Genomic DNA, 52661 nt, shown 5'->3' with positions numbered 1-52661 from the left:
TCCGTATGACTTTACCTGTAACTTTTAAAATCATTAAAATTATAATAAATAAATCAATAGAATCACTCACCTTCCCTGAGCTATGGAAATTAGCCAAAGTAAAGCCGCTACCAAAATCACCCGGAGTACTGGAGTATAAAGATTTACGTCCCATTAGCATCCTACCTACCTTATCGAAAGTCCTAGAAAGGTTAGTTTGCAGCCAAGTAACGGAATTTATAGAAGAAAAGCATATTCTTCCAGATGTACAGTCGGGATTTCGAAAAGGGTTCAGTACCGCGACAGCTCTGTGTCATGTAACTGACGATCTCCTATCCGCTAGCGATGAGGGGAAGGGAAGTATTCTCATTTTGCTTGACTTCTCGAGGGCTTTCGACTGTATAAATAAAAAACTGTTAATTGCAAAGTTGTCGTACTATGGATTTACCGCAAATACGTGCCAATGGTTTTCTTCTTTTCTCTCAAATAGAAAACAATTTGTGGAGTGTGTAAATGAAGAAGGAATGACGATTGCGTCAACTACTCAAAACGTGCCACGAGGAACCCCTCAGGGGTGTATATTGAGCCCTATATTATTCGCAATTTATACAGCAGACCTACAGAAGCAAATTAAATACTGCAACCTCCATTTGTACGCTGATGATACACAATTATATTACTCTTTTAATCCCAGAGACACAGACATGGCATTGGCCCACATTAACGAAGATTTGCAGACTATCGAAGAATGGGCGAAGAAGAACAATTTAACTTTGAATCCAACAAAGTGCAAGTATATGATCATAGGTACTAGAAGGCAACGAGAAAGAATTGAAAGTCATAAACCGCAAATAAAACTTCGTAACAAAATTTTAGAAAAGGTACATGCAGCAAAAAATCTGGGTCTGCAAATGGATAGTGAACTGCGCTTTGTGGATCACGTCAACACGGCTATTAGAAATGCGTTCTATCGGCTAAAAGTCCTGTACCGTGTGAGGTGCTTTCTGACAGAGAGCGTCAGGCTAAGGCTGGTGGATTCATTGATACTGTCTCGGTTCAACTACTGTGACGCAGTTTACGGACCCAGATTGTTGATTAAGACGCAGCGGGCCATACAACGTGTGCAAAATGCTTGTATGCGCTTTTGTTTTAACATACCAAGGCGGGAACACATTACTCCATACTATAACAAGTACAATATATTAAAAATGTCCGGACGCCGACTGTTGCATCTGGCTAATATTACCCATAAAGTGGTCATCTGCAATCGCCCGAAATACCTCTACGAGAAGCTAGAATGGAGAAAAGACACGTCAGTCCATCTTACTAGGTGCACTATACAAAAAAAAATGATAGTTCCAAAGCACAGTACTACTGGTTTTAGAGGTGGTTTTAAGTTTTCAGCCTCGAAGGTTTGGAACGATCTTCCTCCACCACTAAATAAAATAATATCGCATTCAGGTTTTGCAAAGAAGTACAAAAAAATTCTACTGGAGTCACAAACCAATCAATGACGTAAATAGATAAGACCTATAGAGAAACAGTTTGTTATGTATTTATATTTATATGTATATCCTTTAAACACCTTAACCTTTTTTGTTGTTTATTTCTTTATTAATTTTTTACTCTCCATATAATATTATATATTATTGTTATTGAAAGTCAAAATTATTATTAACTTCGCACAAACATTGTTTAAAAAATTGCACTATAATTCTCTTTTTTTGTTATTTAGTTTAGTTGCCCTACACCTAAGTGCATATGTTGTGAGAGCAAAGGGGCCTGCTGAAAACCAGCTCAGGGAAGGCCGATGTCGTCCCTGTATCAGCTGAGCTGGCTACCTTTTGCCACGTTTTTAATCTTTTTGTTTAATTTTAGTTCATAAGTTTCTTTTGTGTGGCAATAAACGCTTATTCTATTCTATTCTATTCTATTCTATTCTAAATGCGAAAGTAACTCTGTCTGTCTGTCTGTCTGTCTGTCTGTCTGTCTGTCTGTCTGTCTGTCTGTCTGTCTGTCTGTCTGTCTGTCTGTCTGTCTGTCTGTCTGTCTCGCTTTCACGCAAAAACTACTGAACCGATTTAAATGAAATTTGGTACACAGATAGTCTAGAGCCTGAGGATGGACATAGGCTACATTTTAACGCGAAAAAGGGGTTGTAAGGGGATGAAAGTGGGGGTGAAAGTTTGTATGGTATTATCGTCGTTTTTACAGGTAGAAGATTGAAACTTATTTTCAAGGCTAATTTGATAAAGATAAATATGAAATTAAATTTTTGGAAAAATTTTACCCCCAAGGGTGCTAAATTACAATAGAGGATGAAATTTTGTTTGGCAATATATTCGGTTTTGTTGAATGTTTTCTTTAATATGTTTTGCTATTACCCTTACCAATATTTAGTCTAGAGCCTGAGGAAGGACATAGGGCACATTTTAACGCGAAAAAGGGTTTGCAAGGGGTTGAACGTGGGGGTGAAAGTTTGTATGGAATTATCGTCATTTTTACAGTTGGAAGTTTGAAACTTATTTTTGAGGTTGCTAATTCTATATAAATAAATAGGAAATTAAATTTTTGTAAAAATTTTGCCCCCAAGAGTGCTAAATAACAATAGTGGATGAAATTTTGTTAGGCAATATGTAAGGTTTTGGTGAATGTTTTGTTTAATATGTTTTGATGTTACCCTTACCAATATTTAGTCTAGAGCCTGAGGAAGTACAAAGCCTACTTTTTAACGCGAAAAAAGGGTTATAAGAGGCTGAAAGTGAGGGTGGAAATTTGTATGTAAGTATCGTCATTTTTACAGTTAGAAGCTTTAAACTTATTTTTTAGGCTGCTGATTTGATATAAATAAATATGACGTTTGAAATTTGTAAAAGTTTTACCCTCAAGGTTGCAATGTAACAAAACGGAATAGGGGATGAAATTTTGTATGGGAAGATGTTTATGTGAATATTTTGTAAGTTTAATATTTTTTGGCATTTTTTATAAGTTTATGTAAAAAAAACAACAACATAATTCTCGACCCGTAACCCAGAGGGGTAGGCAGAGACCCAGGACCTACATTTGGCGCGGTCTGGGCACACCTCTTTCTATGTTCTTCTATATACATCAAAGCATAGCACGTTGGTTAAATAAAATAATTAGCTCAAAAAAAATGCTACCCAAAATAGTATTTCACGCGGACGAAGTCGCGGGCACAGCTAGTAAGTTATATAATAGAACTGATTCTGCGTTCGTAATATCAGCACTATTTTATAACTAGTGAATGGCAAAGAACACATCTTTATAGCATCCAAATTCGCTAAAATAGCGAAATTTCAACTGTCTATAGACATTTACAACTTGAACGGTAGCAGATGCGTTGCCTACCTTTAATAAACAGATGAGGGAAAGCGCTGAAAGTGGATTCCTATACAACCTCCCCCGACTACACTTCCTTCCTTCTTCTCCCGAATACACTTGCCCTTCCAATCCTTTCCTTATTAGAAACTATTGGGACGAACAAGAGGCCTCCGGCACACACCCATTATATGCAACGCATATTTACTTCCACTTAATGCATGTCTTCTGTATTGCACCAGTCGAGCGGGCCATTCATATAGTAGCTAATGCTGTTGCGTACTCTACAACTGCTAAATTCAAAAAGTATATCAAAATCACTTCGCAGAATGGCTTCCCCTGTATTTTTCTAATAATTCGTAAAGGTACTCTGGAAAATGTATAGGCTATATCCTTGGCAAGGCTCTTCTTTTAAGCATGCATGCGCTATTTGGTTAAGGTCTGCCAATGGAGTAAGTCGTGATACAACGCTAACATGAGTTTCAGTAAAAGCAGGAGTAACATATGTGATATAAATCGCTCAACTGACCTCTTAAAGGAATATATGTCCATGTTTAAACATATTTTTCAAAACAGTATCTTACAGCTAAGTAACTAGACATTGTTTCACCATCTTCGTGCGTTATTTATTTATAATATTCAATCTCCCTTAACCTACTTATATTATTTTTAAATAGATTACAATTAAAGGTGGATGATAAAGATGAAGCTTGACTTGTTTATAGATATAAAATACATTGTAAGAAATTCGATACTTTATCAATAGAGAAACATTGTTGCATTACGAAGAACGTCCTTTGTTAATATTTATCAAAAAAGAAAACAATCGTAGGTAAGGTCGCTTGTAATAAGGTGAAATTGGGATATAAATACGAGGTTCACGGTGAAAGAAGCACAGTCAAGAGAGCACAGGCTCGACTGCAAGATGAAGTCGATTGCTTTGTTGGTGTTGGGCCTGGCCGCCATGGCCTCGGCTCACATTGATTTGGACGTGCATCTGTCAGGTAAGATTTATAAGAATTTTTATCAAAGCCATCTTGATATCAGAAGAATTATTCGCTTGTAGAATTTCTATGCGCTACTAAAATTCAAGTCTAATTAATAATAACAGTATATTTGTTATCCAGTAGAAAGATTTTTTTCAAAAGCTGACCAGTGTATACAGATAAATCTAATGATATATTCTTCTTTTTAGTCACGATGGATATTAAGCAGAAGCAAATGTTCATTTTGAAATTACTGAACCATGTCGTTGAGCCGGTGATGTACGAGGACATCAAAGAAATTGGAATGAACTTTAAGATCGAAGAAAATGTTAACTTATACACCGTAAGTTTATTATCACACAATGATTTTTTTTACTCTAGAATATTATAGCATATAACCAAAGGCCATTATATTTTCTAGAGAACTGACGTCGTTAAAAATTTTGTCAACTGGGTAAAAATGGGAATGCTGCCCCGTGGTGAAATATTCACTATTCATGTCGACCGCCAACTTAAGGAAGTCGTCTCCATGTTCCACTTGCTCTACTACGCCAAAGACTTCAATACGTTCATAAAAACGGCTTGCTGGATGCGCCTCTACATGAACGAGGGTATGTTCGTGTACGCTCTCACAGTGGCAGTCAGACATCGTGAAGACTGCAAGGGAATTATTCTGCCGCCTCCTTACGAAATCTACCCGTACTACTTTGTACGTGCCGACGTTATTCAAAAGGCTTATCTATTAAAGATGAAGAGAGGACTCTTAGACGCTAAGCTTTGCGATTTCTACGGTATCACGAAGACTGACAAGGGCGTCTATGTTATTGACGAGAACATTTTCGACACACGTGTTTACCTTAGCGACGAAGACACGCTCAGATATTTCACTGAGGATATTGATCTAAACACTTACTACTATTACTTCCATGTGGACTATCCCTTCTGGATGAAGGATAACGTTATTGATAAACTAAAAATGCGTAGGTGGGAGCTCAATTTGTATGTTTGGCAGCAAATCCTAGCAAGGTACTACCTGGAACGCTTGTCCAACGGACTGGGTGAGATTACTACATTGACATGGAACAAACCCATTAGAAAGGGTTACTGGCCATGGATGCTACTGCACAATGGTGTCCAATTACCACTAAGACCGAACAACTACGTTCTTGTTGGTGACAAGGATATCAACGTTGTGCGTTTAGTCGAAAACTACGAAATGATTATTAAAGATGCTATCATTAAGGGTTACATAGATGTAAGTATTTCATAACTTGTAAAATCTAATTTCGTTTATTTCCATGACAATAATCTTCTTTTTTATAATGAATAGATCAATGGTATCCGATTGGATCTGGTCAAATATGAAGATGTTGAGACTCTAGGAAAGATTGTTTTCGGAAAAATCGACAAGGTTGAAGTTGACAAATTCCACATCGATGCTTACCGCTATCTGCTTATCATCATGAAATCCGTAATGGGACTTAATACGTTTAATTCTGACAAGTAAGTTTCAACCTCAACTTCCTTTTCATAATAGGATAGGAAATTTTTGTTTATAAAAATTTTTCACATGTTTCGTCTCTTTTCAGATACTTTGTCACACCAACTGTTCTCGACATCTATCAAACTGCTCTCCGTGACCCGATCTTCTATCAACTACAGAAACGTTTGTGTGACTTGCTGATCCTATTCAAGAAACGACTGCCCTGCTACACAAAGGAGGAACTCTTCTTCCCTGGAGTAAAGATTGATAACATCGTTGTTGATAAATTGGTAACATACTTTGACAACTACCTGATGGATATGACAAACGCCGTTACATTAACTGGTGATGAACTTAAAAAGACTACCTCAGATATGGTATTCTTGGTACGCAAACGTCGTCTTAACCACCAACCGTTCACAATCACACTTGATATTCAGTCCGATAAAACTGTTGACTGTGTGGTGAGGTTATTCTTGGGACCGAAGGAAGATCACTGGGGCCGCTTGATTGATCTCGACCAGAACCGCGTAAACTTTGTCGAATTAGACTCATTCCTTTACAAATTGAACACTGGCAAGAACACCATTGTCAGAAATTCGATGGACATGCACAACTTGGTGCGCGATCGTATCATGACACGTGACTTGTGGAAGAAGATTGACACAATGACCGATATGAGGGATCTGCTAATGAAGGACTTGAGGAACTATCACACTGGATTCCCGACGAGGCTCCTGTTACCTAAGGGTCGCATCGGCGGTATGAACTTCTTGCTGTACGCCATCGTAACTCCGTTGAAGTTGGTTGATAACGTTGACATAAACATACTTGATACCAACCGCAGAGACTTGGTTGTAGATTTCAGGTCCACCGTTCTTCTTGACAAAATGCCATTAGGTTTTCCGTTTGACCGTACTATCGATGTTGCTAAGTTCTTAACACCTAACATGAAGTTCGTCAATGTTGTGATCTTCCACAAGAAGCAAGTCTGCGATATGAAGACCAGATGGGATCGTTGGGTGCTGAAAAACTACAATATGATTGACCGAACTATAGTAGGAGTGGACGATTACATGACAGATGTTGACATCAATAAAAAGGTAGACAAAGATGTTAACCTTTTTGACTTGTAAATATAAAAAACCTTCCAAAAAAAAAATGTTCTGTCATAGAGTATTTGAGACTAATATAAAAATAAAGAAGCAAAGCATTGTAAAAAAGATATAAATAAATACATGTGTTAATTATGCAATTTTGTTTTACCTTAAAAATCGTTTATTTTATGTTATTTCATACATTCTTTAAGTACTGGCCTTAAAAAAATATTTATTTAATCTAATAGCTAGCTGAATCGCCAAATTATGCACTGTTAGTACTCATACATAAATAAATTTCACTGCAAAGGATAACAACAAATAAATATAAAATTTAACACTTGAAAAATGTCTACCTAAATTACCTATACATTGAGTATGTACTATTTTTCCAGGCCAAACTGGCACGTGCGATATCTGGCCTAATATAAAAGCTTTCAAAGTTTTCCTCTCAATTCAATTTACACACACGACACGTTTCACTTGTCAACAGAGCCGTGCCGATAAATTGAGGAGACTGCAGTTTTACGTAAATATTTGTAAAGACCGCCTAAAACTAAATAGATTTCAGCAAAAAATTATACATCCGCGCATACATATATTATATTGCTTAAATATTTTTCAAATCCAAAAAGGATGATACTGTTAGCAAGTTCGAGTGGTAAAATATGGTACTACGTAGATACCTTCTAAAATGCTGGTTATTTCAAAAGAAAACATAAAGTGCTCAAAACTTCGAAATGAAGACATTAGCGATTAATTCCGTAATTTTGTTGTTTAATTTATTGATCTATTATAGTGTCAAAACTTACACTTTATGGTTCAATCCGGAGAAAAATTAGTGCATATTGGAATTGGTATTTTACGGAGAACATTCTGTTCTTTTTTTCGGTGATAAAAATTATATCATATCAAGAATTTTAATAAAATATATGTTTGACATAGTTCATTAATAGTATTACAAAACGTAATTTCAAATCCCAGAATGATAATCGCCCTCTGTTGGAGACTTTGAAATTCATTTGAAGTTACACTTTTGTTACTAGATGGCATAATTTATTGTGGAACTTTCTGTCATTAAATTCATTAACTTGAATTTATAAATTTATTTTTGCAAAGTCAAATTGCTAAAGATATTTTTATTCCATATTTGTATTTAATCATACTATCATACTAATATTATAAATACAAATGTTTAGATGGATGAATGGATGGATGTATGTTTGTTTGAAGGTATCTCGGAAAACGGTAAACGGCTTAACGGGTCTGAATGAAATTTGGCATCGATATAGAGCATAGCATAGAAGAATATACAGGCTACTAACAAAGTTTGTTTTTAGTTCCGCGCGGACGGAGTCGCGGGCGACAGCTAATATTCTATATTCAGCAGTAAGCAGATCAAGGCTGATGATGGTGATGACTATGATGAAATTTATTTATTTACTTTTTCTGTTTATTGTCGTTACAGTATAGGAAAATTAAAAATAAAAAACACAGCTAAATCACAATGAATAGAATCATATGTGCCTATTTACTGCATTTGTGTTTCTAAGTTTACGCAACAGATGGCATATTTCTTAAAATCGGAAATGTACGAGTACCTAAAAAGTTCTTAACCAGATTTGAAATTCAAAATTGGAGAATAGTCAATCTTGCTAATATTATAAGTGCGAATAATTTTTATGGATGGATGGATGGATATATGTTTGAAAGTATCTCCAGAATGTCCGAACAGATCTTGATAAAATTGGGCATGGATATAGAATATAGTCTGGAAGAACATACAGGCAAGTTTTTTTTTTAATTCCGTGCGGACGGAATCACGGGCGACAGCTAGTGACTTAATAATTGATAGGATTTAAATTTTAAAATTGAAGCAGCTACGAGTTCTGCATTCAATTTATAACCGACATAAAATTCACGTCTACGTGTTACCGGCATGTTAATATTTACTATTTAAATGCTATCCTATATAATGTCATAAAGTTCTAAAATATTTTTTCCAACGACCTTGATAACAATGTAGCAATAATACAATCAAATATAGACTAGTCAGACTAGTAGACCTTTGATTATAATGTGTGATAATATTTAGATACACAGGCCTTACAATCATTTGTTCCAAGAGTCTTGGCACGCAGACGTCGAAGAATTCCATTAGCAGTCGCTCAAAACAAACGGTGGCAACATGACAAGGTGCAATCAGGGATATTTGGCGGCGGAGCTACATCACCTATTATTACTAATACATTATATTTAGAACAATTAAAATTATTGCCACTCTTATTTCTGTAGCTTTATAGTTACGCCTTTTTTGCTTTTTCCACTTTTAAATTAGGTTTATTTTAATAAATAAAAATCAGGCGTGAGCATTTAAACCAAAGACAGAAATGAACTAATTCATTACAATACCAATTTATCTAAATAAAAAGTCTCAAAAGACAAACTAACACTTATCCTCAAAAAATCACGTTTAGATAACGATGTGTCTAAAAATTAAAAGTTACTAACTATAAGTTGAACAACCAAAATTTGTTTTCATAAATTCCTTAATAGAAGGTACGTCTATTCAATGTTATTAAATAGACGTGCATTTAGTAAATGTATAGTAAAATATTATACCGTTTACAAGTATTTGCTTACGGATCTGGATAGTGTTGTTTACACTACGAGTCCTTGATACAGCTTCTGATATTTCCTCTGCTTTATAATGTATGCATCATATCGAATTGAAGAATGTGTCAACAATAATACTACAATTGCATAATACGGCGTGTCTATCTTACAACTTCAATATAATCAATTTAAGAGGTATTATTTTTGTATACTATAAGGTGAAAAATGATAAAGCGGCGGACTGAATTTCTCGAAAAAGCGATGCGGCCATTGCCCAAAGATATTTGCAATTGCAGATGCGTTGCCTACATTCAATCAAAGGAGGACGGGATGCAAAGTAACAGGATATTTTATTTTCCTATGCGCCTTTGCCCCTACTCCGCCAAATCCACTTTATTTTCCTATCATTGACTTACAAGAAAAGGGTGGGAAGGAAACGAGGACTAAATTTAGGCCTCCGAAAATTATCATCTTTGTTGTCTTTAAAATATTTACACAGTGTCTACGTGAAACTTAATTTTCAAACTTAAAAGGAATATAATAGATAAGGGATTTCCTAAAAGATCTTACACCTGATGGGTAGACATACTGATGATATATATTTAGTATTATCTGAAACCAACCAGTATGAATGGGTATTGAAAATATTATCTTTGGCCGGAATTCAATTTCATAATACACAAGATGCATTTGTTGACCAAGAATAGGTTAGAACTGACTTACCGTAGAAATCCTCTGCCATATCTTGTAATAACATATATCGTAGTTCCAGTTTATTAAAGAAAATGAAAGGGGTAACTATACTATATGTATTAATACGATACGGCGTTCTACGGTTATATTTGCAAAGTCGATGTTGACCCAATAAAGGCTAATCCAATCAATATTTCGTTCTATCAACTTGGAATTAAATTGATTGTAAATAAATTAATAAGGAAATGGAAATAGTTGAAGCTAATGTTGGCAGCATTATCGAAAGACATTAGTGCGGCGTAGTAAAATTAAATGAATATGGATCAATGCCAGTCGAAACATAAAGCATAATTAAAGACGAAAATAAATACAACGACCTAATAGCTTAATTAGATCAATGAATCAGACAGATGTAATGGCAATTAATTAATTCGTCAAACAAAACCTGAAAAAGAAAAAGTTAAATTGCATTTAATCACTAATTTGATGTAAAAATACGAGGTTATCCCCAAATGCACAGATTTAGAAACTACGTAATTTGCTGGTATATATATATCGATATTATTGAAATTAACTCAAATTTTTTTCTTTAGCTAGAAGTATTCTTTCTAGATCTTTACTAGGAGATAGAAATGATTATATTATTAGTTATGCTGTTGACGTTGGAGATTCAGGACATTCTTGGTGAAAAATGAATATTTTGAAGGATCCATAATTTGGCTTAGGCGTTTTGTAGAAGCTGATGAAGTTACAGACTAAATAAGTGTAATAAACTGCGTTAATATGACGAAATACTGCTATAACTACATTAAAAAACAACGTGATTATTCATAACAAGTTTGTGATAGGTCAGTGCGTTGACATTACAATTGGATAGCGTCGCAGATTGTTTATAATTCTTGTTATGACATGACCTGTAATAATTTTGTAACTGATAAAGAAAGGATGACGAACTCAAATAATGGCATATTTCTATTTAATTTATCTACTCTCACGCTATTTATCTACGGGGGTTGAACAGAATTTATATTTTGATTAACATATAATCTTGGTATGATGTTCAAGGCCTTTCGCCATCATTTTTGTAAAAAGTTGTAAACTGTGCCGATAACGGAAAAAATGTTATATTCTAACTTATTCCGAAGTTCATATAAGTACCGTTGAACAGATTACACTCTCGTCTATATTAAATTAATATAAGTTAACATAATCAAAGTCATAATTTTATGAAAACGTTAACAATAAAATATATTACCAGATGCATAAATATCAATGGCAATACTTTAAAACGACGTGTTCGAACAGTTGAACAATTCAGAGAAACAAATGACTTTACTTTCTTTTTAATTCACAAGGTACCAAAGCCACGGCCACCTGAAGTCGCCGAAATAGCGAAGCGACCGATGCCACTAGGCATCCGCAATTTCAGTTGTGTTGCCTAACTCTAATCGAACGAGGGGACGCACAGAAAGAGAATATTTCGCCTTCCTATGCATTGCATTCTCCGTCAAATTCACTTCCCCGTCCTATCCATTCATTTTAAGAAAAAGGTGGGAAGGGAAAGAGGACTAAAATTAGACCTCCGGTAACACACTCATCAAACGAAACACGGAATTGCTTCCACTTCACGCTTGTCTTCTGTAAGGTCGTAGTATTGCACCGGGCAAGCCGGTCTATTCGCGCAACCGATGCTATTGTTGCTGGCGTCTACCACTGTTACTGTCTGTACCAGAAAAATTCTTAAGATAATGTTTGATAGCATTCGAAACCGTCTGATTCTAGTTCTAAGAGGTACTTATTTACCATTCCTGGCGTATCGGTTCAATATGATTGACCTCTTATGCCAGTGACTTTGTAATGTTGCGTATTAGTCATAACAAACAAAATTGTCATAAAAAATATAGTGCATTGAACTATTTATCTATTTATTTTCCAGAATAACTAATTCATTGCCCTTAAAATAAGAGTATATATAAAGCAAAGAGCGAAATAACGAATCAGTCGTAGTATAATGTTTCAATTAACATTATTAGTGCTAGCTGCTGTCTCTGTGGGGACTTCAGGATACCTTATTAAGGTTCCTACAACACCATGGCAACCGAGAACAGGTAAAATATTAATTCTGTACTAAGCATTTACATGAAACTCTTTAGCGGTCGGCAGAAATTAGAAGGTTTACCGTTTGAAGGTTTCTAACAATTTTAAATATTTTATGTGTGTTTTTATTTGATTTTTGGCAGACTGCGAGGGAGGTAAAACTAATCTCATTACAAAATCAGAAAATCAAGATTTTTAATTTCCATACCGTGCCGCCCTTCGCCTTGACACGAAATCAAACACTTCTTTGGGCGCTCTTATCTTTTCCAGTATAAAATTTTTCTTTATTTCAGTTCCAGTTCAGAAACAAGACTGGGTGTATTTTCAAAGACGTTTAATGCCTTTATTCGAAAATGTTTGCGATGACAGCAGTGATTTACTGGTAACAAGTTTAAGTAACGATTTTGAAAAGGATTACGAAAATGGAAATTATCTGGTAAAACTTATTATAATTTATTATAACTTTTTATTGTTAATTAAAAATGCTAGGTAAATGATTTAATACTTATTCCAGAATCCAGATGTAATAACCACTCTACAAAATTATAAGAGTTCAAAGGGATTTCTACCTAAGGGTGAAATATTTACAGAATATAACCAAGATCATATAGCCGAATTGAAAATAATATTCGAAGTTTTTTATTTTGCTAAAGATTTTGAAACATTTTACAAAGCAGCTGCTTGGGCAAGACAAAACATTAATTGTGGTATTTTCGTTGATGCAATATATCTCGCAATCTTGAATAGAAAAGACACAGAAAAAGTTTCTATCCCACCACCTTACGAACTGCTTCCCAATTATTTTGTTAATAAAGAAGCTATTATCAAAGGTTCATTATTATCATCAGATGAACAATGGTATATTACTGAAAATGTCCGTGAAGACGGGAACTCATATATTGTTGATGCTGAATATTCTGACGGTCCTTACGAAGCTAGTCAACAGTCTTTAACGTACTTTCATGAGGACATGGGATTAAACACTTATTACTTTTTAAACAAATTAAATTCATTTCCGTGGCTTAATGTTTCATTAGGTGACCGACCTAAATTAGGAGAAAATTTGTATCACACGTTAAAACAGCTCGCAACCAGATATAACTTAGAAAGATATTCAAATGGTCTCCCAGAACTAGAAGATTTTGACTGGAATACAAAATCGATGATACCTTACAATTCGATGCTCATTTATTCCAACGGAAAAGATTTTGCACAAAGTAATTTAGCTGATTTACTTGATAACGAAGACTTTACATTACTGCAAAACATAGAAGAAAATATTGTAACAGTTGCCACCCATATGGTATGTTTTTTTAAATAAATTATATTATCATTGCGTAAAATTACAAATATATTCTTTGTGTATATTAAAAAATAACAATTTTCAGAGAGACAAAGGCTTCGCCAAAGAAGAAATTGTAAATCAATTAATGGATATCCTAGTACTAAGTAGTAAGAGCTACCAAAATTTGGCATACAAGCTTCTTGGCACCGACTTTACTTCCGAACAAAAGTGAGAATAATAATGTTTAATGTTATTATACTCTTTCATTATCGTAAGTAAGCGACAAATACTTGAGACTCAACTTTTATAATAATCATACTTATTTTTACAGAATACCTTCGGTGTTAGCACACTACTTAACTGCAGTAAGAGACCCTTTATTCTGGAAGATTAACAAAAAAGTAGTGGATTTAGTTGATCGTGCTCTAAGTATATTACCGGGTTATACCAGAAACGACTTAATCTTCCCTGGAGTTGAAATTGTAAATGTAGATATCAAAAAAATGATGACCTCTTTTGAATACTTTGAATTCGACGCAACCGATGCTCTTAAAACTTCGACAAATAATAGCAAATTTCTAGTTAAGTTCGGGCAGTATCGATTGAATCATAAACCATTTTCAATAAAACTTAACATTTCCTCTTTGGTAACACAAAAGGGATTTGCTAAGTTATTTATTAGCCCTAAAGTTTTTCCTGGACAACTTGGTCAAATGAAAAATCTATTCTTTTTGCTTGATTGTTTTGAAATCAACCTCAAAAGAGGTAAAAACATGATAACTAGGACTTCAGATGAGATGAAACTATCACCTGAATTGACATCCTTAAAAATTATAAAGAAACAGTTAGAAGACGCAGAATTTGGATTAAACGCTCTACCACTTAAAACGGTAGGATCTAAGACAGGATTCCCTTCGCGACTTGTACTTCCTAAAGGTTCTGAAAATGGTTTACCATTCCAAATATTTGTCTTTATAGCTCCATACATAAAACCAGCAGTCAATGGACGTATTGCAAACGTAGAATATAATTTCGATTCTATGTTGAATCCGGGTTACCCCCTGGATCTGAATATTAATATGCATCAACTTCTAGATCTTCCTAATTCTCTTATAAAAGATGTTATTATAACACACAAAGTTGAAAATAAACCTGTAAAAGAAGTTGTTGATGTACCAGAAACTTCTAACACTTGGACGAGTAGTGAAATTGAACCAATTGGATTTTTTAAATCATCAGCTCGTCAAAGTTTTAATGCGAATAAACAACCATTTGATTACAAATCAAAAAAGGGCCAATATGGTAAAAAAGATGATTATTTGGCAGGAAGAACTAACTACAAGGTAGATACGGAAGATATTTCTGTAATACCCGCATCTTATTATACCGATTCAATTAAAAAACAATACTTAGCTGGAAACGAAGAAAATAAAAATAAAACATTTTCACTCGATGAAGACATCAGTAAAACTATATATAAAATAAATTCTATGGAAACTGATTTTTCAGAAAAACCAAAAAATGAAGAAGAATTTGACGAAATTTTAAAAAAGAGCAGTGAAATACAAAAACCGCTAAGAATTTTGAAATTATCCTCAAGACCGGATTTTACTATGAAGAGGGAACCTTTTGATTACAAATCAAAACGAGGTCAATACGGAAAAAAAGATGATTATTCAGCAAAAAGAGGAAATTATACCAAAAACTGGCGTGACAATTTTAAAGAGACTTCAACAGAGAATGTCATAGACATATCAACCAATAAAGTGGTACGTGATCTTGAAATAAAAGTTAAAGAAGACTTGAACACTAATATTAAGGATTTCGATAAAATTATCTATTCCTCAAATACTGATAAAAACGTTTTTAAGAATGTAATTAAAGATACAGAAAAAAGTGACATTTTACAGAAACCGACAAAAGAACTGATAGAAGAATACAAAGTGGATGATATTGTGACTGAACCTGGTGTAGTTATAATATCGAAGAAACGTAATCCAACTGTGTATGATTTTCTCTTTACTAATCCTTTCGACAATTTTGATAGTACAGAGGAGAAAGTTTATTATTAAGTAATTTTATTTAATAATTGTTATTTCAAATATTTGTTGTTATTTTGATTTAATTAGTAATAACGGCTGGACGTAGAATGTAAATAAAATGAGTTATAAATTAAGAAATTGATTTTATTATAGTCACCACATTTAATTATTTATTCATTTGAAATGTTTTGACATATTAATTAATTAATTAAAGCTTGATTCTTAAACCGCATTTGTTTATTTTTTGGTTTAATAATACCGCATCTCTCATCGTTTCCATGAACACAGTTTAGATTGAAAATATTATGAATGGGAGAAACGTGTCGCAGTGCTATTTATACATTAACGAAGTATATAAATGTTACCGCCTATATGAAGTCAAAACTAAGATCAATAGAAAGTATCAATTGGATAACAATACTTATGAAATATGCAACAATCTAACTATGTCATCCAAATTTCTGTCATTAATTTTGGCATAGGTCCAAAAAGTTTACAACGATGTTACGCTTTCCCTATTTTCATCACGGAAAATTTAAAAACCATCGCTCACCACTGTGACAACAGCTAGAATGCAAACAGAAATATTTTTACAGTCGATTACAAGGTTTTAGAAGCTTTCGAGTATAGATACATTATTTCCATGTATTACTACGTATCTGCTTACATTCATTTTAAAGTGCATTATTCCGCATTACGTACTATTTCAATATTCATCGTATTTCATATTTCTATTAACTAATAATAATCGTTCACATTTACGTAATTTAAGTTTCTGCTTGACATCGCTCGGGTGAAATTAAATTTTACGCTTTAGTAGAAAATAATACGCTACCTCTGTTACTTCTTGACGAGTTATTTTACATTTAGTTTTTTTTTTCTTTTGTATTATTTTGATTTGCATTAATGAATTTTTTTCTACATTATTATGAATTTAATAGCAGTTCATTCGAACTAAAATATAGATGAATATTTTACTATACTATTAAGCGCACAATGTTTACTTTAGTTCTTAAGTTAATCTTACTAATATTATAAACTAGCTTTTACCCGCGACTCCGTCCGCGCGGAACAAAAAATAAAAAACGGGGTAAAAATTATCCTATATCCGTTTCCTGGTTCTAAGCCACCTGCCCACCAATTTTCAGTCAAATCGATGCAGCCGTTCTTGAGTTATAAATAGTGTAACTAACACGACTTTCTTTTATATATATAGATACGAATGTATAGATGGATCGATGTATGGATCTCCAGAACGGCTGCATGGATCACGCTGAAATTTGGCACAGATATACAACATAGTCCGGAAAATACATTGGCTACTAATTAAGTTTTTTTTAATCCCGCGCGGCTAGTGTTCAATAAAAAAATTCAAAAAGTTGCACTTCCTTTTCTGTAACAAAGATTTTTCCTCTACCAGATATTAAACACAGCATGTTTTGAAAATCAAATGTTAGACTTGATACTTCTAAAATAAATTTAGGTTATGTACGATCAAATCATAATGTCTGTATTGTTTGATATAAATCAGCTGTAGTGTAAACAGTAGCAGGGCACTATAGAATACGAATTGATGTCTGGCAATAGATAAAATGTAGGAAGTAGTTCCTGCAAGGAAGAGCGGTCGGTTCCATGCCAAATCGAATCTACGTTCCTATACCATTGACACAAATGACTCAGGGTTTAGTTTCGATTTAGCCTAGCTGTCTAATTAATGCACTATTAATCTAACGAATTATTTTGGGTATAGACTAAATTAAACGATTCAGTTCGATTTTTGAAAATCTTAAATTAAATGTATAGAAAATTAAGAATAATGTATCACATCATTACGTATTTTTGCAGGTGTAATTTTGGTTATCTTATTTTATTAAATATGCAGTAATTTTTTGTCTGTGATTAGACAAAAAAGTTAATATTACTTAAAATTTTCTACTATTATTATTATTGCCAATGATATTTATAACCTGAAGATTTATTGTTGATTATAATTATTTTATATTACTAATATAGACGTAATAAATAACGATAACAAATGTAAAATAACATAAAACAATACGTACTTTAGATGAAAAACATTCCAACAAGAAGGGCAGCAAACAAGATATTCACTTTATTTCTCACAAACTAAATATTTACTTTTTACGTCGAAACTTCGTTAAAACTTCTTTCGTATTATATACACTTAAATTTTCCATAGCGATTCTCGTTTGTTTCTTAGTTAATTCTTTTTTACAATAAAGGACTGCATATTTCACCACGTAGGTTATATGTCAATTATGCAACAAATTTTATAGCTAGTCTATGAACATTTTGGCAAGTTCTATAACTTACAGACTAAAAATATTGCTAGTTGTAATACAAGGTTTTATTATTATTTATTTGTTTGATAATTTCTAAATGACGACTTAAATTTATAAAATAGTTTGAAATATTTAATTAAAAACGATTAAAAAGGATGGTATGCGAAATAAAATTGTTACTGTAATAAAACACATCATTGTAACACTATTATAGATAGATGAAAAGTGTTCACAAACAGTTACACAGATAGTTGAGATGAATTGATATAAATAACACGTAACTCAGTCCCCACGGACGTTATTCAGAAATAGTTTAGGATGTGCGAAGCCAAGGTATTCCAAATATCATCTCTATTGGCTGACGTCTTATATTTCCTACTTGAAAGACGATCTAATAAAATTGTATGCAGACACGACGCATTACACGACTTATTGGATATGTTTTACATTTTGATAACATTGGTGAACAATGCCAAATTAATGTCACTAAATTATTTATTGCAATGAGATTGCATTGCCTTATTTTATTACTATTTGTAATAGTTATTTATTTGTAAATATACTAGCTGTCGCCCATAACTCCGTCCGTACTGGAATAAAAAAGAACAATTGGTAGCCTACATGTTATTCCAGACTATATCTATACCAACTTTCATTGTGATTCATAAAGCCGTTGATACCTTGTAACAAATATCCATTCATCCATCCATCCATCTAAATGTTCACATTATAATATAAGTAAGATTTTTAAATTCTAATACATTAATTTTAAAAAAACATAAAAATTTTTGTTCTGTTAGTTGATTACTATTAAAACAAATAATACAAATTAAAAAATAAAAGCATAATTAAACAATAATTTTTTTTAATAATATTAAAATATACACAGTATAGAAGCAAGTTTTTAGACCAGTTATCACTTACATAGTTATTTCTAATTATTACAAATACAAAGCTTGTCTCCAAAAACAAAACGGCTAAAATATCAGTATCTGAAACAAGAAACAACTATTGTTTATGTCTTACGCTTTGAAGTGATTATAAAATCATGAGGCGAGTGACTGTAAAAGTGCGATCATTAAACACGTATGCTCGTTCACAAAAGCTTATTGGAGCCTGAACTGTTTGTTATGTCAGCTTCACACAAGGGCAGACCAGTTAAGCAACGCAGTAATACTTACAATATTGTTATTATTTGAAGGTACAATAATATTGTCAAAACAGCAAAGTTCAGTTTCGGTGCGTTCAAACAATACCAATACCGAATTGTTATTAAATTTATTTCACTGTTATGCTCTCGTGTGATACTAGCATTATAGTGACGTTCGCTAGAGAGCACAAAAATTATAGTCGATCACCGACATTCTATATGTGCGCGGGCGTCGTATAACCCGTTTCACGCGCCAGCGGCCGCAAATTAGTATCGCATACCGAAAGCAATTTCGCATCACCTTAATACATCAAGGTGACAATAGAACAATCGAAAACCATTCGACTCTATTTATATAATTGCTATATTATATGCCAAAAATTGATTAAAAAAATATTTTTTTTTTAAATTACCTTCGAAATCATTTTTCTAGCAAAACATATGTTTCTATATGGTAATGAACTATGACGTTAATTCAATTATTTTACGAATCTCTAGAAACTGAAAATTATTAATCAAAACACCTGTGACGTACGCATAATATTTTCATTGGAACGCTTCGGATCGGTATCTACTTCAAAGGTATTTCCTGTTCCCAATCTATAAATTGCTAAATATGCGCATACGCATTTAGTTCACTACTAGAATAAAGCATTCCAAACTCAAGCTTTTAACAAAACTATTACATTTTCAGATGAGCTCATTGCGTCGACATACTATTTTCATTCAGATTATATATCGATTTCGAAAACTTTTATTTTAGATATCAAAAGTATGAAAGATTCTGCCATTTTATGAAATCCTCGTTATTTTTTGTTAATTGCTTTTTTAACTGTAAAAAATTTACTTTCTTTCATAATGTTACATTTGTACAAGCAGTGAGTTTAATACGAATATTTGTGGCAATCGCATGGTATCGTTGCCGACAAAATTTCTTAATATGCTCAAAACTGTGTATCGTTATCAGGCACCAAAAATCCGTAATGCTAAAAGTGGACTGCATTCCCATTAAAAACAAATAAAACCATAACTGTCATATCAAACCGATAAATTGCTGAAAATAAACAGCACGTTTCCTGTAACGATACAATTTTCAGAACTCTGACGTATGTCAGTGGACGGAGGCGCCGCGTCATGAGTTGAAGATCGTACGATAGAGAAAGACATATAGTTTTTCAAGTATTTTCGTATGCCTGTATACTGTATATCGCCGACTGAAATGATCTATAAATAAGGGTAGCACGTGAAGTTAAGCTTCAGTGTAACAATACTCGCACTCGGTTTTGGTTCTTGTTACTCTCGCGTCAATACATTTGAAACATGGTGAGGATATAGTATTTTTTTTTAATTAGTGAAAAGACAATTGAAAAGTGACAGCAGTGATTGTGTGAATATGTGTGATGTCAAAGAATTTTAAAATTTTAATATTTTCCGTACAAAAAAAAAACAAATAAAATCAATATTAGATTAAATATGGAACAGTTATTAAAACTACAATTAGTTAAAACCAATATTTCATGGCTTTAATACTAATTAGTAACATTAAAAGTTTTTTGTGTTTGAAAACAAAACTAAACTTGATTCTTAATTTTGACTTTTAATTGACTGGATTTTTCATTTAAAATTTTCATCAACAACGTGTTTTTTTAATTTGTATTTGTAATCTTTTCAGGACACTGACGATGATCAGAAAATGGCCATGCTCCGCAAGGCTTTCCAAATGTTCGACACCACCAAGTCTGGTTACATCGATGTCCTCAAAATTTCCACCATCCTAAACACCATGGGTCAACTGTTCGATGACTCTGAACTGCAGGCCTTAATTGACGAAAATGACCCCGAAGGTGCGTTTAATTTAAGATTGGTTTACACTGCTCAAACATTAACATGAAAAACATTGTTGTCTTAATTAGTTCGGACAAAATAATAAACAAATGTTGAAAATTTATTTTACAAACTCTTAACATCAAATTTATTCTAAATAGATAGTTGTTTTTCAACACATTTTATAACCTATCTTAAATTATATAAGACTGCAGTTGTACCACATCATTATCTTCCTTTCCCTACAGTTAGTCGGCACACTATGTCTTACGCTTCCAAACTTCTCTATCAGCCGTCATATCTGAAGTAACTATATTCTTGCGTATATCCTCTTTCACACAATCTAGCCATAGTTTCTTCTGTCTTCCTCAACATTTTTAGCCATCCATATTTTATCTCATTACTTTCTTATTTATGTGATCACTACCGTAAATTTGTCCCACGTACGCTATTTTAAGCTAACAGACTTAACCACAGCGAATATGACAAGTGTTGACAGCTTGTGGAAGATAAATTACCAGTAAATATTTTCATTTTGCATGCTGGAAGCAGTAACGAAGTTATTTCGGTCACGGTGTGTCGGAGTTAATTCATTCAGTTCGGAAATTTTTAAGCTCTTACGATTTCAATAAAAATAGAATCATCTTTTGTTGATTCACTGGTTTCAAGGATTTGATAAACGGTAGTATACATTAAAATAATTTTTCTATCGTCTATTTTCTGCTGAGTAAATGAAACTAGGTCAAATGCGATATTATTTATTGGGAAGCGAAAACAGCAATATATTTTTTTCGTATCGATATTGTTTAAATGCAATGCATTTGTTTTTAAATATGCAAATCTGTTTCATTATAAGAATTAATATACAGTTGCTGAATTAATGTTGTTTTGAACATTGTTACCTCAGGTTACTACCGAACATTACAAATAAGTTTAGTATGATTAATTTATTGTTTTAGGCTCGGGCAAGATCAACTTCGATGGTTTCTGCAACATCGCTTCCCACTTCTTAGAGGAAGAGGACGCTGAAGCCATGCAACAAGAACTCAAAGAAGCTTTCAGGTATTGTAAGCTCCTTAAATCTACGGCTCATATCGACTATTAAGCAAAGTATTTCCCCTTCTTAAATAATTAATTTATGGTCCTCCGTGTTCTTCATCTGTACTTTAATAAAATAGTTGTAAAATTTTATTTTTGTTTTGTTATTAAAATAACAAGTTGGCATAGTAATCAAAACTGATGCTTTTATAGTTTGTAAATTATCCATGCTATTATGAAAACATATGCACACTATTAGACACTATTATTCAAAATAGTGTTGTAAAACACACTATAAATGAAATGTTAATATATATTTTGCAGATTATACGACCGTGAAGGCAACGGTTACATCACAACGTCGACGCTGAAGGAGATCCTGGCAGCGTTGGACGACAAGCTCAGCAACGCTGATCTTGACGGCATCATCGCTGAGATTGACACTGACGGCTCCGGAACTGTTGACTTCGATGGTCAGTAACTTTTACATAGTTACAATTTCTTACGGATATTATCAAAAGCAAAAAATTGATTGTTGTTGAAAGGGATTTATATAGTCTATATTTTAAATGATTTTTTTATAATATAGGGTGGCAAACGAGCAAAAGACCACCTGAGTTCATCGAAATGGCAAAGCGATCGCTGTCCATAGACATTCGTAATTGCAAATTAAATCGACGAAGGGGGAGACGTATAGAAAAGCAATACTTCCCTTTTCTATGGAATGCATAGGATTTGAGAAGGGGAAGTCCATTCCTCTACCAACTGCACTTCCCCTTCCCAACTTTTCCTAACATGAAAAGGCTGGGAAGGGAAAGAGGGCTAAAATAAGGACTCCGGAACTCACACACATCAGACGAAACGTGGAATTATTTCCACTTCACGCCTGTCTTCTGTGTGGTATTGCACCGGGCGAGTCGGCCCATTCGTACAACAGATGGTGTTGTTGAATATGATATACAATGATATAAATAGAAACATATAAAAAAATATTTTTCGTACTTAACATTTTCTTAATTGAAAATCCTCAATTAATGAAACTATTTATTTAAGCATATTCAGCATTTGGAAATAAACTTGAGTTCCCTTATATACTTGAACGACTCAGTTAATTTAATAAATTACTGTACACTTCACATGATTGAAACATTTTTTTTCTTTATTTACAGAATTCATGGAGATGATGACTGGCGATTAAATATATTAATTTTATATACATATAGCATAAATGATTAGAATATATTTTATATTATTTTAAGGAGTTGCAAGACTTCGTTATAAGTACAAATCGAATGCGGTATTAGCATGATTGTAAAACACATTGTAGACACATTATGGTTTATCTATCTTATAGATAGGCATTAGTTTTATAACTTAATTGTTGTGATATTCATTTAAGTTTTCGTTCGTAGAAATTATTTATCTAATAATTTTCATAGAACGTTAATTATTTTAAACAATTTTATGCTAATATTTATAACGCATCGTATAACAAATCTGAAAGTATTCTATAAAATTACAACGATAAAAAGAAAATGTTTATTTTATTTATCTTCAACAATACCCTTTCGTTCGTTAGTGTTCCTGTATTTATTCATTTTTTTCTCTAATCGATATCTTTTAAAATTTAATAGCAATCGTTACCTTTTCGCCTGATAATATCAACATAATATTTTTTTCTAAAAAAGTAAAAAATTGCGGCGTATTTTTATGCGAGAAGATGGCGTTTTATTATGCTTTATGACCAATTACTTCTGGACCAAAATTAGACGTGTTCCACACAAGGGTCACAATTGGAAAATTGACCAATTTTATACTGCTTCCTCGGTTACGGGTACAGCTAGATACAATCAAATTTTTGGTTCCATTTTTACTATTTATTATTGCACAAAATCAACAAAAAGATTTTGACAACTATTTCAATCTACAAAAAAAAAAAATCACCATAAGTACATATGTTCGTTTTAGTGGTCCTAAACTACTGAATTAAAATTTTATTAATTCAATAAAATATTTTTCATTTTCTATAAAACTTTTTGCTATTACTGTGAAAATATTGTCTTTTTTATTCTTCTTGCTTTTAGACTAAGAAATCTATGAATATTCGCTATTAAAGTGTTTGGTTTTCAATATTAGTGTTAACTATTGTTCGAAAAAAACAATTTTGTTCTTGACTGTACAAAGAAAATTACACCTATTATACTAACCTCAGTAGCTCAAGTGGGCTAAGAGAATCAGATATGACACTGCATGAGTCCTGAGCTATTCAGTGAATTAAGTCAGTAAGCCACCATTATGTTGTTACGTTTTATTCTTGTGATGTTTTTGTGGTTGGCTTTATTGACACTTGTCAATACTGTACCTGTGGACGAATTCAAAAAGTTTGTTAATGAAGGAGGTATGTTAGATTTTTTTATTACGTTATGCTGTATGAAAATACTCAGCTAACTTAAACACATAGAATAAATGTGAATTTTTATTAACTATTTCAGCATGTTTTTTACACATTAAAATAAACAATAGAATACTGAAATAGATACGTGCTTAGCCAGTCTAGGTTCTACTATGAAATGTTTTACATTCAGAAGGAACATAGCAATTCGATACCCAGTTTTTCTGGATGTCAAAAATAAATTTACACTGATTTGAATACCCATTTGTTTTTTCTAGATTTAGGTTTAGATGATGAAAAATATTTAATGCAAATAGTTCCAGGAAATATTAACCCACCTCATAAATATGATAAGATCGATGACATCCAACTATCAGATATTGTGGGTCAGGTAAATAGCATGGATATCGATACTAATTATAATTGAAAACTAAAAAAATCAAATTAAGCTCTAACATTTTAAGGCTCTTTTGTTAAAGCCAAATCATTTTGATATAGAACTTGAAGAACTTGATAGAGTCTTTCAAATTCTGTTTTAAATTCATAAAATGTAATTGGTCTATGTTGAAAATCCCTACATTATAAAAAAAAAAAACTGATACCGGTTCCAGTCCAATATTTCAACTATTTTAAACTTTAAGGGAAAACGGTTTTACACACTACTTGGCTAGCAGCAGAACTTTTGTCTTACAAACTTTTAAAAAATCAAAATCTGTTATTTACAGAATAATGAACATTACCAATCGTTTATGACATATGTTGAAAAAGGTTTTACATCTAAAGGCTTAACATTTACCATTTATGACGACAATTTAAGAAATGCAGCAGTAGCATTATTTCGGTTGCTGCAAAGTGTTGAAATCGGAGAATTGCAGCGAATATCAGCATGGGCAAGGAAAAACGTAAACAAGGATTTACTCACATATGCTCTGAAATTAACTGCTATTTACTCGAATAAAAATAAATTAATAAACGCATTTGAATATGAACCGCCTTATATTATGAAACCGAATTACTTTATAAACGGTGAAACAATTAGAAAGGCGATGCAAATAATAATAGACGATGGAAAATTTAATGATCAAGAAGGGGAAGTAAACCAATTTTATAAAACTGGTGACGTCATAGCAATAAACACTAATTACTCTGGCTGGAATCTAGCAAGCAATGGATGTCATGAAGAACTTAATTATTTTAGAGAAGATATTGGTATAAACAGTTATTATTCCGGAATTCAACTTTTACATCCATTTTGGATGTCAAATAGTGAGCTGGAAGAAATAAATCCAAAGCATGCCGAATATTACTATTTTGTACATAAACAATTAATGGCCAGATACAATTTGGAAAAGGAATATTTGAAATTTGAAAAAAATAAATCAACGGAGAAATGTTTTACCGACTACAACCCGTATCTTAATTATGATAACGGACTTCCATTTCCGATTAGATCTTCAACGCTTAAAGATTGGAATGAAGAGCAAGCAAGGATTAAATCAATTGATATAGCGATTAGGGAATGTATTTCAAGAAGAGTCATTTTTATGGTAAGCGATATATGTTAGGTTTTATTACAGCATTGTTTTTAACAAGAATTTTTTAATTAAAGATAACGATAGTCAAAGAATGTGTTAACGTTAAGTAAAGTATTATATTATTCGTTGTTGTTATGGAAACACCTTAAGTTTAACGTCACAGTAAACTAATGTTTTAGAAAAGTTCTTCTAAATATAAGGATGTTTCAAAAATATTTTATTGCAGGACAATGGCACAAAAATATCTTTGACTGAAGACAACTATATTGATCTTTTAGCTAAAATATTGCGCGCAAATTTAGACGGAGTAAAGTCGGCTAAATTTATCAGATCATTTTTCGGTTACGGTGGTAATACTTATCCTTTGGACAGGTAAGAAAAATAAAAATTAAAACAGGTAAATATTTAATTTAATAGTAAATAGTAGCTAGATGATACCAGCGTTTAAACAAGCTTAAGATTAAGGTTATTCCTGTGAATTAAAACATCAGTCTTACATTTATTAAATGGAGGTAGGAACAATAAACTTTTTTTTAATAATCATTTCGGAATTCTGTTTCAGCTACAATCCAGCACCATCCGTATTACATCACCCTGAAACATCTTTTAGAGATCCTGTTTATTGGTACTTGCTACAAAACCTTTTGAATTATTTCAATGAATTTGAAAGAACATTGGAACCTTACGATATATCAAAATATGAATACGATGATGTGAAAATAATTGACGCAAGAATTCCTAAAATAACAACTTATTTTTCTTACTACCAATTAATGTTAAATAAAGGAATTAAAAAAATTGATCCAATGAAATTACTATACACAATCACGGCGAGACTTAAACGATTGAACCACGTCCACTTTGATATTAATTTTACAGTAGAATCAAAAACTGAATCATCAGTTGTTGTGCGACTATTTTTAGGACCACAGTGCTTCGATGAAAACTGCTGGGTTTTGTTCTCCAATTTCTTTGAACTTGACTGTTTCTCTTACCAGCTCCAAAATGGAATAAACAATATTATTTGGTCCACCCATGAAAGATTTTCTAAATTTTCTTATGAGAGCTATTATAACATGGAAGAGCAATCGAATGAGATAAATAGATATAATCTGTTTAAATTTCCTGCAAGTTTAGTTATTCCTAAAGGTTTGGAAGTTGGATTGAATCTATCACTTTTTGTAATAATAACACCTAAGGAGGAGGTTTTTAATATCGACATGCCTAATGATCTATACATAAATTATCGCAAACTATTGCCTGAAGAATTCGATAGGAAACCATTAGGATTCCCCTTTCACAGAGAAGGAGCCAATTTTAAGCCTTTTGCAAATAACTATAGATTTTTTAATATCACCGTGTTTCACAAAAAAAGCGCTACAAATGTTAACGGATATTTTTCTAATCATTTAAATTAAATGTTGAGAGAAAGAGATATTATTCATGTCTAGAAATATAGTTAAGTTAATATATTATTAAGTTGTTTGAGAACGTTTGTCTTTTATTTGTATAAAATATCTAGATAATATATTTACACTTAATTTATTCGTGTCAGAATTTAATGAAATACTTCCTTAGATATTTTGATAGAAAAAATTAGCACTTTAGACGATTTTGGGATGAAAATGAAATAAAGAAATTTGCTAAAAATATTCAACTTTAATTATCAATGCATAAATAAAAACAATAAGAATTAACAACAGACATTGATCACACAGAAAGAAATTCCATTATCTTCTTAAAATTTAGTGTAAGTGGTTTTGTGGCCTACATAGTAGGGGTAATTAGACTGGTAAGGATAAATTTCATCTTCGTGGTAAATGAAAACATCCTTGAAGTACATGTTGGGCTGTATGAAGTAAGGCTCGTTTACTGGACGATCCAACGGGTAACCGAACGGTTTGTTGTCAACAATAAAGCTTTCAAGTGGCTCTGATGTGTGCTCTTTGCCATGGTATGGATAAACTACTACAAATAATTGGTAAGGGAAACCACCCTTTGTTCCCTTAGGTAGCATTAATCTTGACGGCATAAAGTCTGCTTCTGTAGACATGTGAGTGGGCACTTTGTTTTGTTCAAGAAGTTTCCAGATTTGTGCAGTTGGTACTGAATCTTCTTTGTAGAACAAGAAATCGGTTGAGCTACGTTCGATCTTGTTCTGTCCAGCTGTCAGTTTGTGAACAAACCAGTCGAGCTCGACGAAGTTCATCCAGTTATCTTCCAATGTTAGCGGGAAACCTTCGCCGTTGTATTTAGGCCCAATGAAGACCTTTACTACAGCATCGCCTTCAATCTCAGATTTGACATCGACCGTTAATGTGAATGGCTTGTGGTTGATACGTGGCTGACGCACTTTGTATGGAGTGAACTTGTAAGTCTTCAGTTGCTCTGGTGCAAAGAACACGCTGTTTGTTACATCGAAATCAAAGTATTCGAAGAATGTGACAAGCTTGTCAACCTTGACGTCAGTAACTTTAACGCCGACGTAGTGAAGCAGGTCCTGGGTGTAAGGTGCGAGGTATTCCTTGTACTGAATGAAGTACTTAAGAATTCTGCTGTAGAGTTGGTAGAAGACAGGGTCACGCAGCGATGTTTGGTAAAAGTCAAGCACAGTAGGAATATAGCTGTACCTGTAAAAATAAGAACAAATAATTAAAATATGTCCTTTTTGCAATTCTGACGTATAAACAATATCATTCTATGTAGGGATAAAATACGTGGAAAGTGGTGTTGGGTTGTTTGTCAATTAAATATATAATGATCGACCTATTTATTGTAATATTTGTTACTAAGATATTTAAAATGTATACGAAGCTGATTTTCTTAACTTAACGAAGACTATTTTTAAAAGAGTCTAAACACCATAGACAAATCCTTAGATTTGATTACTCTTTTAACGAACCCACTTATGTGTTCTACAATTGTTTCCACTGATCATAGTAATACATACTTGTCAACAGGTTCTGGAGAAGCACCCAAAAGACGCCTGGCAGTGACTTCGTAGGACCGGTGGTAGTTCCTTGGTCCGAATTTCTCGTATAAGTCGACATTAGATTGCCAGTAGTTGCCAACGAAGTTAACAGATTTTGAATTGGTAAAATCGACTTCTTGGTTGTACTGTAAAAAAAAGTTCGTTGTTTTTAGACTGACCACAACACAATATTAATTTTATGCACATTAATATTAATTATAATACTTACAGCCTTAAAGCGGCCTCTCTCCAGGTACTGTAAGAATGTCTTTTCATAGGCATCGAGGAACTGTAATTCTTGAACATTACTTTCATAAGGAATTTGGTACTGGTCAGGTCTTTGAATGAATGGATAGTAGTACGTTAAGAATGGAATGTACCCAGTCTTAATTGGTTTGGTCCAAGAAAATTCAGGAATTTCGCCTAATCCATTGCTCAGACGCTCCAAGTAGTATCGAGCGATCAATTGTTTGTAGAAGTAGTAGTAAACTTCTCCGCGGCGGTCTTTCCAAACGGTAAAAACATCGCCTTCGAGCCAGAAGGGGAAGTATGAGTGGAAGTAATAGTAGTAAGAGTTTAATCCGATGTCTTCTGTGAAGTACGACAACTTGTATTCCTCGTCACCATAAGTCCAGTAGTTAGAATAGTTGGTGTTATAGACATAGTAATCGTTTTCGAAAGTAATACCATACTCAGAAGCAAAATCGGGATTGGAGATTCCGCCTTGCATTTTAGTGCGGTACATTCTGTATAAGACATCAGAGTTGACAAAGAACTCAGGGTAGAGTTCATAAGGAGCAGGCAAGACTATTCCTTTAGTGTCTGGCCGATGGATAATAGCAATATAGTACGCATACAAGAATTGACCTTCGTTAAGGAACACGCGGGCGTAAGCCGCTGTTTTGTAGAAAGTTTCGAAATCTTTGGCGTAGTAGAAAAGGTGGAAGAGAGCGATCGCTTCGTCTCTCTGTTTTTCATAGAAAATAGAGAAAACATGATTTCTTGGCAGGACACCATGTTTGTACAACACCAAGAAGTCTTCTACAGCCTTTTTGTTCTGAAAATAAAGGAATAAGAAGTTGACTTCATCAAATATACATGATAGGTGCGATAATCATAATCAAATATTTAAATAATAGTGCATACGGTGTAATTTTCGATGTTAGCTTCAATGCTCCATTCCTTTGCAATTTTGTAGTACTCGGCATCCTTGCTAATTTGTGACGGTGCGAAGAAAAGCTCAAAAATTTTCTTCTGTTTGGTGACGAATTCGGCATCGACTGAAAATATTGTGATTACTTGTATATTTATAATATGGATAAAATTCGATATTATTCAGGCACATTTGAGTACGATTGAGCGGTATGACAATTCCACGACCACAGAAGACAGACGTGAGGTGGAAGTAATTCCGTATTTCATCTGGTTAGAGTGCGTGATGAACGCCTAATTTTAGTCCTCTTCCACTTCCCACCTTTTTCAGAGGTATGTAATGGCAAGAGTAAGTTGGTTTGGCAGAAATGGAGATGCATAGGAAGGGAAAATATCCTATTTCTGTAAATGTGACTGTCTATGGGTAGCGGTCACTTAACTTAAATACTATCAATAGGTCGGTTTTTTTTAAATACTTATGTATTTTAGGTAAAATAATTTTAAAAAGAACATAAAAAGAAGGGAAATTTGGACAGAATTTGAAAGAATATTATTAAAGTAATTAACTATTGGGTATTAAATTATTGGGGATTTAAGTCTAACTATTCAAGGGCTGATGGAATAAAAAATTCTCTGTAATTAGAGGTATTTAGAAAGTAATTGTGATTGTTCCCTTTCCACGTGAAGTTGACAGGTTTGTTGGTTTTTATGCTTCTCAATACGACGAGAGATCGAAATCGAAGAACACTAGTCACTGTTATAAGGAAAAGTGCTTATAGTATTCAGTGGATAATAATGATACCACAGAATTTGATGAGAAATAGAAAACATTTTAAATCTTTACCAGTTTTAGTCTTGAAGGGAACGGTTTCCGTGGGAACGGCACCTGACATCGCCAGGGCCACCAGCCCTGCAAGCACCAAGAGCGTCTTCATCGCTGCGTTCTCAGTGAAAACTGTGCCATCTCTACCAGTAGCTGCAGCTTTTATACTATATTCATATTTTTCTTATCGTCCACTAAAATGCAGATTTCTTGGTGATAGAATGTTTATAAATTTCGTAGCCGCGCTTTATCATTTCACCTTTCACCTTTACCTCATTAGTATCCGTTTCGGCAGGTCCGTTAAAAACAAACGTGATCACCTTGTTTATAATTTCGATTATCAGATATTGTTGTTAACAAAAATTTTCCATTTTGATATACGAAATATTTCTCTTGAATAGATTACTATTTCACTTACATACATATTTAAAAAAACAATATTGATGTTTTTATTCCTCACTTAGCTTAAAATTCGGACTTCAAGTTGTAATATTATAGATTCAAATAAGTCATTAGAAATTGTCTTTTTTGTTATAGACTATAGTCTCTCTAACTATAGTTATCAATTCGACTGTATTTTTTTATGTGTGCTACCGCGAAACTCCGCCCGTGGTGGTCGGATTTTGATAAAAATTATTTTAATCGAAAGGAAGTGCTTGCAGATGGGTCCCATTTTTTTGATTTTTTTAAATAACTAGAAGACTAGTAGATTTTGAATTTAGCTTCAAAATGTGTTGCGAAAATTAGGGACATTTTTGCTTTCAGCGCTTACGTAGGCTAAACTATAGGACCTACACACCAACCCACATTCGTTTGGTCTGCCAACGCTTCTTTTCCCTGCTGATTCCTTACATTGTTACGAGTATATTATAAATTATAGTTATTATATAATTCCAAATCGGCTGAGCATGTCGGGATAAAATCTGTAAAGACTTATTCATCACCAGTTTTTTTTTTTACATATTACAATAACAATTTAATCGAACATCATTGCATTATGGATATTTATTTATATATTATCTATTTATTGATTCATATTGCTATTATAAATAACATATTAGTTACGATTAAAGAAAAAGTGATTGGGTAACTGTAGTAAATAAAGTATGGATATTAGAAAAATGTATTTCAATACCCGAAATAGTTATTTAATTATCTGCGTTAAAAATGTGTCTGTCAATTGCCAAGTTATTCTTGCCTCCACTTGATACCTTTAAGGGATGTAATTTGAAATATGATTTCTTAATGCTAACCTACATAGTAACAGAATTATTAGTTAATATTGAAAAACCCTACATGTTATCGTTCAAATAGAAGGCAAACCCATCACTCTTGGTTTAACAGTTGAACATTTTAATCGAATTACAAAGTAAAAGCCTTCATAAAAAGGGAGATTTAAAAGAAGTCACAAAAAAGAAATAAAAATAAAGAAAAATAAATTATACAGATAAAAATTTCTTTTAATTCAAAATTAATTCGATAGTATGTTGATTTAGGTAATTTCATGGATATGTTTACATCATTTAAGATAACTAACCACCTCTTTACATTTCTCAAACTATCAAAGCTGATAACCTTTTATTTCTACTTTTGCCATTTTATCACTGTATATGTTTGTAAATAAACGATAATATTATAATATTATGATATATAAATTAAACATTTGTAAATACAGAGAAATAAAAATGATGTGTCTGTATCAAATGTATTTGTGTTAATTATAACATAAAAACATTTTTCTTTTTCATCAAAAAGGTTGGTCTGATTTTGAAGAGATGTAATGACGGGATGATTCTTGTAATCGAAGGTAGCTGAAATATGCGGCACGACAGTAACATAGGTTTAATATTTTTTTTAATATAAATTTTGCAATAAATAAATAAAATGTTATGATCTCCAACAAATTATGTCGGCATAGTTGTCACAATGTCACTTTCACCGTCATCTGAATTAATCCTATTTATTTTTTATGGGCGATTTCATCAAATTTCTCCAGAAGGTCTCAAAGAATGGCTCAATTCATCTTGATGAAATTTGGCACAGATGTAGAACATATATGTCTATAACAACACATACGCTACTTATTATTTTTTTTTTAATTACGCGCGGACGGTGTCGCGAGCTACAGCTTGTAGTAAATTATTATGGAGTGTCAAATATATAACACTCCACTCCACTTCGGGACGTTTTTAATTTAACTAAGGCACAAAGTCATGAGGGTGAATTTTTTAACGAAACTTCGTGACGAAAACTTTGTACAGAGAATCCTATGACCACGTACGCGAGTTAAAAAGGATTTTTAAATGTAATCCCCTAAAAGTCTTCCTTCAAACTTAGTCAACCACGCTGGCCTAGTGCCGCTTGGTTGACTTATAACATATCTTTGAATTTCTTCTCAGATATGTGCAAATTGCATACGATATTTTTCGTCACCGTAAGATCTTGGGATAAATGTACATACAGTCAAAATCTGTTATAACGACATCGAAGGGACTACTCATATTGAGTCGTAAAAACCGATAGTTGTAACAACCGGTGACAGGTATTAATAGGAAAGATATGTATATAACATTCAGCCAGGACCTTTGATTTTGGTCAATTTAACCGGTATGTTGTTCTAAACGATGTCGCCATAAACGGTTTTGACTGTATATACATCGAAAAACATATTGATACATGGCGGGGTTCGAACCCAGGACCTGCAGATTGCAAGTCAAATGCTAACTCCTGAGAAACCGACGCTACGTAGTATAAAATTTTAATTTATTTTACACTCTCGATGTTTCGAGCAATTTAATCTCTTGTTTGTCAGGGCTAGTTTTTATCTCCCAATCATCGTGACTTGGACATGTATTTGTTTATTAACTACAATTAAATTTAAAAAAATATTATGCAATACGCAGATTTCAAGTATGTCGTTAAAGAAGTTGGTATATGTAACATAATGAATAAATCAATGAATATGTTCTTGGGTGTTAAACAAAATTCTAAATGCTTTCTTTATACATACCTAATTTACATAATGCATGAAAAGAACTCTTATTAACTTGCTTGTACTCGCTATTATCTTCATATTAAATTATATTCGTGTTAACAAATAAGTTAGGTTAAGGTCATAAAAATTAATAAAGTGGCAAAAAGTTCAATTATTAATAAGTTGTAAAATGTAATTAAAACTAAAGATAAATCATAGACATTAAAGTCATCACAATAAGGATGTTAAGAGCAATCTTTACGTTATAGTAAACCGCTGATGCAATATTTATATTTTATTAACTAATCCTTCAGCACTATTTTGGTATATTATTTTGATAAAAATACTATTATTACGTTCGTACACCTTTAGTTATTTAATCGTACTTTCATTCAAATTTAAAACTATCGTCATTTTATTTATAAACTACTGTTGATGTTGTTTCAATTACATATAATGTTTCATTGTTGCACTGTATTTTACTAAATGCACCAATTAAATTATCACCGACTATAAGGTATTTTTACGAAACGTGCAACAATTTATATTATAAAGTTAAGTAAAAATTTATTTATTCTACTAAATATTTTCATTATTTATACTCTTTGCTCTTTATTTTTTTATTTATACTCAAGTTTCCTTTTATGATGAAAAAAAATCAATCACCTAACTGAGAATCTTGCGGCGTGATCCAAGAATTGCAACGCATGCTTGCTGAGTGTGTAGTGAACAAGAATGAGAATAGGGAATTTTTTCAAAAGCACAATTTGTCGAGACTCAATGTTGACGGACATTTGCTTTGGCACAACCATTTTCGGACCTACCAGATGGAATCCGCAGCATGGTGCTAAAGATCTTATAAAATTTGTAAAAACTTTCTTTTGTTACTATTTTTTTTTTGTTGTTATTTTTCGTACCTGTAATTGTAATTATTTTGTAAGTAGTTTGATATGGATCTAACAAGTTCATAATAACCAAAGTCACTATAAAAATAAAGTAAAAGAAGTATTCATACTCTTTCTAACCAATTTCGTATAAGATCATTTATATCACCCACTATCTCTCTTATTCATTAAATACCTCATTTTGAAGCAAACGTATTAAAAGGATTTTTAAGGAATCATAGGTTGTCCGGAAAGTTCGTGGCAATTTTTAAAAGGAAGCGCAAGAAGTCTTGGAGTTATTAAATTTATATTCGAAAAGATGATAACTTTAACCATAATATATGGAAAAAGCTTGGTTACGATTCGATAATTTTAAAAAGTTTTATAAGTTATTTATAGGCATTTTTGCTTTTCTTTTCTGAAACGGCAAAAAATACCATACAAGCGACGACTAATATAATGCGCTGTATACAGTGACGGTGCTGTAGCCAAAAGAACTGTGCGAAATTGGATTCACCCTTGGTAGAAATCCGATTATGATCCGCAACGTTTTTTAAAATAATCCCTTAATCGAAAACAAACTAGTTGGTTGGGATAAAAAGTCATTTAAAATCACAATTTTTGTCGAAAAACCTTAGAGTTTGGGTCGTAGAAGAGATTGGTACTTATGTATGTAATTTAAATAAATAAGATGGGTTTCAATTTTCCTTATAAAGCGGCATGAACTTAGCAAACAGATTGTTAATGATAAATTTATTATTAAAATAAGTTTTATAATAATTTCCACCTCAGTGCTGACATCTAGCTTTTTGTTGCGCACATAAGTAAACTTCACACCATTGCACAAAGTAAGAATGCCAGTTACAATGAACAAGTTTATTAATTATACACTAGATGGCGTAAAAAACAAAAATCTCGAAATGAATCAATTTTGTAGTTTTTCTTTTTTCAATTCATTCAATTTCAATACTTTTTTTCTTAAATCAATCCAATAACAAAGTCAAAAACATAAGATCTAATCAAGTAAGTTGCCACTTTACAAATAACTATGTATACTATTATTTTTTTAATTACAATATTTGAACTTTGTCTAAACTATTGTGAAAAGTGAAATTAACTTAATATAAAGTATTAAATGCTTATCAACACAAATTTAATTTGTAATCAGTCTAGAAGAATTAGTAAGAAATGAAAAATAAATAAATAGTAATCCTAAAAATTTTTGTTAATGAAAAACTTACAAGCCCATAAGCTTATTAATGACCTACAATATTCAAAATGTTCAGTCAATTAAAAAAAAAATCTTTAACAAATGCGCTCGGCTACTTGATTATCGTGATCGGTCTCTTATTTGAGTATTACCTAAACGTAATAACTATATTAAATGTACTCTCTACACATTACAACATTTATAAGCAAATGCTGTATACTCTATTGGTTAAAACCTTTTTTGGTTTGAAGGGATAAATTAAAAAAAAAACGAACAAGAGATTAAGCAAACAATATTTATTATAGTGGTATAGTAGGGTTCGTGTGTCGTCTAACACTTTATATGAATCACGTAAGCCACTTATGAGTTCAGTTACAAGAAAAAAAAAACACTACTTTATTAATACAATTATTTTAATCAAAAAGAACACTGTGATTTTATTATAAGAAACATCCAGAAAAGACAAGAAAAAAAAACAACCATTTCCTTTTAAGTGTCACCAAAAATCAAAGATTAAGTCCTGCTAAACACATACATGGACATAGATTAACTGTTGTACCGAGCGGGCATACGGCCGCGAGAGCTCCGAATGGGTCGGTTTGCTATATACTCCCCCTCTAGTCCTGGAGGACGCCCTCGCTCCTGGACTAGCACGTCATTACTACTAGGCTGAGGAACAGTTGCAAGGCCAACCATACTATCTGTGGGAGAAAGACTTGGAACTTCATCATCTGCCTCAGCATGCTGTGTCGGCATACGCCCTGGTACTCGAGAACCTGTTTCAACATTATTTGGGGGGCGACCACGTTTCTTCTTAGGCATCACGGGCCGCGGAAGAGTATCACCTTGATTCTCACAGTATAGAGTGAGATCGCTCACATGATATTTCCCTAAAACTTCATCAGGCTTGTCAACATGCGCGACGTGGTAAGTGGTAGGGCTGACCTTTTTAACGATGCAATACGGACCATCGCGCTTTGGAACAAACTTCGAAGTGAGGTCTTTAGCGCTTTTACTGAGAACGTGTGATTTGATGAGGACCTTGTCACCTTCGTTGAATGTTACAATAGGCCGTCTCGAACGATCAGCATACTCTTTAGCTTTATCTTGAAGAGTTTCAACGCGTTCACGCACCGCTGAAAAGGAGCTAACAAATTTCCTGAGATAGGGAGTTATTTGCGGGACAAAGTTATCTTTGTCTAGGACAGCACGAAGGTCATGGGCGACTTCTGTGGGGGACCTCATCTCTCTGCCAAATGACAAATAAGCAGGCGACATACCTGTGGTGCGACATATAGCGTTATTAAGAGCGAACCGAATCACTGGTAACATGTTTGGCCAGGAAGTGTGGTCGCCTTCCACGAGTTGTGCTAACAAAGTCTTAAGATCTCTATTTTTACGTTCGGCGGGGTTTGCTTCTGGGTGATAGAGAGGAATAAAGTTTTGCTTTATCCCCAGGATGGACATGCATTGACGCATGACTGCCGAAATGAATTGTACGCCATTGTCAGAAACCAGTCGGCGTGGAAGACCAAACCTCATAAAATACTCCTCTATGAGGACATGTGCACACGCTTCAGCAGTAGCTTCTTTCAATGGGAACAGTTCTGTCCACCTCGTAGCTGTATCTTCTATAAGCAAGATCCAACGCTCCCCCTGTTTTCCAGGTGGCAACGGGCCGAAAAGATCAACTGCCAAGACCTCGTTGCGCTGGTTCATCACCGGCGTCTGCAATAGACCTGGAGGCTTGGTATTAGCAGCCTTATAGCGTTGACAATGGATACATGCTTTTACATAATCAGATATGATTCTTCTCATTCCTGTGAAGTAGAACAGACGTGAGACTTGTTGGTAAGTGCGGTCAATTCCTGCATGTCCGGCTGTAGGGGCATCGTGAAGCTCTTTGAGAATATCGGTCACTTGGTGAGCAGGAATGACTAGTTGTGGGGACTCGGCATCAGAATCCGGATTGAGTCGATATAATACACCTTGTTCCATTAGAAATCCCCTTTCTGACCATCTTTTAGCAGCAAGTTCGTCCACTCCTTCCAATTCCGTGACGATCTTCCGTATTTCTGGATCCGTCAACTGGTCCTGGCGCAACTGGGTAGGTGACTTTGTGGGCAGGTTGCAAATGACAGAACAGATGCCGCAGTTATTTTGTGTTTCATTGGAGCAGATCGGTCTGCTTAACGTGTCAGCAACCACGTTAGCTTTTCCTGGGGTGTACTCGAATCTGATGTCAAATTCTTGAAGTTTAAGCGCCCAACGGACCAACCTACCAGCAGGAGACTTTAAAGAAAGCAACCAACGCAAGGGTTGGTGGTCGCTGCCTATAATAATTGGTTGTCCGTCGAGGTATGGCCTGAAACGCTCCACAGCCCAGACTACAGCAAGCGCTTCCCGTTCTGTAGTAGAGTAGTTGCGCTCTGCTGCGGTGAGTAGACGGCTAGCATACTCGATAGGCCTTTCGTCCTTGCCCTCCCCTTGAGCCAAAACTGCGCCAAGTGCATAATTGCTCGCGTCGGTACGCAGTACTAAGGGTTCTTTAAAATCAACTTGAACAAGTACGGGCGCCGTGGTCAACAGACGTTTCAATTCCTCGAATGCCTGAGTTTGTTCAGGTCCCCAGCTCCATGTACAATTCTTCTTGGTCAGACGAGTAAGCGGTTCTGCTATCTTTGAAAAATTTGGAATAAATTTCCTGAACCAAGAGCATGTTTGGAGAAAAGTTCTCAAGTGTTTTAAGTTAGATGGTTCCAGCATATTGAGGACAGCACTGACCTTCTCAGGGTCAGGAGAAACACCGTCTTGAGTGATGACGTGACCGAGATAACGGACACTTTCTTTGGCAAAAGCGCACTTCTCTCTGTTGACGTGCAGTTTAAATTCTGACAAGCGTTTAAAAACGGCTTCAAGATCCTGTAGGTGTTGCTGAAATCCTTCTGAGATAATCAATAAATCGTCTAGATAAGCAAGTACTGTAACATCTTTTAAAGCAGCACAGGAGCGTAGACGATCAATAAGCCTTTGGAAGGTTGCCGGCCCGTTTTTTAACCCGAATGGCATTCTCTTAAAGCGGTAAGTGCCTAGGGGACAGACAAAAGCTGTTTTGTCTCTGTCTGTTTCTCGGACCATAACTTGCCAATATGACGAACGAAGGTCAATTGTGGTCATATAACAATTCTTCTTCGTACTCTGGAGAAGGTCATCAATGCGTGGGAGTGGGTAAGTATCTGTCTTAGTTACTTCATTTAAGCGCCTATAATCCACGCAGAATCTTACCTTACCATTGGACTTCGGTATCATCAAAGCAGGAGAGCACCAGGCGGATTCGCACTCTTCAATGATGTCATCTGCCAGCATCTTCTCGATTTCCTGCTTCATCGTCTCCTTCTTGGACGGGTTAAGGCGATAGGGCGGCACAGCTATCGGAGGGTGATCTCCGGTGTCTATGCAATGCTCTGCAAACGGTGTCGGACCTCCCCCTGCTGTAAAAATACTTTCATGCCGAATAAGGAACTCAGATAGTGCTTGGCGCTCAGCTGGTTGCAAGTGTATGCCTTCATCATCCCGAAGCATGTTAGCAGAAGCTATGCACAAACCACGAGACATAGGTTCGAAAAGTAATTTATAATGCACCTTAGTATTGGCACTAAAATACCATTCATGACGATGAAAATCAATAACCACTTTGGCAGCATTAATAAAATCAATACCCAGTAAAGTTTCATTATCATTAGAATCAGGGAAGATTATAAATGGAATATTAATGACTATGTGTTCTAACCCCACTGGTAATATGGTTGTCAATACATCCATATCCCTAACATGCCCATCAGCAAGTTTGACATGTCTAGTGGAGGGAGTAAGAGGGTGACCCTTATGTAGTAAGAGAGCATATAGCGTGTGACCAGCAATACAATGCTTAGCTGCTGTATCTATGAGTGCAGTACCCTGTTTACCGAGAACTTGGATTTTGAAGATAGGCCGTAAATGCAAATACCTATCATCGCTCTCACGGTCGTACACAGACGCTACAACACTTCCCTCACATGTACAATAATTAAAATTCAAACAATTATCATTTTCCAAACTATCATTAATTTTTCCAAAATTACACTTACTACCTTTTTCTTCACAGTCACAATTAACTGAAAAATTTAAATTATTACAATTTGGTTCAATAATTTGATTATAAGGTAATAATGAGTTCTTATATTTAGCTACAATTCCTTGGTTATAACAAAAATTTAAATTTTTACACTTAGTCCGAACATCCTGATTATATAAAACATTATAATCACAAAAGATTGGCATCTCATTATTACTAGAGCAATTACAGTTTATATTATTTGATATAGAATCATTACTGACCTGAAAATAAGATTTTCTGGAAGTAAGGCCACTATCAATGGTAGCATAATTAATATTTGCATTTTGACACTTAAAATTACTAACAAAATTATTTTTATCATGTTGCTTAATACTATACATTGCATTTTCAACAGGGAAATCAGAAATAATTTTACTATTTTTATTAATACTACACTGAACACTGTAAAAAGCATTGTCATTTTGATTGTGTTCGGAAAGGTTAGATACACTTGACTCACCTCGGCTGATTAACTTACGGCACTGTTCCTTTGTGTGTCCAAACCTTTTGCAGTAGGAGCACACCGGACGCTGTTTTTTTATAGTCACAGACTGCTCTGTAGAACCTGGTACAGCAGACGTAGGTGTGGCAACAGCAGGCCGGGCGACGACAGGCCCAGCGGTGGCGGAGGCGGGCACGACGGTCGCGGCGGAGTTTGGATAGCGCGCGCGCGCCGGCGCGCTCGCACGAGTGACGCACGGTTCGTGCCGACCCGCAGCCGAGGCCGGCTGGGCACGGGTCGAACGCACACCACTAGTGGACGGCCTCGGTTGAGTTTCTTCTAATGAATCTTCTATGTTCCGAGCATGGCTCAGCAATGAGTTGAAAGATGTGAATTCTTCACGGCGCAATCTTCTGCGTATTCTGTTATGAAGTAACCCATATACCATGTCCAGTTGTACTTTTTCCGAGATATCATCCCTCGGTAGCTTTGCCATAAGCGCACGGACACGAGCAACAAACTTATCAGTGTTTTCTTCCACCTGCGGGGAAGCAAATATTTCTAAATATACTCTATGTGGTGGAAGGCGGGTGCCATATGCATATATTAAATTTTCTTTGGCTTCGTTCCAAGTGGATATGTGATGTTTTAATCCTAGCCACCATGTAGCTGCGTCAGCAGACAAAAGCATAGCTAGGCCTCGTATGATATTAGCGTCGGATACTTGAACGCACTCTGTATAGCTTTCAATTGCATCTATAAAGGCCTCAACAGATTCACCAGGTGCACCGCTGAATGAAGCTTTGCAACGCGCCAAGGTACCGTCTACGTTCACTGGGGGCATCGGCGGAGCTGCCGGCGTCGACGATCTTTGTTCCATCACGTACGACATAATGTTTTTAAATGTCTCAGCCTGCGAACGCTGCAGCGAGGCCATCAACGCTGAGACATCATCCAGGTTGAATGTAGAATTGTTGCCACTTGATTCGGCGTGGCGGCGATCATGGGGGCTATCGTGCTCCTCATGATTTTCGTTGGCGTTTGCATCTTCAACAGGCATAACGTAATCGCGACGTTGCTGGCGATCTTGACTTCTCGTTAGAGGCATTATGATTTAGCACCAACACCATACAATAGTTAGTAAAATGTTCACAGAGGCGCGTGCGCCATTTTGTTAATATGAGCACAAAACAATTAGAAAACGTTGGGCAGCCAGATATAGTAGGGTTCGTGTGTCGTCTAACACTTTATATGAATCACGTAAGCCACTTATGAGTTCAGTTACAAGAAAAAAAAAACACTACTTTATTAATACAATTATTTTAATCAAAAAGAACACTGTGATTTTATTATAAGAAACATCCAGAAAAGACAAGAAAAAAAAACAACCATTTCCTTTTAAGTGTCACCAAAAATCAAAGATTAAGTCCTGCTAAACACATACATGGACATAGATTAACTGTTGTACCGAGCGGGCATACGGCCGCGAGAGCTCCGAATGGGTCGGTTTGCTATAGTGGCTAAAATTAACAATAGATATCACACCAATGTCTTTTACAAATAGATTTCTCATAGTAAATGAGGCAAAGTGGGAATTTTTTAATCCCACAACAAATGAAACGCTCCATAAAGAGCCGCGACTTTATGATAGCCTGTCAAAGTAGTAAAATGAATCGGTTGTATTAAATAATGAATCGCTTCAGATTGAGACAGATTACGTTAATTACAAGCAGATAATTCTACATTTAAATTTTTTAGCCCTCTCCAAGTTAAGATGGTGATTTTATCCTTTCAACTTTGCGACTTTGCTATTTCCTTACGTACAATGCAAATTGACAGGTAATTGAAACTTAGACTTTTCTTCATATAATTAACTCACCCTGTCTTTAACTGTCGCTCAATTATAACAATAGATTTTTTTATTTTGTATCTTGATCGGTTGCCCTAAACGCGCGGCCTTATATGAGCGTTTCATTTGTGAAAGGTGTATTTGATTTAATGCAAGGTATCGCCTTAAGTTTTACTGCCACGCTTAAGTAAATTCAAAAATCTCCACTTCGCCTTCCCTACAATCAAGCATAAACGCATTTAGAAGAGACCATAGTTAGAAGAGTTATGAATATGCAGGCCCCAGAAAGAAAACTAAATTAGATACCTTGGGTTTCTGGGACTAAAATTAGCGTAAAACATATTGTTATCTCTGTTTTGTCAAAGACGAAACACAGGGATGATGAAAATAGTCGTTTTGTGTCTTTTTCTTGTCAATCTCTATCTGGTTTTTATTAGATATCAAATCCTCATCTCAGAAAATGTCACTACGTAAATACCCTTTTATATAAGTCCTCTCTAAATGAAGCCTCTCTAATATAAACTAGTTCAGCAAAATAAAATTGTATATTTAATGAATTCAATTTTACATTTTCTACCCAACTAAATATTAATTTGAGTATTATTCTATGTTTTATGTATACTTTTATATATTTGTTTATTTTAGGTATTGTATATTTCATGAGTGTATATTTTCAGATATCCTTATGTACCTATGGGTGAAAAAAATTAATTAAAATCAGTTACCAGCTGGGTTATAAAATTAAAAGATTATGGATTACATAAACAATTTTTAATATATATTTAATATCGTACAGGAATAAATATAAACAATCGATACATATACTAATAGATGATAAATAATACAATATATATGTATATATAAATTGTAAACTAGTATAATATTACAATATAAACGTATTACATATCAACACTGTTTGATGTATTGGGTAAAAAAGAAAGTATTTTACACATATACAGGTCCATTTTTTCAAACTCAACTATAGCTATTGTAATATCATAAAGTTTTCATAAAACAAACTAATAACGTATATAAATATATGTAGGAATTATAGTTCAGTATTAAAATCGACTGCGCTTAAACAACTTGAGGCACATCCACTTCAGGAACATGTTTGTGGAAGATGTGGACGTCCTGGATGTAAAGGTTAGGAACTTTGTCAGCCTGCCACTGGTACAGCGGCCTGTCCACTGGGTAGCCGAACGGTTCGTCGCTCAACCAGCGAGCGCCGGAGCCGAGACCGTAGGAAACGATAGGATCGAAATTGCTGCCTTGCGGAATCTTGCTCGGTCGGAATTCGGAAATGTGGACCAGAAGAACGAATGGAAAACCTCCAACGCGACCTGCAAAAAAGAAGAACATGTTAGGTATGTGTTCGTTGACAGCAACATAAAGCTAGATTTTTGAATTAAAAAGAATATAGAGCACAATTGCCATTATTAAACCTCTATAATAATGGTTTAAAACTGATTCATTGTTGGAACTTGGTAATTTACATATTTTATTTTTTAGTTTTATTATATTTTTTCGCTTTTAGCGAAATAGGCTCGCAATTATTTTACCTTTAGGCAAAAGAAGGTGATCAGGGAATCCGTTAAGGCGATGAGTTTTATCAAGGACGAATTGTCCTTTGCCGTGCAGCGCATTGTAAGCCTTCTCATAGACCTCGTATCCAGGAGTCCAGTTGCGGATCGTGAGCCAGTTGTCAGTCGACTCGCGCTTGATGACAACATTTCCGGTAGGTACTAAAGCATAAAAATTACAGGTGTTATTATAAGTTACGTTCTACGAAAGTAATCTGAATCGAGTCAAATAAAATAGCACAGAATAACAATTCAATAACTACTTACAATCGTATGGGAAAATATCCAGCAGGTAGAAGTTTTCAGTGTTCTCATGCAGAGGAATTTCGACACCGTTACTATCGTATTTGGGTGCCAAGAAGAACTTAACAAGAACGGTCTTCGCTTCCTCACTGGTAACGTTAACACGTACAGTGAATACCTTGTGGTTCAACTGTGGACGTTGAACTAACACGCTGACATCATCGACTACTGCCTTACCTAAAGAATACATCGTATATAGAAACTTCATTTCAAGCAAACAAATAAATAAGCAAACAAATCAAATAAATGTAAGGAGAAACTTACTCTCGTGTTCGTTCAAATACAGGTGGTTAGTGACGTTAAGGTAGACGTGTTCAAAGAAAGTTACGAGTTTGTCTACCTCGACGCTCTTAATGGTAACAGATGGAACTATCAATTTGTGGACATCATAAGAAGGAAGAGTCTTGTGCCAAGCAGTGAACAGTTCAAGAACGCGTTTCCAAATCGAATAGAAAGCAGGATCGCGAAGGGCAGTCTGATAGTGTTCCAAGACCGACGGAACTACAAGCGCAACCTGGCTGCAAAACATATTTTTATTACAAAGTTATCTCAAATGTGTCAGGAAATTTTAAAATTACATGTAAATAATAAACTTACTCATTGTGATAGCGTTGCTTGTGCCATAAAGTGTTTCCAAGAAGAGCCTTCCAAATGCTGATAAAGTCCTTGTAGTATTTGGGGTTGGGAGAATCAATGCCACCCTCTATTAAACGGCCGAGAATGTCAATAGCCTCCGGAGTGTGGATGTTGATGTGCTCACCGACGTGCTATTAATAAACATTAAATTATTAAAAAATCTTTAAAAAATTGCTGATAATGAAAAATTTCTGATCAACTTCTTCACTTACATTGACGACATAGCCTTGATCAATGGCTTCGCGAACGCGATGTTCATAATCTATAATCTTAGTGATGGCTTCAACAAACTCAGGTTGATCAAGATGGAAGTGGTTGGGCCTGACAGGGAATGGAATACCGTTGTGGTATGATATTTGTGGAACGTATCCTTGTTTAACCAAGTTAAAATCAAGCACTGGTATTTCTCCAAAGCCATTAGACAATCTTTCTAAGTAGTAACGGGTAACAATTTGCTTGTGTAAGAACCACCAGAATTCACCACGTCTGTCTTTAATCAAAGGTGTTTCTTCACCTCCAAGCCAGTATGGATACAACAAGTTGTGGTTATAGTAGAATGCATTGAGGTTAACGTCATGCGTGAAGTAGGTTAGAGTGTTGTCATCGGTAAAGTAGGGCCATACGGTATCGTTCCACCTTATTACAACATTCTCATCCCAAACATAAGTAGATGGGTAATGTTCAATCCATTGCTTGCCATGAGTATTGATTCTCTGCGCTGTGGTAAGTACTTGGGCATTGTGGAAGTACGAAGGGAAAATGTCGTAAATTGGTGGGATCACAATGCCTTGGGTACCCGGATGGTGTAATAACACAACGCTCAGGACGTACACGAAAAGACCCTCATTGACCTTGTTTCTAACAAAGACTGCAGTCTTATAGAATGTGCTAAAATCTTTAGATGAATACAAAACATTGTATAAGAGTTTAGCTTCGAATAAGTGCGTGGGCTCCAAAACTGAGAACGGTACACCTCGAGGTAGTATCGCATCGGATTTAATAAATTCCCAGTATAATTTGACAGCAGTTTCGTTCTGTAAAATTAAAAAAAAAACCAATGTTAATGTTTGTTATTATCATTAAAACACATAAGTTTTTGCCATTTATGAAAGTTTCATTTCAATGCGGCTAAACAAGTTTCATATTATTAATAATATGTATGCTTACGGTATATTTCTCGATGTTCTGGATAAGGTCCCATTGATCCCAATGCTGCAGCTCAGGCTCGTGAATTGGTTCGTGGATGTGATAGAACAGGTTCAATACATCCACTTGATGTTCCAGGAATTCCTTATCAGCTGCAGAAATAACATAAAATATAAGGTGGTTGCTGTGACCAATTATTTGTAACAGTTATTTTATGTTTTGAAATTATAATCAAGTATTTTATTTTTTTTTAAATCCTTGGACATTTTGGCAGATCCAAATCTGCTGAATGAATGAATCTTCATTGTCTCTTGTAGTAAAAAAATATAAAATAAAATGTAAAACTTACCAATTTTTTGCTGCACCTTATGGACAGGATCTGCCAGCCCACAGGCCAGCAGTGCCAAGACACACAACACCAGACGAGCCATGTTCGTTAGTGAAGAATCTGCCCATAGCACCACTATATATACTACAATACTTCGATAATATTCAACAATTATCTAGCGTAGGTCAGGTATAATGTAAATAATAAATATCATGCACCCTTATCTTCCAATATAACTTTGGCATAACAAGTACGAATTCTTATTATTAAAACTTTCTCTGTGTTTAACTAGTAACTTAGGTATAGTCGACATTTGCATATTTATGGCTCATTTGGTTTAAATATTGTCCGGCCGTCCTTACCAGAACTTGGACCAACATAAACCATATATGTATCAATTGTTGTGAGAGTGTACAACCTATCTGATGACCAATAACTGCTATTTATAATAGAAATTGTAAAGTATTAATCTTGTATATTACACTTTGAAGAGTTAATTCTATTAAATTAAGTCACAGAACTTGAAATCATTTGTATCGGTTCAGGTGAGCAGGAAGAAAAGTTATAAGGATATATATATTAAAGGATCAAATAATTCTCGGTCCGTTGCTCGTTTGCCCCCTTCTCGTATAAAAAAAAAAAAAGGTGAGTAAGAACCATGAGCTTGCACCGGAGAAACAAAGGTACAAAAACATAAATATCGACTTTTCTCTGATTTTTTTTAAATACTCGTAGTTACAACATGTATTTTGATAAAACTTTGGGTGGCAAAGAGCATAAAAGAACTTAGGTAGACGCGAGGTAAACCAAAGAAATTAAGTAAACGTGCTGCAATTGTAATTGCTCTTCTAATAATTTCCTAATAATATATCGTCCATAGTTACATAATATTTTTTTCTAATCTAGAGATAATATTTATATATGTGAAATTATATTGTCAAACAATATAATATACTAGCTATCACCCGCGACTACGTCCTGGCCCGACGGAAATTAAAAAAATCTTAATTAGCAGCAAATGTATTCTTCCAGACTAAGTTCAACATATATGCTAAATTTCAGGTACGTGATAACAAACATCCATTCATGTAAACATACGCATTTATACCATAATTAAGAATTAAGAAGTAATCATCCTCAGCTCACTATTCTTCCTCACTGAGCAGATCCTAGCCTACCCAAGTTAGGGGTGAGTAACTCATAGTCAACCACAATGTTTTCTTTCACCGGAAAAACGTCGGATGAATGTAAATGTGTAGATCGAAAATTGGCATATGGCGAGATTTGAACATAGGACCTGCATTACAAGTCAAGTCAAGTACCCTGAATCACCGATACTCATAACAAGTAAGGAATAAGATTGGCTTTTATGAAAAAAACTATGATTTTTCAATAAAAATATAATGGGTTGCCTAGATCCTATGTTACAGGATTGCATTTATAATATTAAAATGTAATTCAAATTGTTAAATATGAAAAAACACAAAAATAATTATAAATCTCAATACAATATTGATTTGTTATCAGTTTCAATACATGCGCATAAGTTAATTTTCTCGTGATTGACTTCATTTTGTTTATGTATTATTTATCGATTGCCTCAAGAGAGGTCATAACAATGAATTTCATCACTATTTTTTTAATAAAAGGTAACTGAACGGACTTAATGTAACTAATATTTATAAATGAGCAGTTGCTATGACTGATTATTGCGCAATTCTAAAACGACGAACGTTGATAGCTATGAAAATACATATTGCAACAGCGCCAAACACATTTTGGCTTTGGAGTGTGAATGCAATAATTTATACGTATGTATATATTTAAAAATTTTATCAAGTAAAAGACAACTAAAGTATTACTGGGCTAAACTAAAAAAAAAAAGTTAAAGATAAAATTAATCTAAGTCTAATAGTCAATCTCATTAGGACAAGCGGTTCCTCCTCAATGTATAAAATAATTAATCGAGTGGCGTATTAAAATTGGTTAAAAAAGGTTGAATGCTGTGACAAGGGCCAATATATCACTTGGCATCCTCGCCGCGCCGCCGCGCTGCTCGGCCGCGTCCGAAGTTTTGACGTATGAGTAATTTATTGGCTAAAAAAATAAATTACCGGATTGCCCACACATTTGTTGTGCTCAAGGTGGTTGATTCGGGTGCAACGCAAAAAATGATCAACGCCCGAAGCATCGCATTAACTCGCTACTTGCGTCTAAAACAACCCATATGACCACTCGATCATCAATACATTTTCAAAGCACGGAAATTTTCTTCAATAAAAAAATATATAATTTTGCCGCTTGCTCGTTTGCCACCTTATAATATTTAAAAAAAAAACATTAATTAGTAAAAGAGTTAATAGATTCATGACGAAGAACTTTACAAACTGTGTAGGTTAAAGTAAACCTTGAACCACTCACAAAGTAATAATAAATGTAAAGGGAAAATAAAATAGCAATTACATTCAGTATCTTTAAAATAAATCGTTTCAATAGTTAAGTATTTAAGTACTTCAGTAAGCAAAGTATCTTATTAAAATGATGCTGTAGTCCCAGTATTAATGGCAGTGAATAATACTGACGAGGAATAATGCCCCGTTTAATATTCATATATTTGTTTTGGACGTCGTTTCGCCCTGACACTTAACCGATGGCTATGTATTAATTATTCGATGCATGAGCTCGCATTCAATGAACTTTGCACTCGTCTCAGCACTAATATATTTTTATGTTTATTTAGAAATACAGTCAAAACCGTTTATGGCGACATCGTTTAGAACAACATACCGGTTAAATTGACCAAAATCAAAGGTCCTGGCTGAATGTTATATACATATCTTTCCTATTAATACCTGTCACCGGTTGTTACAACTATCGGTTTTTACGACTCAATATGAGTAGTCCCTTCGATGTCGTTATAACAGATTTTGACTGTAATAAGATATGGAATAGCTTTAATTGTTGTGGTTATGGAAAGTGTCAAACAACAGAAGTCTACTGTAAAATATGGTGACGCCTGGCCGGTGTACCAAAGGTAACCAAGCCTGCAAAAGCGTTAGCTAGATATTATTGACAACGCTATGGTTTTAACTATGAGCAAGATTTGGCTAAAACCATATAGATTGATAAACTATTTGGACCCGGTGGGAATAAGTATTATTGAATCACAATAGCACATAGCGCCCCCTTGTCAATGTCAAAAAAGTTTCACAAGATCCATGCTGTCATGTGACATTTTATCTTGTATGTAATTTTCTAGGTCTTACATATTTTCTGACAGGACTAACCGCGGTAGCAGTGCCTCTCAATGGGTCAGTTAAATTTGTCGCACTACAACTACATTTCGCCTATGTCGTTCATAGACAATATGTTTGTTTCAAAATTTGTAAATTATAATAAACTCTCGGTATCTCTACAAAATTACTTTTACTTAACGGTTAAGACACTGAAAGGAGACAGACTTATGGGATAAAACTGTTAATCCTTTTTCCGAAATAGGATTAAACAAATGACAACAAACAGCGAGCTTTCGACAAAATATTTTGTCAATTATTTGTCACAACTGGTGGTTGCCTAATCCTCATCTTGTTTTTGTTGCTCTTTGTATTTCGCACTATCAGGGTGGCGAAAAGAAATACAAACGTCAACAACGTCTTAAGAGCTCATCCTTTTATAAAGTGAGAACTTAATCGCAAAAACCCTTTTTGTGTTGAAGTATCGCTTTCTCTTTGATACATTTTTTTCACTTTCCTATGTTTGGTTATAATAGACAAAAAAATAATCTTTTTCATTCAACTTGTCATTCTTACTGTTCTTACTTTTCTTGTTTAATCATTTTTTTTTTGAGTAAGAAATATTATTTTAACAAAAATTAATAATGAGGGAATATAGATATATATTGTATAATAACATGCATACCTAAACCCTTAATTATCTGTGTTACAGAATGCTGATTAATTTCAGCATCAACAGACTTAATAATTAATTTTGAAATTTTGTTTGCAATGTATTATAGGTTTTAATATTAAATTAAAAGGAAAATAAAAATATAAAATGGCTGTAAAAAGTATTCTTCAACATTCCTACACAAAATGGATGAACAATATAAAAAAAGAATTCATTCGGATTGGTGTTTAATTGACAAAAACTATTTCAAAGTTCGAATCGTGTCGACCACACATTAAGACTTCCCATAAAATCAACGGGAAACGTCCATATAGATTGATCGTAAGAGACCGATCTTCGTGCTATATGCCTATAACGATGCCAACTCGTTTATTACAAGAATTAAATATTGTAAATGAAAGAATCGCATACAGAGATTACATAATAATAGTTTTATTATGACATTCACACGGTCACTTCGGTGAAATGAAAATCATCTAAATAAAAGTATCGCCGAAAGTTCGAGTCACATTGGATATTGATAAACATTATCAGATACGATTCACGGCTCGACTTGTCTCAGTAATGCTCAATATTATAATTAACTGACCCCGTGAACTTCAAGTCCGGTCGCACTGTACTTGGAAACGGATATTTCTGACATCATGCTTTGTCGATTACGATTTTGTGAATTTCTTAAAGATTATATTTGATGTAATTTTTTCAAAATTTAATTTTGGAGTACTACTTCATAACAATTTAAACGAAATATGTGTTTTTTAAAATTGTAATTTGCATATTTTTATAATTTGTATTTACATTTTATGTTCACGTTCTTAATTTCATAAAAAAAAACCCTTGTTAATTTTTACAAGAACGGTTGTTTAATTTCTCATTTTCGTTGCGCAAAATTATATTAAGATATTATGTACATTAAAATATGATATTATATACAGATAATTAAACATAAATTTTGAACGTTAAGTTAAACTACAGTTAGCGACGGTTGTAATTGGCCATGCGGAGTGGAGCGCATCTCGCATCACACCTGTGGTATCGGACGCATCCCCCCGCCCTCCGTCCTCGTCGCCCCGCCGCTCCGCATCACACGAGCCGCCTCGCATATCATACACTCTTATGAGAACTAAAAAATAAAAAACCATGGTCTACAATGTATGGATGCGGTATGGTATCGTGTTAAATGTTTTACACAAACAAATTATATGAATGCTAAGTATAATAATTTTTTTAGGGCTTACTTACTAATTTTAAATAGACAAATTTTTAGCCACCGCTACTAAATAGTGTTCACTACGTTTCTTGTGTCTAATAAAGATACAATGCGTATTTAAATATTACAATATTTTTGGAATACTGCTTACCAATTTGTAGTTTTTTTTAAGGGTTTATTATGTACAAATAGATAGAGAGATATTATTTAGAAGAGCTCATAGCGTAGAAAATTTACGGCGACCAAATAGTTAACTACTAATTGAGATATATGAACTACACTATCACAAATTAAAAACTTAGCTACATGGTTTTATACATCCTTTCAGTTTTTTTGTGAAATAAATTATTCATAAAACATTATAAAGATAAATATCCAGTCATGTTATAGATCTATGTAACCATCCAGTAATAATGGCCTTTTCAGATTTTATTGATTTGAAATATCAAATCCGCTGATTGATTTCTTTATTGCCGGCCAATGCTTCGGAGTTATATTTTGTTGATCCTATTGACGCTTGTCCGGCTATTAATAGAGTTAATTGCTACATAATTGATGATATTCAAGCGTCTATCAAACTCGTTTTACCACCTAATTAAGTCCTGTGGGAATTGCTTCGACTAAACTCTACTAGATTTTTGTATTTACAAGATTCAAACTGCTGTCAATAATTATTTTAACAATTAGCTGTCAGTTTACACAAAGGCTAGTGGTAGATCACGGGAAAGATTGCCTATGAGATGGACTGACTAAACGACTGTTTACACCAATGTTCAAAAATGGCTTGTGAAGCGGGTCACTGATGCACTGTGACCACGGCTAATTAGGAAAGACAGAAGCGACCAAGGAAAGTGCCAATATAAACACGTATTTCTCGTATACTAGTGTAATCAGCTTATTCTCTGTCCTCTGCTGTGAAGGTCAGTTGGTTAGGGTAGGTTTCTCATACTAAACCTACACTTAGACTCCCATAGTGATTACGTAACATCGCCGAATGCACATAGAAGCAAACAAGCCGCTATATTTTATAAAATATATTTACATCTAGCAAACTTACTAAAGTTAATCGTTTTTAAAAAAGCTTGTTGTCTTTTAATCTAGAATATATATTAAAAATCTGTTTATTTAGGATTATGCCTCTTTCATCGTAATCTTAATTTCAAACTCATATAAAACAAACATCGTTGGTTATATTCTAAGACTTTTGAAGCCCTATTTGATGCTTTGAA

General features: G+C 34.0%; 7 protein-coding genes across 7 annotated transcripts; 4 read left to right on the top strand and 3 right to left on the bottom strand.

Moving 5' to 3' along the window:
- Positions 1-4214: 4214 nt before the first annotated feature.
- On the top strand, positions 4215-6930 carry LOC106712117 (basic juvenile hormone-suppressible protein 2). Its single transcript, XM_014504566.2, has 5 exons — positions 4215-4322; positions 4514-4647; positions 4726-5559; positions 5635-5807; positions 5894-6930. The coding sequence occupies exons 1-5, from the start codon at positions 4244-4246 to the stop codon at positions 6921-6923; spliced, it is 2250 nt and encodes a 749-aa protein (XP_014360052.2). The 5' UTR covers positions 4215-4243; the 3' UTR covers positions 6924-6930.
- Positions 6931-12204: 5274 nt separating this feature from the next.
- On the top strand, positions 12205-15647 carry LOC106712107 (hexamerin). Its single transcript, XM_014504556.2, has 6 exons — positions 12205-12301; positions 12584-12726; positions 12805-13593; positions 13679-13803; positions 13907-15132; positions 15460-15647. Exons 1-6 carry the CDS (start codon positions 12205-12207, stop codon positions 15645-15647), a joined length of 2568 nt encoding a protein of 855 aa, XP_014360042.2.
- A 4646-nt stretch (positions 15648-20293) lies between these two features.
- Positions 20294-23468, top strand: LOC106712182 (troponin C). The gene is made up of 5 exons (XM_014504664.2): positions 20294-20393; positions 20743-20914; positions 21854-21956; positions 22257-22405; positions 23102-23468. Exons 1-5 carry the CDS (start codon positions 20391-20393, stop codon positions 23128-23130), a joined length of 456 nt encoding a protein of 151 aa, XP_014360150.1. The 5' UTR covers positions 20294-20390; the 3' UTR covers positions 23131-23468.
- A 1580-nt stretch (positions 23469-25048) lies between these two features.
- On the top strand, positions 25049-27277 carry LOC106712124 (basic juvenile hormone-suppressible protein 2). Its single transcript, XM_014504573.2, has 3 exons — positions 25049-25871; positions 26086-26231; positions 26422-27277. Exons 1-3 carry the CDS (start codon positions 25074-25076, stop codon positions 27275-27277), a joined length of 1800 nt encoding a protein of 599 aa, XP_014360059.2. The 5' UTR covers positions 25049-25073.
- A 221-nt stretch (positions 27278-27498) lies between these two features.
- On the bottom strand, positions 27499-30959 carry LOC106712172 (arylphorin subunit beta). The gene is made up of 5 exons (XM_014504649.2): positions 30827-30959; positions 29977-30110; positions 29060-29887; positions 28810-28976; positions 27499-28489 (listed from the first exon to the last, which is right to left on the bottom strand). Exons 1-5 carry the CDS (start codon positions 30915-30917, stop codon positions 27598-27600), a joined length of 2112 nt encoding a protein of 703 aa, XP_014360135.2. The 5' UTR covers positions 30918-30959; the 3' UTR covers positions 27499-27597.
- Positions 30960-36343: 5384 nt separating this feature from the next.
- On the bottom strand, positions 36344-41772 carry LOC123721738. Its single transcript, XM_045681374.1, has one exon. The coding sequence runs from the start codon at positions 41577-41579 to the stop codon at positions 36420-36422; it is 5160 nt and encodes a 1719-aa protein (XP_045537330.1). The 5' UTR covers positions 41580-41772; the 3' UTR covers positions 36344-36419.
- A 1472-nt stretch (positions 41773-43244) lies between these two features.
- Positions 43245-46427, bottom strand: LOC106712171 (acidic juvenile hormone-suppressible protein 1). Its single transcript, XM_014504648.2, has 8 exons — positions 46338-46427; positions 46010-46140; positions 45055-45876; positions 44804-44973; positions 44471-44724; positions 44171-44383; positions 43883-44065; positions 43245-43663 (listed from the first exon to the last, which is right to left on the bottom strand). The coding sequence occupies exons 1-8, from the start codon at positions 46417-46419 to the stop codon at positions 43398-43400; spliced, it is 2121 nt and encodes a 706-aa protein (XP_014360134.2). The 5' UTR covers positions 46420-46427; the 3' UTR covers positions 43245-43397.
- Between the last annotated feature and the right edge of the window lie 6234 nt (positions 46428-52661).

Source organism: Papilio machaon, chromosome 15, assembly GCF_912999745.1.
Source record: "Papilio machaon chromosome 15, ilPapMach1.1, whole genome shotgun sequence".
NCBI lineage: Eukaryota > Metazoa > Arthropoda > Insecta > Lepidoptera > Papilionidae > Papilio > Papilio machaon.
This window is presented reverse-complemented; position numbering and strand designations above follow the sequence as displayed.

What these genes read in the sequence shown, in the direction of transcription:
- LOC106712117 (XM_014504566.2), top strand. Translation starts at nt 4,244, where the DNA reads ATGAAGTCGATTGCTTTGTTGGTGTTGGGCCTGGCCGCCATGGCCTCG. An exon ending in TTTGGACGTGCATCTGTCAG is followed by an intron (nt 4,323 to 4,513) that starts GTAAGATTTATA and finishes TCTTCTTTTTAG; the next exon opens with TCACGATGGATATTAAGCAG. An exon ending in AATACGTTTAATTCTGACAA is followed by an intron (nt 5,808 to 5,893) that starts GTAAGTTTCAAC and finishes GTCTCTTTTCAG; the next exon opens with ATACTTTGTCACACCAACTG.
- LOC106712107 (XM_014504556.2), top strand. Translation starts at nt 12,205, where the DNA reads ATGTTTCAATTAACATTATTAGTGCTAGCTGCTGTCTCTGTGGGGACT. An exon ending in TAACAGTTGCCACCCATATG is followed by an intron (nt 13,594 to 13,678) that starts GTATGTTTTTTT and finishes AACAATTTTCAG; the next exon opens with AGAGACAAAGGCTTCGCCAA. An exon ending in GACTTTACTTCCGAACAAAA is followed by an intron (nt 13,804 to 13,906) that starts GTGAGAATAATA and finishes TTATTTTTACAG; the next exon opens with AATACCTTCGGTGTTAGCAC.
- LOC106712182 (XM_014504664.2), top strand. An exon ending in TGACGAAAATGACCCCGAAG is followed by an intron (nt 20,915 to 21,853) that starts GTGCGTTTAATT and finishes TTATTGTTTTAG; the next exon opens with GCTCGGGCAAGATCAACTTC. An exon ending in GAACTCAAAGAAGCTTTCAG is followed by an intron (nt 21,957 to 22,256) that starts GTATTGTAAGCT and finishes TATATTTTGCAG; the next exon opens with ATTATACGACCGTGAAGGCA.
- LOC106712124 (XM_014504573.2), top strand. Translation starts at nt 25,074, where the DNA reads ATGACATATGTTGAAAAAGGTTTTACATCTAAAGGCTTAACATTTACC. An exon ending in CAAGAAGAGTCATTTTTATG is followed by an intron (nt 25,872 to 26,085) that starts GTAAGCGATATA and finishes ATTTTATTGCAG; the next exon opens with GACAATGGCACAAAAATATC. An exon ending in AATACTTATCCTTTGGACAG is followed by an intron (nt 26,232 to 26,421) that starts GTAAGAAAAATA and finishes ATTCTGTTTCAG; the next exon opens with CTACAATCCAGCACCATCCG.
- LOC106712172 (XM_014504649.2), bottom strand. Translation starts at nt 30,917, where the DNA reads ATGAAGACGCTCTTGGTGCTTGCAGGGCTGGTGGCCCTGGCGATGTCA. An exon ending in TCCCTTCAAGACTAAAACTG is followed by an intron (nt 30,111 to 30,826) that starts GTAAAGATTTAA and finishes CAATATTTTCAG; the next exon opens with TCGATGCCGAATTCGTCACC. An exon ending in CTAACATCGAAAATTACACC is followed by an intron (nt 29,888 to 29,976) that starts GTATGCACTATT and finishes CTTTATTTTCAG; the next exon opens with AACAAAAAGGCTGTAGAAGA.
- LOC123721738 (XM_045681374.1), bottom strand. Translation starts at nt 41,579, where the DNA reads ATGCCTCTAACGAGAAGTCAAGATCGCCAGCAACGTCGCGATTACGTT.
- LOC106712171 (XM_014504648.2), bottom strand. Translation starts at nt 46,419, where the DNA reads ATGGCTCGTCTGGTGTTGTGTGTCTTGGCACTGCTGGCCTGTGGGCTG. An exon ending in TAAGGTGCAGCAAAAAATTG is followed by an intron (nt 46,141 to 46,337) that starts GTAAGTTTTACA and finishes TTATTTCTGCAG; the next exon opens with CTGATAAGGAATTCCTGGAA. An exon ending in AGAACATCGAGAAATATACC is followed by an intron (nt 45,877 to 46,009) that starts GTAAGCATACAT and finishes TTAATTTTACAG; the next exon opens with AACGAAACTGCTGTCAAATT.